Source organism: Thamnophis sirtalis, unplaced genomic scaffold (genome assembly GCF_051295495.1).
Source record: "Thamnophis sirtalis isolate CommonGarterSnake01/CBP01778 unplaced genomic scaffold, rThaSir2_p1.2 scaffold_2, whole genome shotgun sequence".
Taxonomy (NCBI): Eukaryota; Metazoa; Chordata; class Lepidosauria; order Squamata; family Natricidae; genus Thamnophis; species Thamnophis sirtalis.
In genome coordinates this window covers 43793161-43846769 of record NW_028261382.1, presented here as the reverse complement: position 1 = coordinate 43846769, position 53609 = coordinate 43793161, and the positions used below count along the sequence as shown (strand labels likewise).

The following is a 53609-nucleotide window of genomic DNA, read 5'->3' as shown; positions in this document are numbered from 1 at the left end:
TTTTAAATCAATAGCGATGATAAATGTTTATGCATGGGCCACTAAATCTAGGTGTGTATATATATATATGTTTTTTTTATTTGTGCTGATAAATAAATAAAGGGAGACTAGTATAGATCTATTTCAAGCTATTTAGCTCTCATCAGCTAGCCATACCCTTACTGGGATTTGAACCTGGGCTATATTACATCCTAGGCAAACTTCTTAGCCATTAGGCCACAGGCTCTTATCCGTTATCAGCGAAGCCAGGGTGAAAGGTATCTATTAGATTTTTACAACCCCTGGTAAGCCCCAATTATGGGAGGAAGCTAACTGCTTCCATCATCTGTCCATCGGCTCGTCACAAGAGTCCATCACGACAGAAACCCAATATATATATATATTCCCTAAGGCGCTCAAGGCGCTAAATGTTGTTATTTTTCTCTTGTATTTTTCAGACCGAGAAAGATGTTTTACAGACCTGATTCAATTAGGTAAAAAATTCCTTCCTTCCTTCTCTTTTTTGCCTTCCTTTCTCTTCAATTTCCTCTTTTCCTTCCCTTTCTCCCTCCCTCCAATCTTTCTTCCTTCCTTTCTCTCTTTTCCCATTCTCTCTCTGATTTTCTTTTTTTCCTTCCTTCCTTCTCTTCCTTCCTTCTCTTTTCTGCCTTCCTTTCTCTCCAATTTTCCTTCCTTTCCTTCTCTTTTCCTTCCCTTCTCCCTCCCTCCTTTCTTCTTTCCTTCCTTTCTCTTTTCCCATTCTCTCTCCAATTTTATTTATTTCTTTTCTGCCTTCCTTTCTCTCCAATCTTCCTTCCTTCCTTCCTCTCTTTCCCCATTCTCTCTCCAATTTTGTTTCTTCCCCTCCTTCCCTTCCCTTTCTCCCTTCTTTCTCTTTTCTGCCTTCCTTTCTCTCTTATTTTCCTTCCTTTCCTTCTCTTTTCCTTTCCTTTCTCCCTCCCTCCAATCTTCCTTCTTTCCTTACTTTCTTTCTTCCCTTCTCTCTTTCCCCCTTCCTTTCTCCCTCCCTCCAATTTTTCTTCCTCCCTTCCTCCCATTTCTTTTCTGCCTTCCTTTCTCTCCCCAATTTTCCTTCCTTGCCCTCTTTCCCTCCCCCCTCCCTCTCTTTCCTCCCTCCCCTCTCCTTCATCTTCCCTTCCCTTCCAACAAACCCATAAACCTTTTCTTACACACCTACAGAATTAGTCCTAGTGGGTAGACACTGGAGGTGGTTGCAGAACAGTCAGCCTTGGCCAATTTCACAGTCCTTCCTGGGTTACAATGACAGCAAGTTGTCATTCCCGTTGTACCTGGAATACATTTGAGGGGCTTCATCGGTTGTTTCCTTCTCCTTCTAGCCAATCCTGTACACCTTGTCGGGACAGGAAAAAGCACCCCAATCCCCAGACGTGTAAATGTGTGTGTCGTCACCGATCCGGGCGTTGTGAGAGGCGTGGGATGAAATTCAGCGAGAGGACATGCAGGTAAAATCACTTTCTCTTTTAGACGTCTTGCCCTCTCTCTGCGGTGACTTTCTCTCCCTCTGTAATGGCTTTCTCTTTTTTTTTCCCCCCACTCACAACTGACTTTGCAAAAGAAAGCCAATTAGCAAAGCATTACAGAACGAGAGAAAGCCCCCAGGGGCTAGTGATGAATGAATTGGGACTCCCTTTAGGAACATAGCAATAGCAATAGCAGTAGACTTATATACCGCTTCATAGGGCTTTCAGCCCTCTCTAAGCGGTTTACAGAGAGTCAGCATATCGCCCCCAACAATCTGGGTCCTCATTTTACCCACCTCGGAAGGATGGAAGGCTGAGTCAACCCTGAGCCGGTGAGATTTGAACCGCTGAACTGCTGATCTAGCAGTAGCCTGCAGTGCTGCATTTAACCACTGCGCCACCTCGGCTCTTTGGACATGAATGTCCTAAAGCAGCGGTTACCCACTGGGGGTCCGTGAGAAAATTTTGGCGGTCCGCAGAAAAATTATTTGCAATTTTTTAATGTTGCACTAAATCAGGAGTCCTCAAACTACGACCCCTGGGACGGATACATGCAGTGAACACTTGTGTTGCTGCAGAGAGTCTCCCCTTTGGGGTCTTTTTATGGCGGTCGGAGGGGGGCAGAAATTCCCACTTGGGGTCTGCTTCATCCTCCTGATGGGGGGCTTTGGGCGAAGGCTGGAGGGAAGCACCGCTGGTGGGGAAGAGCCGGAGGGCCTCGTTCCAGTGGGGCTGCATCACGGCCTGGAACTGGCTGATCATCTCAGCCCGCTGAGCCTCCAGGCGCCGCCACCTGGCCTTGCACTCCCACAGGTCTTCCTTCTGCTTAGACAGCCTATGCTCCTAGTCCTCAGTGAGGTGCTTCTGCTGAGCCTCCTTCTCAGCCAGATCCGATTTGAACAAAATTTTTGCCCGCACCGAACCGGCAGTAATGCTGGAAGCAGCCCACTCCTGTCCCGAAGCCCCTCTTTCTTCCCGCAAAGCCCCTTGAAGTGGTAAGGGATTTATTTACCATGTGTATGTCTGCATATATGTGTGTGTGTGTGTGTGTTGTATTTGTGCTGATAAATAAATAAAGGGAGACTAGTATAGATCCCTTTATTTATTTATCAGCACAAATACTACACACACATATATATATATTTAAAGTCACAACCCCTGGTATGCCCAAATATGGGAGGAAGGTCACTACTTCCATTCTCTGTCCATCGGCTCGTCACAAGAGACCATCCAGACAGAAACCCAATATTTTTACTGTTGCCTTTGTTATATTTGTGTTGTATTTGTGCTGATAAATAAATAAAGGTAGACTAGTATAGATCTATTTCAAGCTATTTAGCTCTTTAGGCTATGGCTAGCTGATGAGAGCTAAATAGCTTGAAATAGATCTATACTAGTCTCCCTTTATTTATTTATCAGCACAAACACAACACACACAAACATATATGTATGTATGTGTGTGTATATATATATATTTGTGTTATATTTGTGCTGATAAATAAATAAAGGGAGACTAGTATAGATCTATTTCAAGCTATTTAGCTCTCATCAGCTAGCCCTTACTGGGATTCGAACATATATATATGTTGTATTTGTGCTGATAAATAAATAAAGTGACGAGCCAAAGGACAGAGAATGGAAGTAGTGATCTTCCTCCCATATTTGGGCATACCGGGGGTTGTAACTCTAAAAAAATATATATACAATTAACACTGTTAATTGTCTAAAGGCGCTGTGTGCTGCCTTTTGCTCCTGAGTTTATCTGAGTTTATCTCATAACGATTGTCACTCTTGACAAAAACAGGATCCAGTCCATCAATCAAAACAAGTTTGGTGTCTTTTTCCCCCCTGTCCTTCCAGATGTGTGAAGCAAAGGGGACGAAGCGCGCGGAGGAAAGCAAAACCACCACTGCTGGCTAAATCGAAGCCGGAATCAAGCCCAATGGAGCATTGACTATTATCGTCCAGTGAAGACCCTTCTCTTCTGGGCGTGACTCTTGACATGCTCAGAGGCAATCCATTAGTTTGGGCTGAGGTGGGGATGGGGGTGGGGGTGGGGGCGGCAGAAAATTGGGTGCAGGTTTTAACTTCCTGGCGCAGCCGGCATGAGAATGTCCGTTGCTACGCCCACGGTTGCTAAGGGAGGCCCACTTTCCTTGGGTGGCCTTTTCGCCACGGTGGTTAAGTGAGCCCCTGCGGCCGTTAAGTGGATCGCGTGGCCGTTAAATGAACCCAGCTCCCTCCCCCACCCCCTTGGCTTGGGAAGGTCTCAAATGGCGATCAGGGGTAACCCCGGGTTGCAAACACACACTGGTTGGATTTTGATCATGTGACCACGGGGATATTGCGGCGGTCATAACGTGAGGACCGGTGGCCATAATTCGCCTTTCTCAGTGCCGTTGTAACTCCGAAGGGTTACTAAATGAATGATTGTCAAGTCGAAGGCTTCCCGTCTCTTTGTTTCTTGGACAAACCACGTGGCTTGTTGCCGTTATATCAGTTCAGAGTGTGTGTGTGTGTGTGTGTGTGTGTGTGTCATTATTTGTGGGTTTTCATTGTATGCTTCTTATACAACGACCTGTTTTCCCCTCTGTTGTGGGTGTCAGAAAGTGGGATTCTGCCTTAGGACACAAATCTTTTTTTTTTCTTCAAAATATACTTTTTTATTTTCCATTTTCATAACATACAATCACATGTATACTATTACACAGCCAATATCCTATTGTATTAAGTAGTAATTAGCAATAGCAATAGCAGTTAGACTTATATACCGCTTCATAGGGCTTTCAGCCCTCTCTAAGCGGTTTACAGAGTCAGCATATCGCCCCCACAGTCTGGGTCCTCATTTCACCCACCTAGGAAGGATGGAAGGCTGAGTCAACCTTGAGCCGGTGAGATTAGAACCGCTGAACTGCAGATAACAGTCAGCTGAAGTGGCCTGCAGTACTGCACCCTAACCACTGCGCCACCTCGGCTCATTACGACCAATTACATTGGTTCCTCTTGTCATCAACGCCCAGAAAGAGAAAAACCCATTATTGGCTCTTCTGCTCTCCATACACCTCTTTCTTCTACCTCTCTCCTACCTCCTTTCTTCCCTCCATCATCCTTTTCTACTCTACTTCCCCTTCCTTTCTCCTTCTCCTCTCTCTCCATTCCACTCCTCCTTATCCTCCTCCTCTTCCCCCCTTACCCTCTCTCCTATCCCTCTCTTCCCATCTTTCTTCTCTCCTCTGTTTCCCACTCTTCCTCTCATTGGTGGGATTCTGCCTTATGACACAAATCTGTGGGGGCAACAGATTCTTTGGGGTTGGGTGAAATACAACACACAGTCATATACACACACATGGATTTACTAGCCCCTTATCCCCTTCCTGCCTTCCCCCCCCCCTTAGCAATAGCAATAGCAGTTAGACTTATATACCGCTTCATAGGGCTTTCAGCCCTCTCTAAGCGGTTTACAGAGTCAGCATATTGCCCCCAACAACAATCCGGGTCCTCATTTCACCCACCTCGGAAGGATGGAAGGCTGAGTCAACCCTGAGCCGGTGAGATTTGAACCGCCGAACTGCTGATAGCAGTCAGCCGAAGTGGCCTGCAGTGCTGCACTCTACCCACTGCGCCACCTCGGCTCCCTTTTTGCTATGGGAAACACACAGAAATAACTACAGGTGGTCCTCGACCGACGACCCCAAATTCCTGTTGTTAAGTGAGACCTCGCTTCAGTGAGCTTTGCCCCGTTGTACAAACTTTTTTTCCCCCATGGTAGTTAAGTGAGTCGCTGCCATTGATAATTTAATAACTCGGTTGTTAAGCGAATCAGGCTTCCCCAGGACACTGCGACCATCGTAACTGCGAGTCCATTGCCAAGCGCCTGAATTTTGATTGGCTTACCCTGCGGTGGTCGTAAGTGTGAAAAAACGTTCCTAAGCCCCCCCTTTTTTTTCAGCGCCGCTGTAACTTGGTCGCTAAATGAGCTGTGGTATTTAGCCAAGGGCTGGCTGCTCATACTGACAAGATTCGTCCATTCAAGAACATCCATGTTCAGAGGCAGTCTATCTTTCAGCCCAAGAAGGTGGGGGGAAATTCAGGATTTGGGGGGAATTATGAAGGGACACGGTGGCTGGGTGGCTAAGACGTTGAGTTGTCAATCAGAAAGGTCGGCAGTTTGGCGGTTCAAACCCTGAGCACTGCATAACGGAGTGAGCCCCTGTGACTTGTCCCAGCTTCTGCCAACCTAGCAGTTCGAAACCACGTAAAAAATGGAAGTAGAAAAATAGGAGCCACCTTTGGTGGGAAGGGAACAGCGTTCCGTGCGCCTTCGGCGTTGAGTCATGCCGGCCACATGACGACGGAGACGTTTTCGGACAGCGCTGGCTCTTCGGCTTTGAAACAGAGATGAGCAGCGCCCCCTAGAGTCAGGAACGGCTAGGACAGATGTCCAAGGGGAACCTTTACCTTACTGGAATCATCAGCTAAATTGGACTCGTTCCCAAACCAGGAAGCCCAAGGACACAGCTGAATATCCCTCCCTGAGGTTTTTCCAGGAAAAAAAAAACACCTTGCTTTAACCTTTGATAAGTCAATATTTAGAAAGGCCTGGTGACTCTCGGATAGGTGGAACTGAGTGGAGGGGAAGGGGCTGTCAACTCTCTTTCTACAAAGCTCTTTTGAATCTGGGGGTAAATTTACCAGAGGGCCCAGTTTGCCTCACTCATATTCTGCCCGATTAAGCTGGGGAACTCCCTGCTACTGGATGTGTTTTCTGCTTCAAGTGTCTTAAAACAGATGTTTGAGAGAGAGCCTCATTTTTTTTTCCAGTTGCTAAAAACTGGAGGCTAAAACATATGAAGAACGGTTGCAGGAATTGAGTATGGCTAGTCCGTTCAATTGTCAATTCCTGGCAAATAGATGGGGAAGAAATGGAGGGAGCGTCCAATTTTATTTTCCTGGGCTCCAAGATCTTCGCAGATGGGGACTGCAGCCAAAAAATTAAAAGACACTTCTTTTAATTTTGTGATGGCAAATCTAAACAGCATCCTAAAAAGCAGAGACATCGCCCTGCCAATCAAAAGTGCATCTAGTCAAGGCTCTGGTTTCCCCAGTTGCAATGGATGGCTGTGAAAGTTGGAGCATAAGGAAGGCTGAGCTCCAAAGAATGGAGGCCTTTGAACTCTGGTGCTGGAGAAGACTCCTGCATTGAGTCCCTTGGACTGCAAGGCCATCCAACCGGTCAGTCCTAGAGGAGATCCACCCTGGCTGCTCTTCAGAAGGCCAGATCCTGAAGAGGAAACTCAAGGACTTTGGCCACCTGATGAGAAGGAAGAAGGACTCCCTGGAGAAGAGCCTCACGCTGGGAAGGATGGAGGGCAAAAGAAGAAGAAGGGGACGGCAGAGAAGGAGGTGGCTGGATGGAGTCACCGAAGCAGCCGGCCTGAGCTTCAATGGACTCCAGAGGATGGGAGAGGACAGGAAGGCCTGGAGGAACGTTGTCCAGGTGGTCGCGATGGGTCGGACACAATTTCGCAACTAACAACTACGAAGTCGAGTGAAAAGAATGACTAGGGGTGATAATATACAGTAGCAGTATTCCAATATTTGAGGGGCTGCCCCAAAGAAGAGGGAATCAAGCTATTCTCCAAAGCACCCGAGGGCAGGACAAGAAGCAATGGGTGGAAACTAATCAAGGAGAGAAGCAACCTCGAATTAAGGAGAAATTTCCTTGCCCAGTGAGAACAATTAACCAGTGGAACTACTTGCCACCAGAAGTTGTGGGTGTTTCATTACTGGGGTTTTTAAAGAAGTGGTTGCACAACTTCTTGTGCAAGAAGTGGTTTGTTCGGAATGGTATAGGGTCTCCTGCTTGAGGAGGGGGTTGGACTAGAAGACCTTCAAGGTCCCTTCCATCTCTGTTCCGATTGTCATTAACTTGCACCATATAATTTGCGCTGTTTATTTTTATTATTTTTATTTATTTTTATTATTTTTATTTATTTATTATTATTATTTATTTTATTATTTCCATTTATTTCATCTTTATGTTGGCTTTAAAAGTTATTTCCCCTCCGCCCCCCAATGAGAGATCTGATTTTTAATTGCGAGTCACCTTATCCTCCCATCCCCAAAAGGAAGATCCTTATTCTTAGTTTATTGATTATTTAATTAATCAATTATTAATTATTATTAAAATATTTGCAGGAAATTACATCTGCCCCTTTGACAGGGTTAACACTAACAGAATGAAAAGGAAGAGGGATTCAATTAGCCACGCCCACTCAAACACGCCCTGACCACGCCCATTCGAGATCTCTCCCTCCTCGCCTCTCTCCCGGGGAGGAAGTGACGTCACGCCTCCTCACGTGAAAGGGCCCAGCAAGTAAACCTTTTACCTAATTATATATATATATATATATTCCTTAGCTCTCTCGGATTTAAAAACCTTCACCCCGACCCTCATTGGAGAATTTAATTCAAATAAATTGTGAATCGCGGTGGGGAATAGGCCGCGAGGTCACGTGACGCGGACTCCCTTGCAGGGCCGGGCGGATTAAAAAAAAAAAAAAAAGAGAAAAGAAACATGGCGGCGCCCGTGTCGGCTTCTTCCGCTGCGGAAGCGCGGGGGGCGTCGGAAGGCGCATGCGCAGAGGGGGGTGGGTGGTATCCGTTGAGGCCAGGAGAGGTGAGAGTGGGGGGTGGTGGGACGGGGGAGACATGGGGGGTCCTGAGGAAAGGGGGGGACCCGGGCGCGGGGCGCCGAAGAGCCTGGAGCCGGGCGGCGGGCAGCAGCCTAGGAAGGCGGGCGGGCGAGGAGGAGGAGGAGAAGCGGGGGAAGAGAGCCGGGAGCCCAAACGGTCGGAGCTGAGGGACGTGGGGACCCAGGTCTCTTGGGCCCCTGGCGGGGGGGCCTCTGGGAGCGGGGAGGGCCACTCCAGGACGGCCGGGGAGGGCCCCCAGGGCAAGGTGGGGGCCCTCAGGGGGGCCCCTGGGATGTGGGGGGCCCCCACAGCCAGGGCCCCTCAGGGGGACTTTTTGGGGGGCGGCCCCGGGGCTTCTGGGGGCCAGAGCAAGGCTGGGCAAGACAAGAGGGCCTCCTGGCCGGGGGGCCTTTGCGAAGGCTGCGGGGCCCCCAAGGAGGGCCAGCCCAGGAAAGGGGGCACCCCCCGCCTGCACAGCCACAGGGCTTGGGACTTGGGGGCCCCCCAGGAGCGCCTGGAGGACAGCATGGGGCTCCTGGCGCTGGGGGTCAGCCGCAGCCTCTCAGGGGGGCTCCCCGGCCACTCGGGGGCCAAGCGGGAGGCGGGAGGGGGCTGGCTTCGGAAGCAACCCGCCGAGGCCAGCTCGGGGCAAGTCTGGGTGCCCCGTAAGCCGGGCAGGGCCCTCGAGAGGACGGCGGGCCTGCCTTGGCAGAAAGAAGGGGCGGTTCCCCGTAAAAGCGGGGCGGAGCTTAACCAGGTGTGGATCCCCCGGGAGAAGCCCGCCCCTCCCGGAGGGGCCTCGGCGGACCTCTGGGTCCACAAAGTGAGGAACCCCTCGGGGACGGGCATCATGTGGGTTTGGGCCAATGTGACCAACTGTAACGAGGAGGAAGCGGTGAACGAAGCCAGGGTTTGGACCTTCCAGAAGGAGGGGCCGAGGAAGGGGGGGGAGGGCCAGGGAGGGTATGGGGTCTCTTAGAGAAGCATGTGGGGGAAGCCGAACGGGGGTGGGGTGGGCTTGGGGGTGGGGGTGGGGTGAGATACAGGCTTAGTCCTCGACGTACGACCTCAACATTTATGTTGCTAAGTGAGACGTTCGTTAAGTGACTTTTGCTCCGTTTCACGACCTTTGTGAATCGTTGCCCTTGTTAAGTCAGTCACATGGTCTCGTTAACGTGAATCTGGCTTCCTCCCCCACCCCACCCCCCCGGGGACGCTGTAAGCGTCGTAAGTATGAGTCCGTTGTCAAGTGTCTGAATTTTGATCGCGTGACCCCTGTGGGGAATGCTGCAATCGTCGTAAGTCTGAAAAACGGTCGTCCCCCCCCCCCCAGTGCCGTTGTAACTCCGGTCGCTAAACGGACTGTTGTAAGTCGAGGACTACCTGTACTGCAGACTGGGGGGAATGGGGAGGACAAGCGGAGGGAACGGTGTTTTTCAACCTTGACAGGTTTAAGAGGCAGGGACTTCAACTCCCAGAATTCCTCACCCATCCATCCATCCACCCATCCATCTGTGCTGAAGAATTCTGGGAATCGAAGTCCCCACGTCTTTCAAAGTTGCCAGGTTTTGAGAAACCCAGGAATTCTGGGAGTCGAAGTCCCCTCTTCCGAAAGCCGCCCAAGGTTGGAAAAACCCTGGGTTAGAGATAAGCGGGGTGGGTGACCCAGAGCCAAGCGACCACTCTGCCAACTCCTGGGGTGGCGATTCCTTGAAAGACTCTGGACGGTGGTGGTGTTGGTGGCACCAGGGGAGGGAGCAGAGCCCGACTCCCCATTAGCCATGCGGGTAAGTCCGGAGGCTCTGGAGAAAGGGGGGGGGGGGCTGCTTGCTGGTGCATGCCAAGTTTGACGTCGGGGCGAGCATGCAAATGCAAACACATCTTGAGCGCAACCCCCCCCCCCCCCCGCATGAATGACTGTGAGGCACTGATGGGTGAGGTGGAGAAAAGCTTCAGCCGCCAATATGAATCTCATATTTTTAAGTGTTTTTCAATCGTAGCAACTTTAAGATAGATGGACTTCAACCCTCAGAATTCCCTGTTGCTTGCTGAGGAATTCTGGGAGTTTAAGTCCACCTAAAAGTTCTGACCTAGGCTTCCCAAGAGCATGAAGCCAACTCCTTGTCCTGATAAAAACTCCTTTTACTAATTTAAAGTGGATTCTCTTCACTCACATCCAGCAAAGTCTTTCAAAGGAGGATTTATACTCACAGACCTTATCTGGCTTGGAGAGCTGCCAGGCTGAGATCTGCAGAACTTGGCCAGGAGTCTCGGAGAGTCACGAACCAATTAAGTGGTCTCCTGCAGACTCCTCTCCCTCCCTCCATCATCATCATGCAAACCCCTCGTCCCTCTAGCACTGATGATATTCCCTAGTTGGGCATTGAAATGTCTACAAGAATTTTGTTGTACGAGGTGCAATGACAAGTAAACTAAACTAAACTGAACTGAACTAAACTAAACTAAACTAAACTAAAAACTAAACTAAACTAAAGAAAACAGGACTCCACATTCCCCCTTCCTCCTCCTCCTCCTCCTCCTCCTCCTCCTCCTCCTCCTCCTCCTCCATTTTCTCCTTCATCCTCTCCTCCTCCTCCTCCTTCACACCACACAAACCCACTCTATTCCAGTACTGACGATGTTACCCAGCTGGGTCACAAAACGCCTGCGGGAAAACTACCAAACTCGGAGAACGCCAAAGACCTCCCAGTCGTCGTCATACTCTTCCTCCTCTCCACAATCCCCACTCCCTTCTAGCACTGATAATATTGTCTAGTTGGATCAAGAAACGTCTGCAAGGAAACCACCCGGCTCAGAGAGCACCAAGGACCCCACAGTCCTTCCTCTTCCTCCTCCTCTTCCTCCTCTTTCCTGCAAACCCCACGTCCCTCTAGCGTTGATGATGTTACCCAGCTGGGTCGCGAAACATCTGTGAGAAAACTTACCAAACTCAGAGAACACCAAGGACCCCCCCACCACTGTTGCAATTATGTTGAGCCCCCCCCCCATGTCCAAGGTTGCAGATTCTTCCCACCTGGAACAAGCCCACCACCCCTGTTTCCACGACGGTTTTTTTTAAATAGACAGCTCGGTTTTGGGCTCTCCTGCCCTATGAAGCCGCCTCTCGCTGCATGCCGTTCCAGCCGTCCCGTACCCGCGTCGTGATTTCCCCCAGCGCGTTGCGGCTCCACTAACCCGCGAGGCTCTCCTCCGCAGGGGCTCCAGCGATGCAGACGAACCTGGGGACGGCGCTGCTGACCTTAGCCCTGTGGGCGCTGTGCTCGCCTGGGCTGAGCACGGAAGGGAAACGGAAGCTGCAGATTGGCGTCAAGAAGCGAGTGGACAACTGCCCCATCAAGTCCCGGAAAGGCGACGTGCTCCACATGCATTACACGGTGAGTGTGGCCGGAGTTTAATGTAGCCGGGGCTTTAACCAACTTGGGAATGGGAGGTGGAAGGAGACAAACCGTGTTCAAGAGAGTGTTAGAAACCAAAGCAAAATCGAAAAACCCCTTGTTAAACAATGGCTAAAATAGGCACCCAGGTATGTGCGTACGAGGCATCGCCTTTCACTGTAATGTGACGGGTTTTGTTTAGTGCTTTCCAAACTCGGCAACTTTTAAGAGACACGGATTTCAACTTAACAAGCATGCTGGCTGGGGGATTCTGGGAGTTGAAGTCCACCCATCTGAAAGGATGCTGGCTGGGGGATTCTGGGAGTGGACATCCTCCCATCTGAAAGGATGCTGGCTGAGGGATTCTGGGAGTTGAAGTCCTCCCATATGAAAGGATGCTGGCTGGGGGATTCTGGGAGTGGACGTCCACCCATCTGAAAGTATGCTGGCTGGGGGATTCTGGGAGTGGACGTCCACCCATCTGAAAGTATGCTGGCTGGGGGATTCTGGGAGTGGACGTCCTCCCATCTGAAAGGATGCTGGCTGGGGGATTCTGGGAGTGGACGTCCACCCATATGAAAGGATGAAGCTAGGGGATTCTGAGAGTTGAAGTCCACCCATATGAAAGGATGAAGCTAGAGGATTCTGAGAGTTGAAGTCCACCCATCTTAAAATTTGCCAAGTTTTCTCCCCAGAGTGAGCAATTCCTTTTGGCTTGAGGACCAGATAAGACTTGTTAGGTTATGTTGAAGTGGGAGGAGAAGGGAAGAGCAGGGCCATTTTGAGGAGGGGGGTTTAAGAATGCTTACCTCTTAAAATCCCCCCAACCCCACTCAAATGCAAAAGAAGGCCACATTTTTTTTCATCCCTCCCACTTTGGAGTGCTATGCATCTCTGGATCTTTTGCATACTTCAATACAGGGAGTCCTCGCCTTGCAACAGTTCATTTACAACAACCCTGTGACTTATAACCGTTTTTCACACTTACGACTGTTGCAGCATCCCCAGGGTCATGTGATCAAAAATCCAGATGCTTGACAAATGACTCATATTTATGACGGTCTCATTATCCTGGGAATCCACCCAAGTCCCGCTGCAAACCAAATACCCCCTCCCCTCTCTCTCTCCCTCTCTTTCTCCCTCCCACCCACCCTTTTTTTCTCTCTCTCCTTCTCCCTCTCTCCTACCCTTTCTCTCTCTCTCTCCCTCTCTCTCTCTCTCTCCCTCCCACCCTTTCTCTCTCTCTCTCTCCTTCCCACCCTTTCTCTCTCTCTCTCCTTCCTTCCTTTCTTCTTTCTTTCTTTCTTTCTTTCTTTCTTTCTTTCTTTCTTTCTTTCTTTCTTTCTTTCCTTCCTTCCTTCCTTCCTTCCTTCCTTCCTTTCTTTCTTTCTTTCTTTCTTTCTCCTTTCTTTCCCATCCATCAGTGTAATTCTGGATGGTTTGATTCAACAAAGGGTTTGTGTGACAGCCGGCCAATTGTGAAACGGTCTCCTTGTGGAGAGTTCACTAGAAATTTCCCACAAGGCTGAAGCGACTTGAAAATTGGCTTTTATTGCAAGCCTGATTCTGAGTCAGCCTCCCGGAGTATGCACACCTCAGCTGTCTTTCAGTTACACACCCTCGCTGACTCACCCACAAACGCCTGTTCCAGGGCAGCCTTAAGCAGAGAGTGAATAGCTGACCAGGGAAAACTCCCGTGTAATTGGTGGACTTTCCTCGCCAAGTTGGAAAGAATGACGTGGCCAAAACCTGATTCCCCATTCTCAAGTTTCCCTTTGAGCTCTGGACACACCTTTCTCTCTTCCCTGCTGGAATTTTTTCCTTTTCTGCCCCCAAATCAGCTGTCAGTGGAAATCCTCCAGTGTTCCAGTGTTTTTTCAAGAGGGAACTGGACTTTCTGGTTTTTCTTCAAAGGCATTTGTTTCTCATTCAAGAAACTTCTTCAGTTCAATTCTTTAGAATTGAATTCTAAATTGTTTCATTCATCCAGCTTACGTATTTCTAATAATACTACACATTTATGTTAAGATAGTCTTTCATATTCAATTATTTCATGTTTCAATATATTGTTCTAATGCCAATTACCATATTATTTAAACATACATCATAATAAGGTCAAAAGGGTTCCCCTCGCATGTATGCGCTAGTCGTTCCCGACTCTAGCGGGCGGTGCTCATCTCCGTTTCAAAGCCGAAGAGCCAGCGCTGTCCGAAGACATCTCCGTGGTCATGTGGCCAGCATGACTCAATGCCAAAGGCGCATGGAACACTGTTACTACCTTCCCACCAAAGGTGGTTCCTATTTTTCTACTTGCGTTTTTTACGTGCTTTCGAACTGCTAGGTTGGCAGAAGCCGGGACAAGTAACGGGAGCTCACTCTGTTACGCAGCACTAGGGATTTGAACCGCCCAACTGCTCACCTTTCCGATCAACAAACTCAGCATCTTAGCCACTGAGCCACCCTATATATAATAATACCGCCCATCAATTGCTGAACTTCCCTCTTCTTATTGCTTTTATTTTATTATGTAAAAATGTGCATACTAATATTCCCTCTTTTTCTTATTTCTGTCTCTATTCTGACTTTTAATCATGTCACCCTTATATTAAAAAAACCTTTTCTTTCTTTTTCTTAGGAAAGAAAGAAAAAGTTGTTTAATAAAGGGTGACATGATTAAAACTAGAATAAGGGATAGAAATAAGAGAAGAGGGAATGTTAGTCTACACATTTTTATATAACAAAATGAAAGTAATAACAAGAGAAAATGTGGAATGATTGAACAATTATAGACTCCAACCTGTATGTTTGCAATGGATGGGTGTGAAAGTTGGACCATGAGAAAGGCTGAAGGCCAAAAAATTGAGGCCTTTGAATTCTGGTGCTGGAGAAGATTCCTGCGAGTCTCTTGGACTGCAGGGCCATCCAACCGGTCAGTCCTAGAGGAGATCCACCCTGACTGCTCTTTAGAAGGCCAGATCCTGAAGAGGAAACTCAAAGACTTTGGCCACCTAAGGAGAAGGAAGAAGGACTCCCTGGAGAAGAGCCTCATGCTGGGAACGATGGAGGGCAAAAGAAGAAGAAGGGGACGGCAGAGAAGGAGGGGGCTGGATGGCGTCACTGAAGCAGTCAGCGTGAGCTTCAATGGACTCCAGAGGATGGCAGAGGACAGGAAGGCCTGGAGGAACGTGGTCCATGGGGTCGCGATGGGTTGGACACGACTTCGCAACTAACAGCAACATAGTCACATGATCAAAATCCAGATTCTTGGTAACTGGTTCCTATTTATGAAGGGGACTTCTACCTACCTACCTACCTACCTACCTGTCTATCTGTCTATCTGCCTGCCTGCCTACCTACCTACCTACCTACCTACCTACCTACCTATCTATCTCCTGAGTCCCTTGGACTGCAAGGCCATCCAACCGGTCAGTCCTGGAGGAGATCCACCCTGCCTGCTCTTTAGAAGGCCAGATCCTGAAGAGGAAACTCAAAGACTTTGGCCACCGGATGAGAAGGAAGAAGGACTCCCTGGAGAAGAGCCTCATGCTGGGAACGATGGAGGGCAAAAGAAGAAGAAGGGGACGGCAGAGAAGGAGGTGGCTGGATGGAGTCACCGAAGCAGTCGGCCTGAGCTTCAATGGACTCCAGAGGATGGTAGAGGACAGGAAGGCCTAGAGGAACGTTGTCCGTGGGGTCGCGATGGGTCAGACACGACTTCGCAACTAACAACAAGAAGACTGCAACCTAATATAAATGTATATTATTATTAGAAATACATAAGTTGATTGAATGCAATAATCATGATTAACTTTATTAGTATTAGAATGTATGACACCCAGGTGCCACACGGTTCACGCATTGATTTGAGATATTTATTTTAAAAAATTTTTTTTTAAAAAAAATAAACGTTTTCTTTCTACCAGACATCTCTCGCCCACATTGGTGCTTTGAATCCTCCTCATTTCTAACTTGCCTCCCATATTTCACTCCCTGCATCTATTTGCGTTAAGATAACCATCGTTCATTATTTCATCATTCAGTGTTTCCATGCATAGTTCTAATACCAGTCACCATATTATTTAAACACAACAAGATGATTCTAGTCTAAGCTGCGTGAAACAAGAAAGTCCAGTTGCCGCTTGAAAAAACACCTTGGGGATAACCATGCCCTGGATGACGGAGTATTTCCACTGTCAGGTGATTTTGGGGGCAGGAAAAACCAGAATAGTAGCAACGTGTCCACAGCATGCAATGGTGTTTCGCTTCTTCTCGTAATAGCAGTACAGTCACCCAGCAAAATAGGTCGATTGTATAAATCGTGGCTCTGGAGCCACATGTGGCTCTTTCATCCTTCTGCTGCGGCTCCCTGTCGCCGGTCAGCACCACAGTTGATAGGGCTTTCAGTTAGGACAGGTAGAGAAAAAGGATGCAGTGCTAGGAGGAGACTCTATGGTGGGGCAACTGGACTTCCGGTCAGCTCCAGAATTGAACATGGGGGGGCTTCTGGTTAGGACCTTTGTGGCTCTTTCAGTGTTTAAGGTTGCCGACCCCTGGTATAAATAAATGAACTATACCCCATTGCCCTATTTGATGAAGATTTGGGGCCCTGTAGAAAATTCATCCTCTGGCAGAGAAAAAGAATCCTTAATTCCTTAAGGGCAGGAGTCAGCCATCTTAAACACTCAAAGAACCACAAAGGTCCTAACCAGAAGCCCCCCCCCCCCTTCAATTCTGGAGCAGACTGGAAGTCCGGTTCCCCCCACCATAGAGTCTCCTCCTAGCATGGCATCCTTTTTCCTCTACCTGTCCTAACCGAAAGCCCTATCAATTGTGGAGCCAATCAAAAGTCCTGTTCCCCCACCATAGAGTCTCCTCCTAGCATGGCATCCTTTTTCCTCTATCTGTCCTAACCGAAAGCCCTATCAATTGTGGAGCCAATCAAAAGTCCTGTTCCCCCACCATAGAGTCTCCTCCTAGCATGGCATCCTTTTTCCTCTCCCTGTCCTAACCGAAAACCCTATCAATTGTGGAGCCAATCAAAAGTCCTGTTCCCCCACCATAGAGTCTCCTCCTAGCATGGCATCCTTTTTCCTCTATCTGTCCTAACCGAAAGCCCTATCAATTGTGGAGCCAATCAAAAGTCCTGTTCCCCCACCATAGAGTCTCCTCCTAGCATGGCATCCTTTTTCCTCTACCTGTCCTAACCGAAAACCCTATTAATTGTGGAGCCGACCGGCCACAGGGAGCCTCAGCGGAGGGATGAAACAGCCACATGCAGCTCCAGAGCCGCAAGTTGCTGCCCCCTACACTAGGGATAATGGTTACTATCAATGACTTTAATATGAGATTTAAATAAATGTATAAAAGATGGAATAAAGGCCGGCCTCCTGCTCTTTTATTACAGCTGGGGGGAAAAACAACCCCTTCCAGCTTTTGAGGCCCAGGTAGTCCTCACCTTGCAGCCATTCATTTAGCGACCAAAGATCCAAAGGCGTGGGGAAAAAGTGACTTTTGTCTGCACTTACGACGGGGGGTGGGGCAGCATCAAGGATTGTCTGTCATTTTATGCCCAGGATGCGAGGGGTCTGTAGATATTTCCCCAGCCCTCTTTTTGACTCCTGCAGTGCACAGGTCCTCAATGGAAGGCAGGTTGGTAGCCATGTTTTTTTTCTGCAGTTCTGATCTCCTCTGAAGTCTCCGTCTGCCTTGTTGGGTTGCAGAGCCAAACCAGACAGTTATGGAGGTGCAGATGACTCAATGATTCCTCTGTAGACCTGAATCAGCCGCTCCTTGGACAGATTCGCTCACCTTCCATTTAATTTTCCTCTCTGCCCCTTCCCAGGGAAAACTGGAAGACGGGACGGAGTTTGACAGCAGTTTAACTCGCGACCAGCCCTTCATCTTCTCCTTGGGCACCGGACAAGTCATCAAAGGCTGGGAACAAGGCTTGCTCGGGTAAAATCCCAACTTCTGAGGAACGAGGGCTCGAATGGATTTGGGGCGCCCACGATGGGCGAGCAGAATCAAATCTTTTATTAATAAAAGGGAATTATTTGTAGCTCAGCGTTGACACGAAGGGTCCCTGGTGCCCTCTGAGCTCGGTGGTTTTCTTGCAGGCGTTTTGTTACCCAACTAGGTAATGTCATCAGTGTTAGGAGGAGGAGGAGGAGAATTGTGGGGTCCTGGGTGCTCTCTGAGCTTGGTGGTTTTCTTGCAGATGTTTCGTAACCCAGTTAGATAAGGTCATCAATGCTTGAAGAGGGTGGAGTTAATGGAGAGGAGGAGGAGAAAAAGGACTGTGGGCTCCTTGGTGCTCTCTGAGCTCGATGGTTTTCTTGCAGACCTTTCATGACCCAACTAGGTAACGTCATCAGTGTTAGAAGGGAGTGGGATTTGTAGAGAGAAGGGCGAGGAAGAGCAGGAGGAGGACTGTGGGGTCCTTGGTGCTTTCTGAGCTTGGTGGTTTTCTTGCAGACATTTCATGACCCAACTAGGTAGCATCATCCGTGCTAGAAAGGAGTGTGAGGTTTGCCGCAAATGCCCCTTCTAGCACGGATGATGTTACCTAGTTGGGTCACGAAATGTCTGGAAGAAAACCACCAAGTCAGAGAGCGCCAAAGACCCCACAGTCCTCCTCTCTAATCCTCCTCCTCCCTCTGTCGTCGTCTTCTCCTCCCTTTCTTCTTCTTCTTCTTCTTCTTCTTCTTCTTCTTCTTCTTCTTCTTCTTCTTCTTCTTCTTCTTCTTCTTCTTCTTCTTCTTCTTCACCTCCTCCTCCTCCTTCTTCTTCTCCTCCTCCTCCTCCTTCTTCTCCTTCTTCTTCTGTCCCTCCCTTCTAGCACTGATGATGTTACCTAGTTTGGGTCACGAAACGCCTGCAAGAAAACCACCAAGCGCAGAGATCACCAGGGACCGTTCATATATTTTACCCTATCACGTTCCAGAATTTGGGCTTTATTTCTCCCAGATTAACCGGGCGTGCCCTGAGCATTTCCTCCTGGGACTCTTTGAGAGGAGGCACTACTTTTAGCTTGCATATTTTAATGAAAGTACAGAGCATTCCATTCCTTGGTCCTTCTCTGTAATATCCGAGGCATTTTTGGCAGCGACCCGGGAACAATATGGGCCTGTGTTGTTTCATCCAGGTGATTTATCTTTAATGTAGCCTTCGCATTGTTGCTTTTTAATCGTTTATAATTTGGAAGGGCAGAGTTTAAAAGAGCGGAGACTAAAATTCTAGCCCTCAAGATTTGTCGACGCCAACAAAACACTCGTCTTTGCCGTTTCTTTTGCCGTTTCAGGATGTGCGAAGGCGAGAAAAGGAAGCTAGTCATCCCTTCGGAGCTGGGTAAGGAACCGAGAGCGAAACCAGTAGCGGAATAACCCTGGGTGGGCACCATGCTCCACTATGCCCTGGCATTGCTTCGTTGCCCCTTCGCCTTATTTAACTTTTCCGGAGCTTGAGAATAAGTATTTCCTTGCATCATTGGATACCCGGTTGATTTGGTTTCTGTCGTCTTATCTCGCAGGTTATGGAGATCGGGGAGCACCGCCCAAAATCCCAGGTATTCTATTTCTTTGTTTTATTCATTTATTTGCATCTCGTCTTCGTTATTTTTTTTACAAATCAGGCAGTGAACATATCCAACACACCTTCACACCCCCCCACCATAACAACCACCCAGTGAGGTGGGTCGGGCAGGGAGAGAGAGGAGGGCTGTCCCAGTCACCTAGCTGGCTTTTATGCTCAAAGTGGGCCTAGAACTCACTGCCACCTGGTTTCTAGACTGGCATCTTAACCACTAATCACTGAGCTGGCTTTCATGTCTAAGGCGGGACTAGAACTCACCGTCTCCTGGTGATTGGCCCAAAGTCATCCAGCTGGCTTTCATGTCTAAGGCGGGGCTAGAACTCACCGTCTCCTGGTGATTGGCCCAAAGTCATCCAGCTGGCTTTCATGTCTAAGGCGGGACTAGAACTCACCATCTTCTGGTGATTGGCCTAAAGTCATCCAGCTGGCTTTCATGTCTAAGGCGGGGCTAGAACTCACCGTCTCCTGGTGATTGGACCAGCCAGCCATAGACCAGGAATATCCTATTCTGTTAACCAAGCAATGAAGAATTTACATCTTCTGTAACATCCTTGTCTTAATTTCTCTCATTGGGCTTTAACCTGATTGGACTGACTTCGTTGACGCAAGGACAAATGTTTTTATCAGTTGATCATGAAAAATGCAGAAAGACAAAAGAAAAATGAGAATAATGGGAACATGGGGAGGAGAAGGGGAAGAGGAAAAAAGTGGCTCTTTGACTCAGTAAGTTAAAGGTTCCCCTTGCGTATATGCGCTAGTCGTTCTCGACTCTAGGGGGCGGCGCTCATCTCATTTCAAAGCCAAAGAGCCAGCGCTGTCCGAAGACGTCTCCGGGGTCATGTGGCCGGCATGACTCAACGCCGAAGGCACACAGAACGCTGTTCCCTTCCCACCAAAGGTGGCTCCTATTTTTCTACTTGCATTTTCGAGCTGCTAGGTTGGCAGAAACTGGGACAAGTAACGGGAGCCCACTCCGTTTTGCGGCGCTATGAATTCGAACCGCCGAGCTGCTGACCTTTGTGATCGACAAGCTCAGCATCTTAGCCAATGAGCCACCGCTCAGTGTGTGTTATGGGCTCAGTAGAATAAGCTAATAACGCACACCTCAACTTTTTCCTTGTGCATAATGTTACGTACTAGCCATTTCTATAGCAACAAACCCATCCAATCAGCAAAACCCAAAATCAAAGTTGCATGGGTTTCCCTCCCCCCACCCCCATCTCAAGCACAAAGTCCAGAAAAGGTTTCCGAGTCGGAACAAAATTAATTGCTTGTTCTTTCATCGAAGCGAGTCAACTTAGCCCTATCTGCTAACTCCATCAACTTTTGCAGCCGATCGGAATCAAAATACCCTTCCATTTTTATGGATTGGCTTCATTCACATCCAGCTGCGAGGACCACATCTCAGTTCTCCGCTAGGGCTTTTCCATCCATCCTTCAATCTCTTCTTCTTTCTCTTTTTTTTTTCCCCCCACGCTGTTCCCAGGCGGTGCCACGCTCATCTTTGAAGTCGAACTGCTGAAGATTGAGCGTCGCCAAGAACTATAGCGGCGCGTCTCGTCCAAGGAAGAGGGGCTCGCGGGGTAGGGGGCCGCACGCAGAAAAATGGGCCGGACGGGCTGGAGAAGGAGCTGGAAAAGGGGTTTGTCACTCCTTAAATGGGCCAAATAAATTTTAAAAAAAAGCACAGATCAGATTTTGCGCCGTGAATGCAAAGTGGGGGAGGAAGTCACCCGCGGGCGGGCGGGAGGGCCAGCCGAGGACGGGATGAGGAAAGGGTTCCTATTTTTGGCACTCTAGTCCTCCGTAGAGGGTCAGCCTGCCAGGCTGATCTCCTGCCCTCCTGAGACCTTTAAAGCTGGTTGAAGGCCCAGCTTGGGGGGAAACTTCCCAAGAGACAACACTGCATTGTGTTCAAAAGGTTGCCAGTATCCAGGGGCATTTAACCATAAGGAGGAGGGAACAAGGTGGGTTAGGAATGGGGAGTGGGGGGAAAGGTCTGAATGATTTGTGGTCCTAAATTGAGCAGGAATGGATGCCTGTTCCAACAGTCGGGACTAATCTTTATGAATCTTAGCAACTTTGAGATGGGTGGACTTCATCCCCCAGAATCCTCCAGCCAGAATGCTTTAACACGGGTGGACTTCAGCTCCCAGAATCCTCCAGTCACATGCTTTAAGTTGGGTGGAGTTCAACTCCCAGAATCCCCCAGCTGGCATGCTTTAAGATGGGTGGACTTCATCTCCCAGAATCCCCCAGCTAGCATGCTTTAAGTTGGGTGGATTTCAATTCCCAGAATTCTGGCTGGGGAATTCTGGGAGTTGAAGTCCCCCCCCCCCCAAATCTTCAAGCTGCCAAAATTGAGAAATTTAGACCTTATGAGATTGAGGCCTTAGACCTTATATATATATGTCCTAGACGGAGAAGAGACCACCCTAGAATTCTCCACTCTCCCCATGGAATTCTGGAACTTTCTCCAAAGAATCCCTCAGAGTTCTCCTCACAAGCTTGCAAAAAAAAATGAAAAGAAAAAGACTTTGTGTGTGTGTGGGGGGGGGGGGGCTAGGTTTGTGTAAGGACAGCAGGGACTCCGTAAATAAAGGAACGGAAGTTCCTGGCCGCAAGGAACTGGCGAGAAAGCGAGATAACAGGATGAGTTTTGAGTTTGCACCGCTGAGCATCGCCTTGCTCAAGTGTGAAAAAAGGCTGGGTTTTTGCCAGCCATTGTCTTTCTTAGCTGTGCCATCCCAGGCATTCGTGGCCGTTAACAAGCGTTTTGCGTTTGTGGAAGGGTGGTGGGTCCTTCTGGAAGGTTCCGTCGGAGTTGGGTGCAGAGCGGCGGCTTTTCCCCACCCCGCGATGTTAAGTGGGAACGGTTCAAATCGTGGCTTGTGCTCCTTTTTAAGAAAAATAAAATAAAAACGGGGGGTGGGGGGGAAGAATCACATGTGGGCTTAATTGTGGCTTTGTCCACAATTTTGTTTGTGTGATCATTTCAGTTCTTGGAAGTCCTGTAGAGCTAGTCCTCGGCTTAAAACAACCGGTGAAAGACCTGCTAGGGTTAAGTGAGTTGCGCTCGATTTAATGACCGTTTTTGCCCCGAGTAAGCAAAGCGCTACAGCTAAGTGGTGTAGGGGTTTCCTGCCTAAGCAGGGGGTTGGACTAGAAGACCTCCAAGGCCCCTTCCAACTCTCGCTATTCTGTTCTGAGTCACATAGTCGTTAAGCGAATCCAGCTCTTCCCCATTGACTTTGCTCGCCCGAAGCCCGGTGGGAAAGTTGCAAGTGCGTGCCAAAACATCCAAATTTTGATTACGTGTGGATGCCACGGTGGGCCTAAGTGAGAGACAGATAGAAAGAGACAGAGAAAGACAGAGAGAGACAGACAGCAAGAGTGAGAAAGACAGAGATCAAGAGAGACAGAGAAAGACAGACAGCGAGAGAAAGATATAGAGACAAAGACAGAGAGAGACACAGTGAGAGAAAGAGACAGAAGGACAAAGAGAGAGAGAGAAAGCGAGAAAGAGATAGACAGAAAGAGACAGAGAAAGAGCGAGTGAGACACAAAGGCAGACGGAGAAAGAGAGAGCGAGAGAAAGAGACACAGAAAGAGACAGAGAGAGAGAAAGCGAGAATGAGATAGAGACAGAAAGAGACAGAGAAAGAGAGCGAGAGAGACAGAAAGGCAGGCAGACAGAGAAAGAGAGAGACAGCGAGAGAAAGAGACAGAGAAAGAAAGACAGAAAGAGACAGAGAGAGAGAAAGCGAGAAAGACAGAGACAGAGAAAGAGAGCGAGAGACAGAAAGGCAGGCAGACAGAGAAAGAGAGATAGCGAGAGAAAGAGACAGAGAAAGAAAGACAGAAAGAGACAGAGAGAAATCAAGAAAGAGATAGACAGGCAGGCAGACAGAGAAAGAGAGAGACAGCGAGAGAAAGACAGCGAGAGAAAGAGACAGAGAAAGAAAGACAGAGACAGCGAAAGCAAGAAAGAGAGCGAGAGAGACAGAAAGGCAGGCAGACACAGAAATTGAGAGACAGCGAGAAAAACAGACAGAGAAAGACAGAAAGAGACAGAGAGAAAGAGATAGAAAGAGACAGAGAAAGAGAGCAAGAGAGACAGAAAGGCAGGCAGACAGAAAGAGAGAGACAGCGAGAGAAAAAGACAGAGAAAGACAGAAAGAGAGAGAAAGAGAGAGAGAGAAAGAGAACGAGGGAGACAGAAAGGCAGACAGACAATGAGAGAAAGAAAGAGACAGTGAGAGAGAAAGAGACAGATAGACAGCGAGAGAGAGGCAAAGAGACAGAAAGACACAGAGAGGCAGAGAGAGGGAGGGAGGCATTAAGCTTTTGCTCAGCGGTGACTTAAGGCCGGAAACACGATGATGCCGGGATGAGCTCCAGGCCCTCCAAAGCATTCCTTCCTTGCTTAGTAGTTCAGCCGCTACCACCAAGAGGGGGTGGGGGGAGGGAGGCTGCTCTGTCTACAACTCCATTGGGACAATCGAGGCAAAGGCGTCTCTCACTGGGGGCCTGCCTGCTGCCGTCTGTCTGTTTTTTTCCACCTCTAATTAGAAGCAGCTTGAAAGGAAGAGCCTTTTTTGAAGGGGGGGGGCTAACCAGAAGTCCTCTTCTCCTCCCCACCCCCTCCAACCACCCCAGTGATCCAAGAAGCTGAGATTTTAAAGAAGAGATTGGACAGCCATTTTTTTTCTTCTCCTGAGCGGTACAGGGTGTCTCCTGCTTAGGGGTTGGACTAGAAGACCTCCAAGGTCCCTTCCAGCTCTTATTCTGCAAACCAAAACAGACAGCCAGAGTTGACCCGCGGCCAGCATGGTTTAAAAAGAGGAGAGACGCGTGGCTAAACCACGATGCCTGGAATAGCTAGCTATCCAGGGGTTCCCCCCTTCCCCACCGTAATAATTCCCAGCGAGAAAAATAGATATATTTTGCTGCAGGAAAAGCCGCACGGCCAGAAGGTTACACATTTCTAAAAACAGCAGGGTTCTGCCAGATGTCCTTAACATCTGCCTTTGAGTCATCCCATCCTGCCTGTGAAAAGACAGACCACAACTGACAATTGGGCAAGACCAATGTTGTCCAACCGTAGTAACTTTTTTTAAAAGACTTGTGCACTTCAACTTGAAACAGGTCAATTGATCAGAATAGAGCTTGAAGGGACCTTGGAGGTCTTCTAGTCCAACCCCCTGCTCCAGCAGGACACCCTGTACCATTTCAATTAATCGATCAGAATAGAGCTGGAAGGGACCTTGGAGGTCTTCTAGTCCAACCCCCTGCTCCAGCAGGACACCCTGTACCATTTCAATTAATCGATCAGAATAGAGCTGGAAGGGACCTTGGAGGTCTTCTAGTCCAACCCCCTGATCGAACAGGACACTCTGTACAATTTCAATCAATCGATCAGAATAGAGCTGGAAGGGACCTTGGAGGTCTTCTAGTCCAACCCCCTGCTCCAGCAGGACACCCTGTACCATTTCAATTAATCGATCAGAATAGAGCTGGAAGGGACCTTGGAGGTCTTCTAGTCCAACCCCCTGCTCCAGCAGGACACCCTGTACCATTTCAATTAATCGATCAGAATAGAGCTGGAAGGGACCTTGGAGGTCTTCTAGTCCAACCCCCTGATCGAACAGGACACTCTGTACAATTTCAATCAATCGATCAGAATAGAGCTGGAAGGGACCTTGGAGGTCTTCTAGTCCAACCCCCTGATCGAACAGGACACTCTGTACAATTTCAATCAATCGATCAGAATAGAGCTGGAAGGGATCTTGGAGGTCTTCTAGTCCAACCCCCTGATTGAGCAAGAGACCCTGTACCATTTCAGTTGATCAAGGGTCACTAAACAGAGCATTAAAAGTCCTTTAAATCAAAAAATTAACAGTTTTGGTGAAGCTGAGGGAAACCTCGGCGTGCTGTGTCCCCCCCCCCCAAACTTCTCTCCTCTTCACCCTTCTTCCCCTCCCCAATTGCAAAAACCAGGCTGCCTCTTCTCAAAGCATCTTTATTAAATTTATATAAAAACACAATAATTAAAAAAAACAAAACAGCCCAAATCCAGATACTCCCCCCCCCTTGCCCCCACCGTCCCAATCTCCTTTTAAGCTCCTACTCTCTTTCTGCCCTCCCTCCGCCTCGAGAAAAAATCCCCCCCTCCCTTTGCACACACAGACACACTCATGTGGAGCCAGGACAGATTTGGGGATGGGGGTGGGAAATGGGTGGGGGGGTGGGGGGAGGCGGCTGCAGAGAGATACTGCTAAAAGGCGATCAAATTATTCTGATTATCAGAGCGTCCCCAAATCTTCCCCCTTATTGTGGTGGTGCTTGAAGGGAGGGGGAAGCTTAATGGATTCTCCCCAGCCCTGTGAAAGAGCCCCCTCCCCATTCCTTCCCAGGAACCCAGCACTGCTAACATTTCCGGCGACACGCGGGCCACCGGATGGCCGGAGCCACGCAGGAGGGCCGCTCACGGTCAGGAGGTCACTTCTTCTGCGGGGTGCTAAGTTTCTGCATCCCTCGGATCTTGTCTAGCAAGTCCACTACGAAAACCTGGAGAAGATAGAAAGGAAGAAAAACTCTGAGTAAAACTTTCCTCCCCTGTGTAGTGCCCGTAGCAAGGATTCTCAACCGTGGCAATTTTTAAGATGGGTGGGCTTCAATTCCCAGAATTCCCCAGCCGGCATGAATTAAGATGGATGAGCTTCAACTCCCAGAATTCCCCAGCTGGCATGAATTAAGATGGGAGGACTTCAACTCCCAGAATTCCCCAGCTGGCATGAATTAAGATGGATGAGCTTCAACTCCCAGAATTCCCCAGCTGGCATGAATTAAGATGGGAGGACTTCAATTCCCAGAATTCCCCAGCCGGCATGAATTAAGATGGGTGGGCTTCAACTCCCAGAATTCCCCAGCTGGCATGAATTAAGATGGGTGGGCTTCAACTCCCAGAATTCCCCAGCCGGCATGCTTTAAAATGGGTGGGCTTCAACTCCCAGAATTCCCCAGCCGGCATTCTTTAAGGTGGCTAGACTTCAGGTCCCAGAATTCCTCAGTTAGCATGGCTTAAAGTGGGTGGACGTCAACTCCCAGAATCCCCCAGGCTTTTAAGACGGGCGGGGAATTGCATTCCGATTGCTGGCTGGGGAATTCTGGGAGTTGAAGTCCAGCCCTCTTAAAAAGCAGCCAAGCCTGAGAAACCCACTTGCCTTCCAGCTTCAAATTAACTTCAAACAAGGCTTTCAGCCCTCCTTGAGCTGGGATTGTAAAGCCAACCCTCCTCGAACAGGCGCAGTCTGCCCCGAGGACGGGAACACCCGGCAGTATACCTAGCTGGGTTTAGAAAGAATTGTGTGTTTTTTTAAAATTAGGCTGGCCCAGGTAAGCCACCTTCATTTTGGCTCATCTGCTCAGTCTGGAAAACTGAGCCGGAAAACTCACATCTGGGATCAGCTGGATTACTTCTCCCCCATTGTGTTGTGTGTTGTGTGTGAGTCTTTTCCTGCACCATAGGGAAACACTTCCATTTTTGTCTACAACCTGTTCCATCTCCCCCCCCCAACCCCTGCTGTTTCAGGAGGCCAGGCTTGGGAGAAGGGGCCAGAAAAGGAAGTGGGTGGGAGATGATACACCAATCCTCCCCCCCCCCAACAGGTGCTGGGGGGGGGGCAAGACCCACAGAGACAGAGGCAGCAGCTGTTTTGCAGCTGCTGGGAAAGAGATCGGAAGGACTAGCACCCTCCCTGGGGCCTTTTAAGTGGGGAGGGGGAGAGACAAACTAGCCACTGGAAAAAATATTATTTTTAAATATATATATATATAAGACATACCTCTGTAGGCTTGTAGCAATCAACCAGAAGTTCCTGCAACGGGGGTGGAGGGAAAAAACACAACAGAGGGGGGAAAAAATCAGAGAAACTCCATGTTTATTTTAAAAGCTTTCCCCCCTTTGATCTCTGGCCAAACTTTTGAGGGCGGGGAGCTGTGATTTCTTAAAATCCCTCTTTATTTGGACAATGGCTTGTTTCAGTTTTAAGGTTGCACGTCCCCCAGCTGGGGATGACGTCTTGCTTTTGGGCTGTTGCTTAAAAGGACACACCCAAGGTTTTGGGTCTTGTTACGTCCCTGGGCGTCCCACGAGGACGCACGCACACCTTCTCAAGCCCTTCTTGTAACTTTTGTGTAGCGACAATAACCAGAGGCACCCTTTTCAAAGCCTTTTTGTAACTGTTGTGCGGAGACAACGAGGCACGCACGCACACACAGCAGGGGTGAAATGCTACCGGTTCGGTCAAAACCAGTGCTGTGCGACAATCAGTCGTGACGCAGAATCTGTATTCGCTAGAGATCGCGCTGATTGTAGCACCGCTGATTGTCGGGACTTTTTTCAAAAGCATTTTTTTTAGCATTTTTTTTGCAATTTTTAAAAATTTTTTAAACATAAAAAAATATTCGCATCCATTACATACAGCATGTTGTTTGGTTACAAGTATTTTTGCATCCATATTCTCAATTGCATATACAATCACAGATTTTCCGCCTAATATAACCAGATGCCTCCCTTTCATTGTACAACGTATATTCAATTACGATTAATAGGTTTAGGTTTATTAGATTTATATAATATTTCTTTCTTTTCAATAAACCTAAATTCCATTCTTGATTGTCTGTTGAATAACAATATACCTTTATATAATCACTTATCCCATTCTAAATATTTTTACAGTATATAAAAAAAGTTTTAACAACAATTTATATTTGTATATCGCCGGTAGTGAAAAAAGTGCTAAAAAAAAAAAAGTTTAGTTTAGTTTAGTTTAGTTTTAGTTTTATTGATCTTGTATGCCGCCCACTCCCGAAGGACTCCGGGCGGCTTACAATAAAACAAGGGAAGGGGGGTAATACACAAAACAACATATTAAAAAAAAAAAAAAGTTCTGACGATCAGCTGTGCCGCGCGATTTATATTCGCTAAATCGAAATCGCGTGATACAGCCGTCCCCTGTCTCCCCCCCCTCCCGCTGTCCTAGTTACCTTTGCAGGCTCAGAAAAGGCACGAAGCGAACCAGTAGCAGGCTTCAGAGCATTTCACCCCTGACCAGTGGTGGGTCGCTAACCGGTTTACTACCGGTTTGCTTCTGCGCGCAATGCTTCTGCGCGTGCGCAAAAGCATCCGGACGGGTGGGCGGAGACTCCCAACATCACCACTACCGGTTCGGTCGAACTGGGCCAAATCGGGAGCAAGCCACCACTGCCTCTGAAGCCCACCCTTTCTCAAGCCCCTCTTGTAACCTGTGTGCCCCCCCCGTGTTGTGCAAAAGGGACCCCCCCCCCTCTTCTCCCTTGGCCTTTTTACCTTCACCCTGGCGCTCCGCGATTCGTCGCTCTCCATGTCCAAAAGCTCATCCACATCTATTTCTAATTCAGGGATTTCTTCTTCCTGCAAGGGAAAAGATGGGGAAAGCCAGTTTTTACACACGATTCCTCTTGCTGGGATCCATAAATCGGGAGAGATTGGGGGGGGGGCAAGCAGTCCAGGGCATATACCCCATTTCCCCCCAAAATAAGCCCACCCCTAAAATATTTAAACACATGTGAAGCTAGTCCCTGCCGTTTCCTGGTGGGGGGACATGCCCACATGCCCCCCCACACACCTGCCATCCACGCGGAACGGCCTCGCGGAAGCTGCTCCTGCAAATCCTAGCTACTGCGCCCTTTCTCTTAGTGGCGGAGAAAAGAGAGGAAGGAGGAAAAGATAAAGGGAAGCAAGGAAAAGGAAAGGGAGAAAGAGAAATAGCAATAGCAGTTAGACTTATATACCGCTTCATAGGGCTTTCAGCCCTCTCTAAGCGGTTTACAGAGTCAGCATATCACCCCCACAGTCTGGGTCCTCATTTTACCCACCTCGGAAGGATGGAAGGCTGAGTCAACCCTGAGCTGGTGAGATTTGAACAGCCGAACTGCAGAACTGCAGTCAGCTGAAGTAGCCTGCAGTGCTGCATTTAACCACTGCGCCACCTCTTCACCTCTTTCAGAAAAAAGAGGAAAGGAGGAAAGGATAAAGAGAAGCCAGGGAAAGAGAAAAGGAAGGAAAGGGAGAAAGAGGAAAAAGAGGAGGGGAGGGAAAGATATAAAGAGAAGCAGGGAAAAGAAAAAGGAAAGGAAGAAAGAGAAAAAAGAGAGGAGGAAAAGATAAAGAGAAGCAGGGAAAAGAAAAAGGAAAGGGAGAAAGAGAAAAAAGAGAGGAGGAAAAAATAAAGAGAAGCAGGGAAAAGAAAAAGGAAAGAGAGAAAGAGAAAAAAGAGGAGAGGAGGAAAAGATAAAGAGAAACGGAAAAGAAAAAGGAAAGAGAGAAAGAGAAAAAAGAGAAGAGGAGGAAAAGATATAAAGAGAATCCAGGAAAATAGAAAAGAAAGAGAGAAAGAAAGGAGAAAAGGAAAGGGAGGAAGGGATGAAAACAAGGAAAGGAAGAATTGGAGGAGGGAAGGAAAGGGGGAAGGAAGGAAAGAAAATTGGAGGGAGGGAAAGATGGACAACAGAAAGGAAAGTTGGAGAGAGACAGAATGGAGGAAAAAAGAGAGAAAAAGAAGGACAGGAAAAAGGAAGGAAGGAAGGAGCAAGTTACTGTCATTCTGCCCCCCCTCCGCCCCCAATTAAGAGGGAGACCCATTTTTAGGGTTGCTCTACCTAAATTCCTCTATAAACTTCAGCCGCCTCCCCTTCAGAAATAGGAGCCATCAAATGCGCCAAATTGAATCATTCCGCGCTCGTTTCTAAACCTTCCCGCAAGTTCGCGGAGAAGGATGGCTCTCCTGATTTAATTTTTTATTGATAAGCTCGCTCTCTCCGCGCAGGGAGCAAATCCTATTTTTAAACCCAAGCTTAAAACATTGCTAACTAAAGTCCGGTCCAGCAAAAAAAGAAGAAAGAAACAGTGTCCCTTAAACGTTTGAGTGGACTTCAACTCCCAGAATTCCAGCCGCTGGTGATGGGGAATTCTGGGAGTTGAAGTCCACCCAAGGTTAAACGTTGAGGAACCCTGCTTCTAAGGTGGCTTAGGAGAACATTTCCCATCATCCTCAGTTACAAGGATAATGGAAACGGTCCCGCTTCAGCCCCTGTAGAAGATACCAATCCTGCACTCAGGCCCTCGGCATCCCCAGCAGCCAACCTATAAATTAATCAGGCCGATTGATTAAAAATTGATCTTTCAAAAGGACATCATCTTTCCATTTGCCAGCAGGCCGTTACTTTCTTTGGATGGGTTAAATGGCTTTTTAATACCTGTCCTCATGCACATAAGCTATTTAGGAAAAGAAGCTTTCACCTCCATACTGGCTTTCATTTGTCCCCTTGTTTTAAATCCTTTCCAAAAGGTCACTCACTTACATAGGCAGGCCTGAACCCTTAAAGGTAAAGATTCCCCTCGCGCATCTGTGCTAGTCGTTCCCGACTCTAGGGGGCGGTGCTCATCTCCATTTCAAAGCCGGAGAGCCAGCGCTGTCCGAAGACGTCTCCGTGGTCATGTGGCCGGCATGACTCAACGCCGAAGGCGCACGGAACGCTGTTCTCTTCCCACTAAATGTGGTTCCTATTTGTCTACTTGCATTTTTTTTACATGCTTTCGAACTGCTAGGTTGGCAGAAGCTGGGACAAGTCGCGGGAGCTCACTCCGTTATGCGGTGCTCGGGATTCGAACCTCCAAACTGCCGACCTTTCCGATCGACAAGCTCAGCGTCTTAGCCCCCGAGCCACCGCCTACCCTAACTCTTAGCTGTCTTTAAAATAGGCACAGCGAATCCTCAATTTACAACTGCAATTCAGCCCCAAATTTCCATCGCTGAGCGAAACACTTGCTAAGCGAGCTTTGCCCCGTTTTACGACCTTCCTTGCTGCCACTGTTAAGGCAGTCGGTGTCATGTTAGTCATACGGTTGTTAAAGGAATCCAGCTTTTCCCCATGAACTTTTGCTGGCCGGAAAGGTGACAAAACGGGGATCGCGTGACCACACGGGGATACCGCCACCGTCATAAATGTGAAACAGTTGCCGAGCGGCCGGATTTTGATCCCGCTGCAGCGGTCGTCAGCGCGAAACAGTTGCCGAGCGTCTGAATTTTGATCCCGCGATCCTGGGAATGCCTCAACAATTGAGGTGGGGAAAATTGTCCTGTCACTTTTTTCAGTGGTGTCGTAACTTTGAACGGTCACTGAGGGAACTGTCGTAAGTCGAGGACTACCTATACCTTAAAGCACTTGCTCTCTTTTGCATGCCTTGGGAAAAAACAGCCTTAACGCATCAATCCACCCATAACACCACTTCGCATTTTTTTTTCCATTCACACATGCGACCTTTGTAAACAAGGTTAAAGTGAGACGAATGGGTGGAAAAAAGGATGAAGGTTTTTTTTTCTCCTCCTTCTCAAACTGGGTTTGGCTCCCTTTTCAAGGCTGTCCTTTATGGCTTCTTTAGCTAATGGTCAACTAGAGTTTGCAGCCGGCCAAAAAAAACCCACAACGCAGGCTGCATTAACAAGAGGGATAGAATCAAGATCACGTGAAGTGTTAATAACCCTTTATAAGGCCTTGGCAAGGCCACGCATGGAATATTATAACCAGTTTCGGTCGCCACGCTATATATATATATATAAAAAATGTTGACAACTCTAGAAAGAGTGCAGAGAAGAGCAAGAAAGAGGATTTATAGGGGACCGGAGGCTAAAACCATGAATCGTTTGCAGGGGAATTGCGGATGTCTAGTTTAACGAACAGAAGGACTAGGGGGGGTGACATGGAACAGAATAGAATAATAAGTAAATAATAAATAGAAATTGATAGAGATACTAGATAGATAAATAACAAATAGACAATCAAAAATTAGATTGTAAATGATAAATAGAAATTGATAGCAATACTAGATAAATAACAATCAAAAATTAGATCGTAAATAATAGAAATTGATAGATACTAGATAGATAAATAACAGACGATCAAAAATTAGATTGTAAATGATAAATAGAAATTGATAGAGATACTAGATAAATAACAGACGATCAAAAATTAGATTGTAAATGATAAATAGAAATTGATAGAGATGCTAGATAAATAACAAAGACAATCAAAAATTAGATTGTAAATAATAAATAGAAATTGATAGATACTAGATAGATAAATAACAGACAATCAAAAATTAGATTGTAAATGATAAATAGAAATTGATAGAGATACTAGATAAATAACAAAGACAATCAAAAATTAGATTTAAATGATAAATAGAAATTGATAATTAGATGTTAGATAATATATAACTAATAGACAAATGATAATTAGATAATAATGGAATAGAAATAGAAAAGAATAGAAAATAGAAACAAAACAATAGAAATAGAATAACAGAGTTGAAAGGGACCTTGGAGGTCTTCTAGTCCAACCCCCTGCTTAGGCAGGAAACCCCTACATCACTTCAGACAAGCGGTTATCCAGCATGATAGCATCTTCCAATATTTGAGGGCCTGCCCCAAAGAAGATAGAAGCTCAAAAACTATCCTCCAAAAGCAATGGATAGAAACGAACGGAGGAGAGAAGCAACTTGGAATCAAGAGAGGAATTTCCTAACAACCGAGAAGAATTAACCAGTGGAACAGCTTGCCACCAGAAGCTGCATTGCTGGAAAAAATCTAGCCCAGGCGGGCCCATCTCCAGCTTTCTCCTCCTCTCTTAGGTTGTGACCCATCCCACCGACCTTTCTTGGTCCTTCTCCCCCCCTCAAAAAAACATGCTGGTTAGCAGCTGGCCTTTAGCAGTCGCCAAAGTGCCCACCTGGCATGAGACAGACAGACGGACGGACGGAGGCCCCGAAAGCCGATCCTGCTATTGTGATCCACATATAGAAGGCCGGGTTCAAAAGCTGCCAGGGGGTGAGCAGATGACACCGTCTCGGGATCTCCCAAGTGGCCAAGATGGAGGAAAACCCAACTCCTGCCAAAATCTCGTGACGCCCCCCCCCCCCCAAAGAGAGGCTGCAGGATTTCAGGGAGAGGGGGGGGGCGGAGCATGCCAGCTGCTAAATTGGGCAAAGTTAGGGACATCCCTTCCCCCACCCCTTTCAACCCAACTCATGACACTTTATACAACTGGAGTTTTTGTTTTTTTAAAAAGAAAAGCCCTACTCTTGACTCACACGGACACGATCAATGATCAGAATAGAGTTGGAAGGGGCCTTGGAGGTCCTCTAGTCCAGCCCCCTGCTCGAGCAGGAGACCCTGTAGTGTTTCAATTGATCAGAATAGAGCTGGAAGGGGCCTTGGAGGTCCTCTAGTCCAGCACCCTGCTTGAGCAGGAGGCCCTGTAGCATTTCAATCAATCAATCAATCAGAATAGAGCTGGAAGGGACCTTGGAGGTCTTCTAGTCCAGCCCCCTGCTTGAGCAGGAGGCCCTGTAGCATTTCAATCAATCAATCAATCAGAATAGAGCTGGAAGGGACCTTGGAGGTCTTCTAGTCCAACCCCCTACTCAAGCAGGAGACCCTAGGCCATTTCAATTAATCAGAATAGAGCTGGAAGGGACCTTGGAGGTCTTCTAGTCCAGCCCCCTGCTCGAGCAGGAGACCCCGTAGCGTTTCAATCAATCAGTCAATCAATCAATCAATCAATCAATCAGAATAGAGCTGGGAGGGACCTTGGAGGTTCGAGACCCCGCACAAAGTTTTTTTTTCCAAGGGCTGGGATGCCAGTGACCTTATATGACTCTGATCCACCCCTCTTTGGGAACGGGGAGATTCCTGCCCTCTGGGCGATCCGCTGTGGGAATCTACGAGTGGGAAGGCTGCCTTAAACCCAGTTTGAGCAATCGGAGAAAGGCTCTGCGTGTGCCAGGAGCACAGCCCCCCCCAGAATTCCCAGCTTCGTTCAGTGGGGTTTGCTGGGGGGGGGGGGGAGAGATGCTGCACCTTCCCGTCAGATCTGAGATCACCAGGAGGATTCTGGGGTCAGGGAAGGGGGTGGGTGGGTGGCCACAATGGGGGAGAGATCCCTGGTTTAAAACAAGCCAATTTGGGAGTGGGTGGGAAAGGGAGGAGGACCGATTTGTGAGAGGGATGGGGGAGGTTTCCAGGTTCTTATTTTGGGGGGGGGGGTCCGGAGTCTCCTTTTGGGGAGCAGTGCGAACCCCAGGAAGCTAGCATCAAGACCCCCAATTTGGGTTTGGGACAGGACGGGTTCAATTGCCCATTTCCACGTCCTGCGGGACCCTCAGATCTGCCGGGAAGGGTCCACCCCCTCGCAGGTAGCCAGGCATAGGTGCCCCCTTGCTGGCGCTGGGTCAAGAGGGCAGCTGATGGCACCGCCTTATGGGGGTGGGGGAAATACTTCAAGGAGGAAGTTTAAGGGAGCGAAGGTCAGGATGGGGCAGGGCCTGCCTTAGGATCTGGACTGGGCTCAAAGGGGGCTAGGATGGGGGTGGGGGTGTCAGGAAGCCGGGAAGAAGCGATGGGGGCTTCACCTCCGGAAAAGCGGGTGGGGGTCTCTCGACAGCCCTTCTTCCTCTGACTGCCCAGCCTTGAATTCCCCCCTTTGCTGGGCAAATCCTAGATGGGGGGAGGGGGAAGGGTCTTTTCCTTCCTTCCTTCCTCTCATCCACACCTTCCTTCTTTCTGTCTCTTTTCCTTCCTTCTCTTTTCATTTCTTCCTTCCCTTTCTCTTTTCCTTCCTTTCTCCTTCCCTCTCTTTTCCTTCCTTCTCTCTTTTCCTTCCTTCCCCATTTCTCCTTCTCTCTCCCTCTTTTCCTTCCTTCCTTCTCTTTTCCTTCCTTCCCTCGTTCTCTTTTCTTCTTTCCTTCCTTTCTCCTTCCCTCTCCCTTCTCTTTCTCTTTTCCTTCCTTCCCTCTTTCTCTTTTCTTCTTTCCTTCCTTTCTCCTTCCCTCTCCCTTCCTTCCTTCTCTTTCTCTTTTCCTTCCTTCCCTCTTTCTCTTCTTCTTCTTTCCTTCCTTTCTCCTTCCCCATCTCTCTTTTCCTTCCTTCTTTCTCTTTTCCTCCCTCCCTTTCTCCTTCTCTCACTCTTTCCCTTCCTCTCATCCACCCCTTCCTTCATTCTTCCCTCTCCCCTTCCTTCTTCCCTTCATACTTCCTCTCTCCTTCCTTCCTTCCTCCCTTCTTCCCCTTCGTACTCTTCCTCCTTCCTTCCCTCTCACCTGGCAGTCGTAGAGGACGGTCAGCTGCTCCAGGATCCACTCCTCCAAGTGCAGCCGCTTCCGCAGCTCCTTGCGGTCGTATTTCACCGTCACGCGTCCCTGGCGCCGCACCGGGCCCTCCTCGTCCTCGGCACCCGCTTCCCCTCCGGCCGCTCCCGCCGGGGGGCTCTGGAAGTAGACGCGGGGCCGATCCCCCGGCGCGCCGCTCTCCGGGCTGCAGGGAGCCGCCATCCGCCAGCGGAGCAGCCGGGCGCGCCTCTTTTGTTCCCCGGCCGGAGTCCACGCAGCACGTGGGATCGGGGGAGGAAGGGAAGCCCCAGCCGGCTGGCGGAGCGGAGGGCGCGGCTCTTCTCCCCCACCCACCCGCCTCCGCTTCCCCCACGTGGAATCCGATGGGGAAGCCCCCCACTCTTTCTTTCCTTCCTTCTTTCCTTCCTTTCTTTTCCTTCTTTCTTTCCTTCCTTTCTTTCCCTTCTTTCCCTCCTTTCTTTCTTTCCTTCCTTCCTTTTTCTCCTCTTTCTCTGGTGGTCCCGATCCCCAGCGTCCCCTTTGTCCCGAGGCTGCGTCCGCCGAGGCTGCTGCTGCTGCTGCTGCTGCCTCCACCGGTGTCTTTGGCTCCCTCCCTCCCCCGTCTTTCCCTCCCCCTCCCCACCCCGCCCCCTTAAAGGGCCCGCTCTCGCTTTCCCCTCCCTCTCTCCCTCCCCTCCCCGCTTTGTCCCGGTGCGGCGGCCGCCCTGCGCAGGAAATCGACACCCCCCCCCCGGGAAGGGAAGGGAAGGGGAAGGGCGCGACCGTTGCCCTCCCCACTCCCCCCCCGCCCCCCGCCTTCCACCCGCTCCGATTGTTCGCACCTTACGCCCACCCTGCGGAGGGGGCTGTCTTTCATCGCGGAATACTGAGGATGAGGAGGATGGAGATGGTGGTTCTTCTTCTTCTTCTTCTATCCTTTCCTTCTCCCATTCCTTTTCTTCCTTCTCTTTCTTCTTTTTTCTCTTCTCCTTCTTCTTCCCCTCTGTCTTCTTCTTCCTTTCCCTTCTTCTTCCCTTCCTTTTCCTCTTCCTCCTCCTTCTCTTCCTTTTCCTCTTTTTCTCCTTCTTTCCCTTTCTTCTTCCTTTCCCTCTCCTTCCCTTCCCCTTCCTCCTCCTCCTCTTCTCCTCTTTCTTCTCTTCCTTTATCTCTTCCTCCTTCCCTCCTTTCATCTTCCTTTCCTCCTCCTCTTCCTCCCCCTCCTCTTTCTCCTTTTTCTTCTTCTCCTTTCCCTCTGTCGTCTTCTTCTTCCTTTCCTTCTAAACCTTCCCTCTCCTTCATTTTCTTCTTTCTTCTCTTTCTCCTTTTCCTATTCCTCTTTTTCTCCTTCTTCCCCTTTCTTCTTCCTTTCCCTCTCCTTCTTCCCCTTCCTTTTCCTTCTCTTTTTTCTCCTCTTTCTTCCTTTTTCTTTCTCCTTCTTCCCCTCTTTCATCTTCCTTTCCTCCTCCTCTTCCTCCTCCTCTTTCTCCTCCTTTTTCTTCTTCTTCTTTTCTTCTTCTTCTTCTTCTTCTTCTTCTTCTTCTTCTTCTTCTTCTTCTTCTTCTTCTTCTCCTCCTCCTCCTCCTCCTCCTCCTCCTCCTCCTCCTTCCCCTCTGTCGTCTTCTTCTTCCTTTCCTTCTCCACCTTCCCCTCTCCTTCCTTTTCCTCCTCCTCTTCTACCTCCTCCTTCTCCCTTCCTCTTCTCCCCCACCTCTTCCTTCTCCCTCCTTTCTTTTCTTCTCTTCCCCCTCCCTCCCGAAACCTTTCCACACGTTTCCCAAAAACTCACCTAATCTAAGCTATCTGTTGAGCAGTGGCTGAAACTTGTTGGAAGTCCCTTCTACTTTGCCTTTACTTTGTGCTTACACGATTTTATTAATTTTTCTTACTAAATATCTAAGCCGTCTGTCTCATTTCAACAGAAAGTAAACAAAAAGTTTTATCTAAACTAAAAAGTAAATTTAAGGTCTGAGGTGCTTGAATTGCCTCTGAATCCCAGCATTTATTCCTTAGAAATCAATTTACGCTTTTTATTTCTTTTGAAAGTTTTTCTCCCTTCTCCTAAAACTCCCCCCTTTTTTTTGGCAAAATATTTTGGCTGCATCAGGGACAGAAAGGGCAATAGGAAAAAAATGCTATTTTTTAGGACGTGTGTGGCTAGGGGGGGAGGTCCTATCCCTTAAAAAAGAGGGAATTCTACCCCCTCCCAATAAGACAAATTGAGTGTTTTTAAGCAGGTATTAAGAAAGGCAAAATCTGTGGCCGATTGTTGACAAAGTCTAAACGTATATTAATAGTAGAATTATATGGATTGAAGAACTGGAAAGAACATAATTAGAAGTACTTTAAATGTATAAATGATTGGTACTAAAACTGTACACCGAGATATTGAATAATGGAACAATGAAATGATGGACTTTTGATTTAATTAAGGAAATATGAATAACGAAATAGGTGAAAAACACGTCTTTAAATATTATAAGCGATTTGAAAGGGGGGGGGAGTTAAAACAGGGATAGAAAATAAGGTTCCACCACAAAACCGCGGTCGACTAAAGCGCGCTCGACGAAACCGCGTACCTGACGTCATCACAGCGTGACGAAAAAAGCACGCTGTGAGCGGTAAAGCTAAAATTAACGCGTAAACCTAAACCTAACCCCCCCAAACCTAACCCTAAACCTAACCCTTAACCTAACGCTAAACCTAACCCTAGCCCTTAACCTAACCCTAAACCTAACCCTAACGCTTAACCTAACCCTAACCCTAACCCTAACCCTTAATCTAACCCTAACCCTAACCTTTACCTTAACGTGAATCGGCTTGCTTTAAAAGCGCTTTTTAAAGCGCCCTTTTTTCTCCGCGGTCGTTGTTGTCGTGCTGCTGATGACGTCAGCGACGCGCTTTAATCGGGCGCGCTTTAGTGGACCGCGGTTTTGTCGTGCCACGGAAAAGAAAGGGGAACAACAGTAATTATATATGAATATGTTAAGATATACAAAAGGACAGAAAGAAGGTTTAGAAATGAAGGGTGGTGATAGAAGGCATGTAGAAATAATATGAAACAATGGAAGTGAAACGTAATATTTAGGAGTAATAAGATTATGTGTATTGAAATGTATGATACCCAGAATACCATACCTTTCAAGCATTGATATGTATAAAGAATACCAAAGATAGAAATTTGCGTTATAAAAAGGAAAGAAAGAAAGGCAAAATTTGTGGCCGATGGTTGACAAAGTCATGAGACCCTTTGTGCCCCAGGAACAAAATAATAATAATAATAATGATGATGATGATGATGATGATGATGATGGTTATGATAATAACAACAACAACTATCAAGAAAGAAACTGAAGGTTTAATACTGGCTGCTCAAGAACAAGTACTACAAACTAAGGCCACGAAAGCAAAGATACAAAAATCCACCGACAACCCAAACTGCCGACTTTGCAATAAACAAAGTCGAAACTGTTTCACACTTAAGATGTGAATGCAGCAAAATCGCACAAAGCTAGACATGATCGAGTTGCTAAATTAATCCACTGGTCATTGTGCAAAAATTATAATATTAAAACAGCAACAAACTGGTGGGAACATCAGCCTGAAAAAGTCACCGAAAATCAGATGGTCAGGATCTTGTGGGATTTTCGCATACAAACGGACAAAATACGGGCGCATAATACACCAGACATCACACTGGTTGAGAAAAATAAGGCCACAATCATAGACATCGCAATACCAGGTGATAGCAGGGTCGCCGAGAAGGAACATGAAAAAAATCGCAAAATACCAGGACTTAAAAATCGAAATTCAACGACTATGGCACAAACCAGCAGTGGTAATTCCAGTGGTAATCGGCACACTGGGTGCTATTCCAAAAGCACTGGAATTACATTTAAAACAGTTAAAAATTGACAAAATCACCATCAGTCAAATGCAAAAAGCCGCACTGCTTGGATCTGCACGCATATTACGAAAATACGTTACGACGTCCTAGGCCCCTGGGTGGGGCCCGACTAGTAACCAATGCCAAATCCAGCGAAACAACTGGCCGCTGTATAATAACAACAACAACAACAACAACAACAACAATAACAATAATAATAATTTATTTATTAATTAGGCTTATATACCGCTTCATAGGGCTTTCAGCCCTCTCTAAGCGGTTTACAGAGTCAGCATATCGCCCCCACAGTCTGGGTCCTCATTTCACCCACCTCGGAAGGATGGAAGGCTGAGTCAACCTTGAGCCAGTGAGATTTGAACCGCTGAACTGCAGATCACAGTCAGCTAAAGTGGTCTGCAGTACTGCACCCTAACCACTGCGCCAAGGCTGTGAATCTCCCCAAAGATTAACCATGCAATAACAATAGTTATAGTAATAGTAATAATAATAGTAATAATAATATCAGTGCTGAGAAGGGATGTGCTTCTTGCAGAAAAATGCCCTATTGTGTGACAGTCCCGAAGAGCGATTTCTATGGCTTTAAGATACAGGATCCTTGCAAGGGAAGGGAAAGGGGGGGGCGCGGAAGAAGAGAGGGGGGTCACGTGTCTGGGCCCCAATAGAAGCTCAATTCAGCCACTTCCTGCCAAGGGGAAGAAAAGTCGGAGCAGCTGAGCTGAATCAGGCTTTGGGCTGGGCTGCTCCAGATTAAGAGCGGGTTTTCCCAGGGGCTGGAAAAGGAGGCCTGCTGGGAAATGCCAGGAGTTTTTTTGGGGGGTAGAGGGGAGATATGTTAGGAAAAGGGGAAGGGGCTCCCCTTGGAAGCAGATGCAAAGAAAGTAAGACATTTCTTGCTTAAAGTTAGCAGACAAGTTTTCCTTTCCTTCGCCCTTTCCTCCCTCCTTCTTTCCTTCTCTTCTCCCTCTCCTTCCTTTCCCCTCCCTCACTCCCTCCCCTTCCTTTCTTTCCCTTTAGTTTCCTTTCCTTCTCTTCCTTTCCTTTCCTTCCCTTCTTTTCCTTTCCCTTCCCTCTCTTTCCCTTTAGTTTCTGTGGGAAGTTATCATCCAGCCCTCTCCTAGAAAAATGAAATATCCTAGGAAATATTGAAAAGGGCAGAATATTTCTCTGGATGTGAAAAGAAAGAAACATGTTTTAAAAGACAGAATAGTTGCCTGTAGCTTCCTGCCCATCCCCACTGTTAATGGGCCAGGCTAGTCCACTTTACATAATAAAGACTTCTCCACTGCAGCCCCAGGGCGGATGGGAGTAAAGGCATGATAATGTTGGAACTTTACTCAACTCTCCACATGGCATCTGAGAAGTCATCCACACCTGGATTCAAAACACAGCCTAGAAGTAGCCCCATGGGAGTCTGACAACCAATCAGAATACATTTCTTACACAGGAACAGGAAACAGAGAGGTGGGACTGAACAGGTTATAAAAAGCCTAGCAAGCCCCTCCCTCAGCCCTTCTCTTCTTCTCCACCAACATTGAAGCATGTGATCCCCTTTCCTGTTCAGGGCTCAAGCCATGTGGCCCTGTCCAACAATAAACCATCTTTCCAAGCAGCCTCCATGTCTCCAGTGTCTTCTTCCCCACTTGGAGCCGAATCCAGAAGGACGTTTCTTTCAACATTTCCTTTTCTTCCTTTTCCTTTTCCCTTCCCTTCCCTTACTTCCCTTTCTCCTTCCCTTCCCTTCCTTTCCCATTCCTTTTTCCTTCCAAGGCTGCTTGGAAAGATGGTTTTAATGGTGGACAGGACCACATGGCTTGAGCCCTGAATAGAAAAGGTGATCACATGCTTCAATGTTGGTGGAGAAGAAGAGAAGGGCTGAGGGAGGGGCTTGCTAGGCTTTGTATAACCTGTTCAGTCCCACCTCTCTGTTTCCTGTTCCTGTGTAAGAAATGCATTCTGATTGGTTGTCAGACTCCCATGGGGCCATGCAGGGGTTACTCTCTAGGTTGTGTTTTGAATCCAGGTATGGATGACTTCTCAGATGCCATGTGGAGAGTTGAGTAAAGTTCCAACATTATCATGCCTTTACTCCCATCCCCCCTGGGGCTGCAGTGGAGAAGTCTTTATTATGTAAAGTGGACTGGCCTGGCCCATTAACAATGGGGATGGGCAGGAAGCTACAGGCAACTATTCTGTCTTTTAAAACATGTTTCTTCCTTTTCACATCCAGAGAAATATTCTGCCTTTTCAATATTTCCTAGGATATTTCATTTTTTTCTGGGAGAGGGCTGGATGATAACAGAAGGAAGTCAGAAAGAGGGAGAAAGCAGGGGGGAAGGAGCAAGGAGGGAAGGAAAGAAGGAAAAGAAGAGGGATGAAAGAATAATAAAATACAAGAGGAGGGAGAGAGGGAGAAGCAAGGAAGGAAAAATGAAAGGAAATGGAGAAAGGAAGAAAGAGAAGAACGAAAGGAAAAGACAGGAGGGAGGGAGGAAGAAGGAAGGAAGGAAAAAGGGAAGGAAGGAAAAGAAGAATGAAAGCAAAAGAAAAGAGGGAGGGAGAAGGAAGGAAGGAAAAAGGGAAGGAAGGAAAAGAAGAATGAAAGCAAAAGAAAAGAGGGAGGGAGGGAGAAGGAAGGAAGGAAGGAAAAATGGAAGGAAATGAAGGAAGAGAAGAATGAAAGGAAAAAAATGAGGGAAGAAGGAAAGAAGGAAAAAGGGAAGGAAGGAAAAGAAGAGGAATGAAAGAAAAGAAAACACAAGAGATGGGTGGGGGGAAGAAGGAAGGAAGGAAAAATGAAAGGAAATAAAGGAAGAGAGGAGGAACGAAAGGAAAAAGACGAGAGGGAAGAAGAAGGAAGGAAAAAAGGAAAGGAAGGAAGAGAAGAAGAGGAATGAAAGAAAAATGATGAGGGAGGGAGGAAAAGGGAAAGAAGGAAAAAAGGAATCAAAGAAAATACAAGAGGGAAGGAAGGAAGGAAGGAATGACGGAAGGAAGGAAGGGATAAAAGATAAAAAGAGCATTTATAAGATAGCTGCTCTGTCTCCGAATGGGAGTGCAGTGCAAGCACAGGCTCAGCTCTCGCCTGCCCCCTTCCGGCTCCACTGGGAAATTACGGAGGGCAGATCTTTTGAAAGGACAAAGGAAGATCCACCCATGAAATCCAGCGACTGTCATTTGTTGCCTTTTGGGGGGAAAGGGGGGGGGGATTAAATCCTTGGGGTCCATCCAGAAAGCCAGACTCCCTCCTCTCTTGTCCCCAGGGGGGAATTCAGGAGAAGGCCTTGGGCATCCTTCCACTACTACAGGGACCTTCAGCTCCCGTTCTCTGGATCGGATTTCCCCTTGTTCATCGGGGCCATTAAGAGGCTTTTGTTGATTAAGATGCGCAGATATTTAAATATGGGAGAGAAAGAGGAGGTTGCTTCTGAGCATGTGCTGAAGTTTCCTTCCTTCCTCTTTGTTTATTCTTTCTTTTCCTTCTTTCCTCCCTCCCTCCAGTTTTCCTCCCTCTCTCCTTCCTTCCTTTCTTCCTCCCACCTTCCCTTCCTCCAGTTTTCCTTCCTTTCTCCCTTCCTTTCTCTATTCTTCAGTTTTCCTTCCTTCCTCCCTCCCTCCCTTTCTCCCTTCCTCCAGTTTTCCTTCCTTCCTTCCTTTCTTCCTCCAGTTTTCCTTCCTTTCTCCCTCCCTTTCTCCCTTATTCCAGTTTTCCTTCCTTCCCCCTTCCTTCCTTTCTCCCTCCCACCTTCCCTTCCTCCAGATTTCCTTCCTTCTTTCCTCCCTCCCTTTCTCCTTTATTCCAGTTTTCCTTCCTTCCTCCTTCCTTTCTTTCTCCCTTCCACCTTCCCTTCCTCCAGTTTTCCTTCCTTTCTCCCTTCCTTTCTCTATTCTTCAGTTTTCCTTCCTTCCTCCCTCCCTCCCTTTCTCCCTTATTCCAGTTTTCCTCCCTCCCTCTCTCCCTTCCTCCAGTTTTCCTTCCTTCCTTCCTTTCTTCCTCCAGTTTTCCTTCCTTTCTCCCTCCCTCCCTTTCTCCCTTATTCCAGTTTTCCTTCCTTCCCCCTTCCTTCCTTTCTCCCTCCCACCTTCCCTTCCTCCAGATTTCCTTCCTTCTTTTCTCCCTCCCTTTCTCCTTTATTCCAGTTTTCCTTCCTTCCTCCTTCCCTCCACTTTTCTTTCCTTCCTCCTTCCTTCCTTTCTCCCTTCCACCTTCCCTTCCTCCAGTTTTCCTTCCTTTCTCCCTTCCTTTCTCTGTTCTTCAGTTTTCCTTCCTTCCTCCCTCCCTCCCTTTCTCCCTTATTCCAGTTTTCCTTCCTTTCTCCCTCCCTTTCTCCATTCCTCCTTTCCCTCCCTCCCTTGTTTTCCTCCCTTTCCCTCTCACTTTCTTTTCCTTCCTTCCTTCCTTTCTCCCTCCCTCCCTCCAATTTCTCTTCCCTCCCTCCTTCCCTCTTTCCTTTCTTTTTCCATCTTTTCATTTAATGACTGTTCTAAAGATAGAACGTCAATGAAAAAAAGGTGACTTATGGCCAGTCCTCACATTTACAACCGTTACAGCATGCCCCAATCCCATGAAATTTGGTGCCTGGCAATTGGCATTGTTTACAATGGTTGCAGCATTGCAGGGTCAAAGCAAAGTTAACAGAGAAGGCCTGATTCGCTTATCGACCCTACGATTCACTTAAGAACTGCAGTGGTGGCAAAAAAAAGAAAAGAGTCATAAAATTGGGCGTTAACTCGCTTCACTGAGTTACTTAGCAATGGGAATTGTGGTCGTAAGTCGAGGACCGGCGGTAGAAACCCAGCCAGCATATAAAACAAAATTGCTAATGACTGATAGGGAGGTTCCAGAGCCAGCAAGGAAACGTAAGCGATGTTGCCTTTTACAGATTCAGCGGCTGCTGGCGAAAGACGGGTCAAAAGAGATTTTGATCTAGACGGATTCTTCGCCCTTTTGAGCAGCCCCCCCTGTTCCTGGTGGAAAGGAGGGACGTGGTTTTCTTTGGAGCTTGGAGAAAGGATATATAGGGTGACTTTGATAAGATGAGGGCTCCTGGGTGCTCTCTGAGCCTGGTTGTTTCCTGGCAGACGTTTCATAACCCAACTAGGGAACATCATCAGTGCTAGAAGGGAATGGGAATTGTGGAGAAGAGGAGGAGAAGGAGGACTGTGGGGTCTTTGGTGCTCTCTGAGCTGGGTGGTTTCCTTGCAGACGTTTCATAACCCAACTAGGGAACACCATCAGTGCTAGGATGGACTGGAGTTTGCAGAGTGGAGAAGAAAGAGAATGGGAGAAGGAGGAGAAACAATCATGGGCTCCTTGGTGATCTCTGAGCTGGGTGGTTTTCTTGCAGACATTTCATAACCCAACTAGGGAACACCATCAGTGCTAGAAGGGAATGGGGATTGCGGCGAGGAGGAGGAGGAGGACTGTGGGGTTCTTGGTGCTCTCTGAACTTAGTGGTTTTCTTGTAGATGTTTTATGACCCAGCTAAGTAACATTATCAGTGCTAGAAGGGAGTAGGGATTGCAAGGAGGAGGAGGACTGTGGGGTCCTTGGTGCTCTTTGAGTGTGGTGGTTTTCCTCCAGACGTTTCATGACCCAACTAGGTAATGTCTAGGAGTGCTAGAAGGGAGCGGGGTTTGTGGAAAGGAGGAGGAGGAGGAAGGAGAGGAGGAAGAAGAGGAAAAAGGGAGAGAAGGAGGAAGGAGAGGAGGAGGAAGAAGAAAGAAGAAAGAGGGAGAGGGGGAGGAAAGAGTGGTGGAAGAAGGTTGAGAAAAGACTGAAGAGAAGAAGGAGAGGAGGAGAAAGGAGAGGAAGAAGAAGAGGAAAGAATGAGGAAGGAGGGAGAGAAGGAGGAAGGAGCAGAGGAAGTTGAAGAACGAATAAAGAGGGAGAGGGGGAGGGAAGAAGGGGAGAAAAGACTAAAGAGGAGAAGGAGAGGAGGAGGAGGAAGGAGAGGAAGAAGAAGAAAGGATGAGGAAGGAGGGAGAGAAGGAGAGAGTGAGAGAAGGAGGAAGGAGAGGAGGAAGAAGAAGAACTCATAAAGAGGGGGAGGGGGAGGGAAAGGAAAGAGTGGTGGAAGAAGGGGAGAAAAGACTAAAGAGGAGAAGGAGAGGAGGAGGAGGAAGGAGAGGAAGAAGAAGAAAGGATGAGGAAGGAGGGAGAGAAGGAGAGAGTGAGAAGGAGGAAGGAGCAGAGGAAGAAGAAGAACAAAGAAAGGGGGAGGGAAAGGGAGAGGAAGAAGGGGAGAAACGACTAAAGAGGAGAAGGAGAGGAGGAGGTGGAAGGAGAGGAGGAAGAAGAGGGGGAGAAGGAGAAAGGAGAAGAACGAATAAAGAGGGAGAGGGGGAGGGAGAGGAAAGAGTGGTGGAAGAAGGGGAGAAAAGACTAAAGAGGAGGAAGGAGAGGAGGAAAAAGAGGAAAGAATGAAGAGCAGCACCATTCAAGTTGATCATATAACTTCTGGGTTTCCTTTCCCTTCACCAACAATGGCTCTTGGTTCATAGTTTTTAAATGCTTTGAAAAGTTGTTCTTGCTTTTGTAATTCCTCTCTCCGGCTCGCCTTAAAATAATAACCAGGATCCCAGTTTCTTACTCCATGTGTAGTTCTGCACACCCTCCACAAGATGGCAGGCTCTTCCCAGGACAAATGACATCCACAGGTGTGTCGTTCCCCCCCCCCCCAAAGAACCTCCCAACCCAAAGAGGGAAACGCAGGTGCATTCACACAATCCTCTAACCCGGGTTATGGAATCCTCCCCTCTTTTTCCCCAGGTTTACGAGGACACCAAGGCATTCCCCAAAAGCCAGCTTTGCACAAACCCAACTTCCTATACTGCATGTTGGGGAGTCCTCGCTTAGCGACTTCAAAGAGGACCGGCAATGCAGCCGCTAAGTGAAACATCGCCGTTTTACGATCTGGCTTCAGCTTCGCCTGTTTCGCTTAACAACAGAAACTAGGGGCTCAATTGTGGTCATAAGGCGAGGACTACCGGTGTTCCTTTGCCCCCTGTGTTCCTTTTCTGGGGGGGGTGTGGAAACACCCCACAATTAGCGGCATCGCGTTGACGTTTCGCCCCCAACTTTCACACGGCGTTTCCTTTTGTCCGTTTTATAATCCCGACACACCTGAGAAATATCACTTGCATTCAGCGTCGCTGCCCAGTTTTCAGGAAACAAAAGTGAACCGAACTCCATTGCGGGAGTTCAATTTCGGAATAATTCTGTGTTTTTCCCATGGATTTGCTTCTTTTCTGCTTGGCAAGAGTTTGGGGATCTATTCTGGGGGGTGATACGGAAGGACAGCCTTCAATTCCAGCCTCAATTCAGATTTTCCCTGGGAATTGGGGTCTGGCAATGGGTTGTAAATGAACTGGGCTGAAGGGATGTTCGAAGGAAGGGAGGGAGGGAGGGAGGGAGGGAGGGAGGGAGGGAGGGAAGGAAAGAGGAAGGAAGGGAAGAGGAGAGAAGGAAGGAGGAAGGAGGAAAGAAAGAGAAGGAGGGAGGAAGGGCGGAGGGGAGGGAGGGAGGGAAGGAAAGAGGAAGGAAGAAAGGGAAGAGGAGAGAGGAAGGAAGGGAGGAAGGAAGGAAGGAAGAGGAGCGGGAGGGAGGAGAGAGGAAGGGAAGGAAGGAAAGAGGAAGGAAGGGGGAAGGGAGGGAGGACAGAGGGAGGGAGGCAGGGAAGAGGAAGGAAGGAAGGAAGAGGGAATGGAGGGAGGAGAGGGAAGGAGAAAGGAAGTTAGGGGAGGGAGGAAAACATTAAGAAGATAGGGAAGAAAGAAAGGAAAAAATAGAGGAGGGAGGAAATGAAGGGAAGAAAAGTTAGAGAAGACTGGGAAGGAAGGAAAGAAGAAAGGAAATAGGGAGGGAAGGATAGAGAAGTTAGGGAAGGAAGGAATGAAGGGAGGGAGGGAAAAATAGAGAAGGTAGGGAGGGAAGGAACGAAGGAAAAAGATGAGGGAGGATGAAAGGAAGGAAGGAAAAGAGAACGGAGGGAGGGAAGGAAAGACAGAAAGAAAGAAGGAAGGAAAGAAAGAAGGAAGACTTGGGGTTGCCATCTTAAAATAAACTCCCTGTTAATGAAACTTGGATTTAGGGACCTACTGCATCGTTTTTCACCATAAAAGGAGTCGAATTCTGAAATATTGCCCAAGTACTATTGTGGGAGTTAAAGAACCCTTGTTTATATTTCAAAAAATATATTAAGGAATGTGGTGTCTCTTTGTGGGAGACACTGATCCAAGAGCTGGTTTGCAGAGTCTCCCCCCCTCCCAAGCTCAAAATCAATCTTTGGGACTCACCGTCTGAAAATTGTTGGTCTGAAAATCCCAAATTGCCAATCAGCAAAACAGAAAAACGAACGGGTGTTTTCGAAGGGCCATTTTGGGGTAGAATTAAAATAAAGCAGCAAACACCGAAAAAAAAGAAAAAGTCCATAATTGAAACAAGATTTATATGCAAAATCTCATGCAATAAACCGGAATGGGCAGGGCCAGGACAAAGCTACCGAGTGGGGCCAAAATGCGATTTAATTTTAATGCGGTTTAATTTTAAAATGTTTCACCTTGTTTTATTGGAGCTGGCTTACTGACGGAGGCATCCGGGTGATATTCTTGGCTGCAATTCCGAAGTGTTTATTTTTTCCTGCCGTTTCTTTTATTTCTTTTTTTTTTTTATTAGCAGGTTTTTTTTTTTATTATTTTTCCCCTTCTACAACACCTTACAGTCATTACATCAACATTGTTATGTCATCATACCTGTATATAATTATTATATACCTGTATATAATTATTATATACATGTATTATTATATACATGTATTATTATATACATGTATATAATATTTCGCTTCTATATTTACACACCTTTATACACAGTTCTCTATATATTTATATAGATATTGTTTTTTGGCTTATATAATTTTATTCTTGTTTTGCAGCCATTGGTACCAATGGTTCCAAATTTCATAATATTCCGACTCTTCTTTATCTTTTAACTTCAGTGTTAATTTGTCCATCTCTGCACAATCCAAAGGTTTTTTTTATCACTAATTCGTCCAAGGGGGTATTATTTTGTTTCCAGCATTGGACAAATGCTATTCTAGCTGTAGTTAGCAGATGTGTTAATATGTACTTAATTTCCTTTGTATATTTCCCTTTGATTATTCCACAGTAGAAAGATTTCGGGTTTGTATTTTATCTGTTCTCCTGTAATTTCTTTTATTTCTCTCTCTATTTGACAGTGACGTGATCTCTTTGTGGTCTCTCGTCCCTGTTCTACTCCCACTCCCAGGTGTCCATATAGGGCTTGAGGCTCTGTGTTCGGTTCACCCATCACCCAATTCAAGGGTATTTTTGAGGCTTTCCCTGTGTTTTTTTCTACAACCTCGCAGTTCGTAGCCCTGTGGGATGGCAGGTCCCATCATCCCCTGCCACAAGCAGGAAATTGGGGTGGTGGGGGGCACGGGACCTTTCTTCACCCAGAATCTGGTCCACTCTTGACTCCCTGCTTATCTGCTCCATTCAACTGCAGACTTGTAAGCTGTTATTTTAAAAAGGGGGGTGGGGTCTGTGATACAAAATGCCCACCCACAACAGATATGGGATGGATGGATGCTTTGCTCAAAAACAGGCAGATTTTAAAATGTACTTGTCTCCTATCCTTTTGGAACTGGACAACTGGCTTACCTGCAGATCCTCAGAGGCGCCTTCTGGAAGAGAAAGAAAAGGAAAGAGAGAGAGAGAGAGAGAAAGGAAGGAAGAAAGAGAGTGAGAGAAAGAGAAAGAAAGAGGAGGGAAGGATGGAAGGAGAATGGGAAAAAGAAGAAAGATGAAGAAAGAAAAGATGAAAAAGTACAGTCAAAGAAGGAGGGGAGGGAGGAAGGAGAAAGGAAGATGAAGAAAGAAAAGATGAAAAAAGTAAGAAGGCAAAGAAAGAAAGAGAAGGAGGGAAGAAAGGGAAGTGGGAAAAGGAAGGAAGATGAAAGAAAAGATGAAAAAAGTACAAAGTCAAAGAAAGAAAGAGAAGGAAGGAGAGTGGGAAAAGGAAGGAAGATGAAAGAAAAGATGAAAAAAATAGAAAGTCAAAGGAAGGAAAGGAGGGAGGAAGCGGAAAGGAAGATGAAGAAAGAAAAGATGAAAAAGTAAGACGTCAAAGAAAGAAAGAAAGAAAGAAGGAGGGAAGGAAGGGGAGTGGGAAAAGGAAGGAAGATGAAAGAAAAGATGAAAAAAGTAGAAAGTCAAAGAAAGAAAGAGAAGGAAGGAAGGAAGGAGAGTGGGAAAAGGAAGGAAGATGAAAGAAAAGATGAAAAAAATAGAAAGTCAAAGGAAGAAAGGGAGGGAGGGAGGAAGCAGAAAGGAAGATGAAGAAAGAAAAGATGAAAAAATTAAGATGTCAAAGAAAGAAAGAAGGAGGGAAGGAAGGGGAGTGGGAAAAGGAAGGAAGATGAAAGAAAAGAAAAAAAAGTACAGTCAAAGAAAGAAAGAAGGAAGGAGAGGGGGGAAAGGAAGATAAAGAAAGAAAAGATGAAAAAGTACAAATTCAAAGAAAGGAAGGAAGGAAAAGAAGTGGGAAAAGGGAAATGAAAGAAAAGATGAAAGTAACAAGACAAAGAAAGAGAAGGGAGGGAGGGAGGAAAGAAGAAAGGATGAAGAAAATAAGACAGAAAAAAGACAAGGGAGCAGGAAGAAAGGGAAAAAGGTGTAGGGGAAGGAAGGAAGGAAAGAAAAAGGAGCAGGGAAAGGAAGGAAGGAGAAAAAAGAAAGAAATTTCCCATTCTCTTTCTCTTTACATTTTTTTAAAGCAACTCAAATTGACCATCCCTTAAGGCAGTAGAGACCAAAACCATCTTCTACACTATTTTTGTAAGACCTCATTGTAATAAAAAACCCCTTTGCCCTAAAGGTCTAGGGGGTGGGTGGGTGGGGGGACGGGGGGGGGGGGGGGAGCGAAGCTTTGCTTCACTCGAGACAAAGAGCCTTTTAACTCCTTTTTCTAAAGAAATCCACCCTGAATTGCTGTATTATGTGGCTTATGTTCCCTGGGGGGAAACAGCTTCCGCTTCAAATCAAGTTTCTTCAGACCCTGCAGTGTCACTTCTTCACCAGTAGAGGGCGATGCTGTGGTTTCTCATCACCCCGCTTGGGCATCACCCAGTGGTTCGAAGGTGGCACTGCAGCTTACAAAGCGGTGTCTGAGTTAGCTGGTACAAGGTAGTCCCTTGACTTAACCATAAATCGTTCAGTGGCCGTTCAAAGTTAGTAGCCTGCCAACAGCCAGCAGAGCTGGCAGCCGATTCAGACACTGAGGAGGGTTGGGGAGGAACCTGGGCCAGTCCTGGAGTCTGGGGAAGGCTCTGAGGAGGGCTCTGTGTCGGAGGCAGAGAGGGGGCCAGGGCCGTCTGACAGTTATCAGCTGCCTTCAGAGTCAGACATCAGTGAGGCAGAAGAACAGCTGGAGCCTGTTCCCAGTGTGCGCATGTGCAGAGTTGCCAGACGAAGGGAACAGCTAAAGAACAGGGGTCGACTTGGGAGGAAGGCCACAGGTGGACGGTGAATGGCCCCTCCCAGAGGAAATACAAGAGGAGCGACACAGGGGAGTGGAGTTTGCAGGAGACAATGAGTTCATTCCTGCATTCTTGCCAACTATTGCCGGCATGATAAAGTATGACTAGAGATGTCTCTTAAAGATAAAGGTTCCCCTCGCACATATGTGCTAGTCGTTCCTGACTCTAGGTGGCGCTGCTCATCTCCGTTTCAAAGCCGAAGAGCCAGCGCTGTCCGAAGACGTCTCCGTGGTCCTGTGGCCGGCATGACTCAACCCCGAAGGCCCAGGGAACGCTGTTCCCTTCCCACCAAAGATGGTTCTGATTTTTCTACTTGCATTTTTTACCTGCTTTCGAACTGCTAGGTTGGCAGAAGCTGGGACAAGCAACGGGAGCTCACTCCGTTACGCGGCACTAGGGATTCGAACCTCCAAACTGCCGACCTTTCTGATCGACAAGCTCAGCGTCTTAGCCACTGAGCCACCGTGACGGATGCCTGCAACGGTGTGAAAAAGCAGTCCTACACCCCGTTTTTTTTTAGGGCTGCTGTAACTTTGGTCACTAAACGTCCGTCTCCGTGAGAGCGAAGTTTAGAAACTTTAAAATTAGAAACACCACGGCCGCGAGGTTGCTTGGAAAGCTCAGGATTTCCTAGGAACCCAAGCAAAGCGCCCGACAGAGATTTATTTTGGCTTTCGACGAACATATTCAAAGCAGCGTGCGAGTGTGGAGCCAACTTGGCAGGGATCCAGGAAGGAAGCCGACTTCACTTTCTCGAACTTCCAGAGTTAGGTTAGGCGGAGCATGTCAGCACCGGAACCGAAGGACGTAAACAAGGAGCCTGGAAATAAAAAAAAATAAAAACAGAAATGGAATGTGCAAAAATAAAAATAAAAAATCAGACGTGTGCAAAGTTGCAGAAGCCGGAATAATGGAGAGAAAGAGAGAGGGCAGGAAGGGGAAGAGGAAGAAGAGAGGAGTAGGGGAGAGAAGGGAAAAAGGAAAGAAAGAGAGGAGGAGAGAGGAAAGGGGAGAGAAGGAAGAGGGAGGAAAGGAGAGGAAGATAGAAGGGAGAAGGAGAGAGGGCAGGAAGGGGAAGAGGAAGAAGAGAGGAGTAAAGAAGGGAAGAGGAAGAAGGGAGGAGTAAAGAAGGGAAGAAGGAAAGGAAGAGAGCAGGAGAGGAGGAAAGGGGAGAGAAGGAAGAGGGAGGAAAGGAGAGGAAGATGGAAGGGAGAAGGAGAGAGGGCAGGAAGGGGAAGAGGAAGAAGAGAGGAGTAAAGAAGGGAAGAAGGAAAGGAAGAGAGCAGGAGAGGAGGAAAGGGGAGAGAAGGAAGAGGGAGGAAAGGAGAGGAAGATAGAAGGGAGAAGGAGAGAGGGCAGGAAGGGGAAGAGGAAGAAGAGAGGAGGAGAGGAGAGAAGGGAAGAAGGAAAGGAAGAGAGCAGGAGAAGGGGAAAGGGGAAAGAAGGAAGAGGGAGGAAAGGAGAGGAAGATAGAAGGAGAGAGGGCAGGAAGGGGAAGAAGAGAGGAGTAGGGGAGTGAAGGGAAGCAGGAAAGGAAGAGAGCAGGAGAGGAGAAGGGGAAAGGGAGAGAAGGAAGAGGGAGGGAAGGAGAGTAGGAAGGACGGAAGTAGAGAAGGGAGGGAGGGAGAAAAGAAAAGAAAAAGTAGTGAAAATACAAAAGAGGTATAGGGGATGATACGCAAAGCAACCCAGAATGTGTATTTATATGACAAATAAATGTGTAAAAGTGATAAATATAAAGAAGAATAAATAATTGTGTGAATATGTAAGAGATGAAAACTTTTTCCAAGAAAAAATTGGGAAAAAAATGTATTCCAGGCCTTTGCGGGATCCACGTGACCAACCAACTCTATAGCAAAAAAAATAATGCTGTGCAATCAGACGTGACTCACTTAACAACCGCCTCCCTCTGCAACCGGACGTCCCAGAACCAATTCTTGTCATGAATCGAGGATTCACTGTACGATTCTGCTTTTTTTTTGGACACACTGTAATCTCTGCTGGTCTTTTTTACGCATCTCCAAAATTGACTTTGTAAACTTTTCCGGCCCCTCCTTTCGCTTTTATCCGCCCCCCCCCCCGCGCTTCAAACCCTGCGAGGTCCTTCCTCCAAGCCCCCTCCCCTTAAAGCCCATAGGTCTGGCTTCTAGCTAGACCATCCCCGACGGGGAACGATGGGCTCTGCAGTCCTGCCACCCCGTGGGAAGCCGGGCGCGGCGCAGCGCCTCTCGCTCCGGAGTTTGGCCAACTTTCTCTGCGCTCCTCCCCAGGGGTGGGGTGGGGGGGGACGGGGACGACCGGGGCGGCCTCTTTAAGCTTCTCCTCCCCTGGCCCGGACCCACCCACCCCCGCTCAGTCTCCGCCTCGCTGCCTCCGGAGGCTCCGGCCCTGGGAAAGGCGGCCAAGGAGCGGCCAGAGGCGAGCGGTTGGCGGCGGTGGTCCCGGCGCCAGCAGCGCGCAGCCATGGCCGGGGCGCGCCCGGGGGTGCACGCGCTTCAGCTGGAGCCCCTCCGCGTCCCGGAGACCCTCATCAAGGGCAGCAAGTTCATGAAGTGGGACGAGGTGAGCCCCCCCCCCTTGGTTTCCTTTCCCTCCTTCCTTCTTTCTTTCGCGCTCTCCTTCTTCCTCCCTTCCTCTCTACTCTCTCCCTACCTCCGTTCCTTCCTTCTTTCTCTCCTCTTTTCCTTCCTTCCCTCTCTACTCCTTCCTTCTTTCCTCCCTGCCTCCATTCCTTCCTTCTTTCTCTTCTTCTCTTTTTCTTCCTTCCCTCTCTATC

General features: G+C 47.8%; 2 protein-coding genes across 3 annotated transcripts; one reads left to right on the top strand and one right to left on the bottom strand.

The window, feature by feature from the left end:
- Positions 1-8066: 8066 nt before the first annotated feature.
- Positions 8067-20726, top strand: FKBP2 (FKBP prolyl isomerase 2). 2 transcript variants are annotated; one of them, XM_087705216.1, is made up of 6 exons: positions 8067-8160; positions 11393-11571; positions 17414-17526; positions 18872-18918; positions 19100-19135; positions 20648-20726. In XM_087705216.1, the coding sequence occupies exons 1-6, from the start codon at positions 8118-8120 to the stop codon at positions 20707-20709; spliced, it is 480 nt and encodes a 159-aa protein (XP_087561342.1). In that variant the 5' UTR covers positions 8067-8117; the 3' UTR covers positions 20710-20726. The 2 variants fall into 2 exon arrangements, with proteins under 2 accessions (XP_087561342.1, XP_087561343.1); XM_087705217.1 differs by lacking the exon at positions 8067-8160 and adding an exon at positions 9229-9963.
- A 4443-nt stretch (positions 20727-25169) lies between these two features.
- Positions 25170-35953, bottom strand: PPP1R14B (protein phosphatase 1 regulatory inhibitor subunit 14B). The gene is made up of 4 exons (XM_087705215.1): positions 35363-35953; positions 28535-28618; positions 27009-27041; positions 25170-25731 (listed from the first exon to the last, which is right to left on the bottom strand). The coding sequence occupies exons 1-4, from the start codon at positions 35591-35593 to the stop codon at positions 25663-25665; spliced, it is 417 nt and encodes a 138-aa protein (XP_087561341.1). The 5' UTR covers positions 35594-35953; the 3' UTR covers positions 25170-25662.
- Between the last annotated feature and the right edge of the window lie 17656 nt (positions 35954-53609).

Coding starts and splice junctions, on each gene's coding strand:
- FKBP2 (XM_087705216.1), top strand. CDS start 8,118: ATGCGCAGAGGGGGGTGGGTGGTATCCGTTGAGGCCAGGAGAG. Junction 17,527..18,871: donor TGGGAACAAGGCTTGCTCGG/GTAAAATCCCAA, acceptor TTGCCGTTTCAG/GATGTGCGAAGGCGAGAAAA. Junction 19,136..20,647: donor AGCACCGCCCAAAATCCCAG/GTATTCTATTTC, acceptor CGCTGTTCCCAG/GCGGTGCCACGCTCATCTTT.
- PPP1R14B (XM_087705215.1), bottom strand. CDS start 35,593: ATGGCGGCTCCCTGCAGCCCGGAGAGCGGCGCGCCGGGGGATCGGCCC. Junction 28,619..35,362: donor CCGTCCTCTACGACTGCCAG/GTGAGAGGGAAG, acceptor TTTCCCTTGCAG/GAAGAAGAAATCCCTGAATT. Junction 25,732..27,008: donor ATTGCTACAAGCCTACAGAG/GTATGTCTTATA, acceptor TATCTTCTCCAG/GTTTTCGTAGTGGACTTGCT.